Source organism: Puma concolor, chromosome A1, assembly GCF_028749965.1.
Source record: "Puma concolor isolate L17-30 chromosome A1, mPumCon1.1.hap2, whole genome shotgun sequence".
NCBI classification, from domain to species: Eukaryota; Metazoa; Chordata; class Mammalia; order Carnivora; family Felidae; genus Puma; species Puma concolor.
The window spans coordinates 161,201,291-161,262,366 of NC_141667.1; the positions used below are offsets into that span (position 1 = coordinate 161,201,291).

The 61,076-nt window shown below is 51.0% G+C and overlaps 2 protein-coding genes across 5 annotated transcripts; one reads left to right on the forward strand and one right to left on the reverse strand.

Annotated features, from left to right (window-relative positions):
* Positions 1 to 3,008: 3,008 nt before the first annotated feature.
* On the reverse strand, positions 3,009 to 10,452 carry ING1 (inhibitor of growth family member 1). Of its 2 annotated transcripts, none has more exons than XM_025923733.2 (2): positions 10,221 to 10,452; positions 3,009 to 3,957 (listed from the first exon to the last, which is right to left on the reverse strand). In XM_025923733.2, exons 1-2 carry the CDS (start codon positions 10,360 to 10,362, stop codon positions 3,254 to 3,256), a joined length of 846 nt encoding a protein of 281 aa, XP_025779518.1. In that variant the 5' UTR covers positions 10,363 to 10,452; the 3' UTR covers positions 3,009 to 3,253. The 2 variants fall into 2 exon arrangements, with proteins under 2 accessions (XP_025779518.1, XP_086564510.1); XM_086708384.1 differs by lacking the exon at positions 10,221 to 10,452 and adding an exon at positions 9,091 to 9,415.
* A 4,524-nt stretch (positions 10,453 to 14,976) lies between these two features.
* On the forward strand, positions 14,977 to 60,536 carry CARS2 (cysteinyl-tRNA synthetase 2, mitochondrial). 3 transcript variants are annotated; one of them, XM_086708414.1, is made up of 15 exons: positions 14,978 to 15,270; positions 15,529 to 15,579; positions 20,477 to 20,594; positions 27,922 to 27,993; positions 28,111 to 28,216; positions 30,608 to 30,691; positions 32,865 to 32,994; positions 46,197 to 46,330; positions 48,656 to 48,723; positions 55,226 to 55,292; positions 55,846 to 55,984; positions 57,751 to 57,874; positions 58,522 to 58,646; positions 59,887 to 60,093; positions 60,418 to 60,536. In XM_086708414.1, the coding sequence occupies exons 1-15, from the start codon at positions 15,059 to 15,061 to the stop codon at positions 60,533 to 60,535; spliced, it is 1,755 nt and encodes a 584-aa protein (XP_086564540.1). In that variant the 5' UTR covers positions 14,978 to 15,058; the 3' UTR covers position 60,536. The 3 variants fall into 3 exon arrangements, with proteins under 3 accessions (XP_086564543.1, XP_086564540.1, XP_086564545.1); XM_086708419.1 differs by having other exon boundaries at positions 58,548 to 58,646; XM_086708417.1 differs by lacking the exon at positions 15,529 to 15,579 and having other exon boundaries at positions 14,977 to 15,270.
* The last annotated feature ends 540 nt before the right edge of the window (positions 60,537 to 61,076 follow it).

Genomic DNA, 61,076 nt, shown 5'->3' on the forward strand with positions numbered 1-61,076 from the left:
GTGAAGCGTAGTAACTCAGTTATTAAATACAAACAATGGATGGCTGCCAGAGCAGGCATGGGCAAAACGGGTGAGGGGGTCAAAAGATACAAACTTCCAATTGTAAAATATGCCAGGGATAGGAGTACAGCAGGATGACCACAGTTAATAATACTGTATTGCACATTTGAAAGTTGCTAAGAGAGTGAATCTTTAAAAAGTCCTTATCAACAAGTTTAAACAAAAAAAGCGTAACTGTAGTGACAGGTTAACTAGGCTTACTGGGACGACTTCATAATACATAGAAACATCGAGTTATCGTGTACCTCTGAAACTAAAACGTTACAGGTCAGTTGTACCTTAATTTAAAAACTCTTTTATAAACAAAGAAATCTAAGCAGCCGTTCCACGTTAGCTAGCCTGGCATTCATCTATTTTCACAGACTCTGGCCCCCTTGCAGTGTTTCCCAGGGCCACCTCCATCTTTCTACTGTATCTAATCATGACCTAAAGCCTAAAGCTTGACGTGCTGAGTACTCATGTGTGATTTTACTGTTCACTGGAAATAATAAAAGGGATTTAAAGATCACTAAGTGAACACAATCTTCCTAGACCATCAAATCCAACAGAATCTGCTTCTGTAACGTTCCATATTTTTAGAAAAAAACGCCTAGGCTTTTGTCCTTAGGGGAAACTTCATCAAAGGTAGGGGAAAAATACCCAGCATTTGTCTTATCCACTTACCCTGATTTATTTCTCAGAGGCACCTTTTATGAAATAGGGTTTTTTTTTTTTAATTTTTTTTTTCAACGTTTATTTATTTTTGGGACAGAGAGAGACAGAGCATGAACGGGGGAGGGGCAGAGAGAGAGGGAGACACGGAATCGGAAACAGGCTCCAGGCTCTGAGCCATCAGCCCAGAGCCTGACGCGGGGCTCGAACTCACGGACCGCGAGATCGTGACCTGGCTGAAGTCAGACGCTTAACCGACTGCGCCACCCAGGCGCCCCGAAATAGGGGTTTTAAAGTGACCCGTGGATGGAGTTAAGCTGTTTATTCAAGATCAAACCCCTAAAGGACAAGGATGGGTTTAAACCCAGCAAAGTTTAGCCTCTGTGTCTGTGTCTCTACCACAGCCTTTTACATACACCAGAACTGTATAAATATGAAGAAATCCAGTATTAGCAACTGTGTTCTATTCAATCTTAACTCCCATAATTTCATCTTCAGTGTTAGCTCTAATTAGAAGTAGAAAAAGCAAATGGAATTTTCCAGAAGGAAAGATTCTTTTGAACTACTTTCATTGCCACTGGACTGCTAATCAAGTATCTTAGCTTTTTATTATTTGTCTAGGCTAATCTTAACACTCAAAAAGATTCTTAAGGGGCACCTGGGTGGCTCAGTCGAGCACCCGACTTCGGCTCAGGTCACAATCTTGTGGTCCGTGGGTTTGAGCCTCATGATGGGCTCTGTGCTGACAGCCTGTCAGTGCAGAGCCTGCTTCAGATCCTCTGTCCCCCTCTTTCTGCCCCTCCCCCACTCACACTCTCCCCCAAAATAAGTAAATGTTACAAAAAAAATTTCTTAAATGTTTTTGAAGTTTTGCCTTCTTGTAGATCCTGATATGCAAAAAGGTCACATTTGAAGGTATAATCAACTGCAATTCGCATTTCTTCACCACGCAGTTCTCTATGACAGGGATTCACTGTAAAACACTGAGGGATTTCCATCTGGCACAGATAATGTTCTCGGTGTTCATCAAATGAAGTAAACACTCAGAAAACAACCTAGTGTTTACCCAGAGCCCTGTGTGCTCCAGCGGCCACTCAGTTCTTCCTTGTGACGGCTTCATAAGCGGCTACAAGGCAGACTATACGAAAGAAACAAATTCTCTTGTCCACTTACCGCTTAGAAATGTGAACCATATTATCCCCTATAAATGAAGTTGGTCTACATCCGAAATCAGGAAACCTCTTGAGCACAGGGCCAGAAAATAAGTAATATCAGCTTCGTGGGCCATTTGGTCTCCGTTGCAAACAACTCTGCCATCGTACAAAAGCAGCCACAGACGATGCTTAAGCGGATGAGAATGGCTGTGTGCCAATAAAACTTTATTTATGGACACTAAAATCTGAATTTTTTAATTTTCATGTATCATAAAACAGGATTTTTTTTTTAACCATTTAACAATATAAAGCTCATTCTTGGCTCACGGGCCCTACAAAAACAGGTGGCAAACTGGATTTGGCTTATGGGCAGTATTTCCCACTCCTGGTCTACATATATATTCTGCTTTGACATTTATTTGCTGGCAATTAGATAACTTCTACTTCGTTATTAAGAACGACAAAAGAACTTGCTTAAGGCTTTGTCTAAACTGCTGGTATACAAATTTGTAAAACAAAAGTTTAAAGATTACTTCCATCCAAATTAAATATCCTGCTAGAGGAGCAAAGAGACCAAATTTATCTCTCGACCTCGCGTCTGCACAGCTCTCGTGCACACACAGGAAACACACCTTAGTCCTACAGTGGCATTTGATGACGGTGGGACAAGCGCAGGGTCGCTTGGAAATGCACATTTACGCGCCTTATGTAAATGAGTATGGCCACACTGGGGTGTGTGATGGCACAGAGTGATTCGAAGTTCCATGACCAAGCCACTTCCATGTGGTTTCATAAAAAATATGTCCGATCACTTAAAAAATGGCCACTTGGGGAACAAGCCAGTATATGTTTGCCATGTAAAACTTAAACCATTTCCTTTTCTACAAAATAATCTTCAAATTTTAAACCTTTATATTGAATTGTTAGATGGACAGACATTATTAGAGCAAGAAACAGATTTGCTATGGGCTATGTTTGTAGCAATTCGGCTAATTTTTTTCAACATACTCATGAAGTGATGACATTATTTTTATTGAAATAGCAGCTACGTGAAATCTTTCCACATTTACTGCATTAGGTTGCTTCCAGGCCACCCCCAGCCCAGCCAACCAAAAACAAAAAACAAATCAGTCTGAGACTCACTTGAGTGTTTAATTCAAACCTATATTTGGAGTTTCTAAAATGTTGATCCACAGACCACTCTCTGGTTACACGTGTGTAGCAATGAAAACAAAAGGCAGAGAATCCCGGCCATCCCGACAAAAGGAACAGCTCCTTTCCCAACATCCTTTAAAAATACACATGGGACCGTCTGGCACGTCAGCGCGGGCGGTGGTGGAACACACGGGCTCGTGGTGCTCTCCTCCCTGCGGGCCCAGCTCCGCCAACTACCTGTTGTAAGCCCGCTCCTTTTTGGATTTCTCCAGGGCCTTGTCCATGGTTTTCTCATTCTCCCCTCGACACTTGGGACAGTACCACTTGCCCTTTGGTTTATGATTCAGCCCCACGCAGGAGAAGTGGAACCACTCGATGGGGCACTCGTCATTGTCGCAGCCGATCATTTCTCCATAGGAGACCTGATTGCACAGACAGTACGTGGGCTCGTTCGGGTCGATGGGAAGGTCTGCAGGGGACGCCTCCCTCTCGGCTTTGGCCTTGGAGCGCTTCTTCTTCTTGGAGGCTTTCGCCTTCTTCTCCTTGGGCGTTCCCGAGGTGACATCATCGTGGTCGTGATGATTGGCCGCGTTCTCCCGGTTCTCGTTGTTGCGCTGCCGCCGGGACCTCTTGCTGTTGGTCTTTTCCGCCTGCGTGACGGTCTCGCTCTTGGACTTATCCTGGCCGGCTTTGCCACTGTGGCCAGTGGTGTCATTGACCTCCTGGTGGGCCTCAAAGAGCTCCACGTGACTGTCCACCTGCCTGGTCCGGTTCTCCACCAGCTCCACCATCTGACTCACGATCTGGATCTTCTCGTCCCCGAGCTCCTGGCTCCGAATCAGGGCTCTCTGAATGCAATGTAACACTCTCCTCTTCTGGACACCGTCTGTCTCACGTTTAAATTTCTCATAGTACTCATCCAGCTCCTTTAGGATTTCTGCAGAGGGAAAAAGAAGCATTACACCCATGCCACAAACACTGCTGAACCTTTTATTTGATTCTCCAGTCTAGGAGAAAGCAATGGCGAAACACAGAAACGATCGCTGCAAGATTTCCTAGGATGAAAATCCTGCAACCTACAGGCCTTTCGAGGGGGGCACCATTTTTCTCTATTGAAAAAAATCCCTGGAACTAAATACAGATGCCAACACTGTTCCAGTTCAGCGAGGTGCTGCTCAGAGCCCCCCAGGGGGCTCTGTGCATTCGGAAGCATGGGGAACGTTTCTCGGAATGGGCAATGACGAGGAAAAGTTTAAATTTAGGTGAAGTGGGGGCGCCTGGGTGGCGCAGTCGGTTAAGCATCCGACTTCAGCCAGGTCACGATCTCGCGGTCCGTGAGTTCGAGCCCCGCGTCAGGCTCTGGGCTGATGGCTCGGAGCCTGGAGCCTGTTTCCGATTCTGTGTCTCCCTCTCTCTCTGCCCCTCCCCCGTTCATGCTTTGTCTCTCTCTGTCCCAAAAATAAATAAATGTTGAAAAAAAAAATTAAATTTAGGTGAAGTGCTGGCACCCAAACTTTTATTTTCTGTAAAATTAATGATTTATGTCCTATATTTCCATTATTTTATTCAAATATTCTTCTAACTTAAAGGCCTGTATTTCCTTCATTTTAATGTACCGATGTCTAGAATACCCTATTAGAGAATGTATACAAATAGTACCCAGTGACCCAGAGCCTCAGTTTATCAGTCACATCTTTCTCCTCCTACCACGTTATTCCTCCGTATTTACTGAAAACAAGAATGGTTTGTCACAATAAAGCCCAACAACCTAGCTTTGCTTTGAAACAAGGGTGTCACATTTTGCTTTCGCATTTACTGCTTAAGACAATACACATTCATATCTATAAAAACAGATTGTAAAACATTACCAAAAACAAAAACCCTCAGTACTATATTTAAACCTTGTACAGGGGATGCCTGGCTGGCTCAGTCTGTAGAGCATGTGACTCTTGATTTTAGGGTTGCGAGTTCAAGCCCCACATTGGGTATAGAGATTACTTAAAAATAAAATCTTACAAAACAAAAAAACAAAAAGCCCCCAAAACTCTGTACAGACACTATATGATTGGAAAATGTAACTTGGGAAAATTAGGAAATTTCCCAAGAAATAAAAGTTGTTAAATTATCTTGATCGAAATAAAGTAAATATTCTTGCCAAAAGCTATTGAAATACAAATAGAAATTCCCAGTTAGTTTCCCCAAACAGTAACAAATCTAAATAGAATCAGGGGCACGTGGCTTAGTCGGAAGAGCACACAAATCTTGATCTCTCAGGGTTGTGAGTTCCAGCCCCATGATGGGTGTAGAGATTATTAAATATCAATAAATAGTATCAGATTTTTTTTCCCTGAAACCCTCTGTAGTCTCTTAAAATAATGCAATTCTACTCTCCAACCAGGAAGTATGTGTATGTATGGGGCCGGTGGTGAGGGGGGCGGGGGAGCGGTCGGTGATGTATAAAATGTAACCTGCATGGGTTCCAGATCTTATCTTCAAATAGTTATAAGGCATAAACCTAACACTGAAATAAACACAGGCACTTAGGCCAACGCTGAAGCTTACCTAAATCTAAGTATTCTGGGGTGCCTGGGTGGTTCATTCCATTAAGTATTGAACTCTGGATTTCAGCTCAGGTCATGATCTCAAGGTTCATGAGTTCAAGCTCTACATCAGGCTCTGCGCCGACACTGACAGTGTGGAGTCTGCTTAGGATTCTCTCTCCCCCATGTTCTCTTTCTCTCTCTCAAAAATAAAGAAAACAAAAAAGAGAGCTCTGAAGATACTTCCTAATTGAACAACGTAGACTATCTGCCACCAGAAAGGAGAAATGCCACAGTCTCATAGCGTCTTAGAGTAATTCTGAAAATAGGCTCAAGGTATCTAAGTTCTATTTCATAGATATTAAAATATGAGTTTCTGCAACGTATTTTTAAATTGATTGCACATTACAAAACTATTATCTGGTTTAATCAAGTAACTTTTTTTTTTTTTTTAAGTTTATCTTGAGAGAGAGCAAGCAGGGGAGTCAGGGAGAGAATCCCAAGGACGGTCAGCACTGTCAGCGCAGAACCGTACACAGGGCTTGAACTCACCCACCTTCAGATGAACCTGAGCCACCGATTCAGATTTAGATGCTTAACCAACCAACCAAGCCACTCAGGTGCCCCTCAACCAAATTTCTAACGACAATGTTACTCTTTGATAGAAGAGAGAACGATTTTATCTTATTGCTAATATTAAATTCAGTAAGGTATGGCTTATTTTATATCACAAGCAAACTTATATCCATGTGAGGCCTCAGTCTTGGGAAAGAAACAAAAATGACATCACAAAATTACCAAGAAGTAATTCTGTTCCCTACACAATGGCTTAATTTCTGAGACTCTCCAAGCACACCGTTCCATCAGCAAAGCCAGTTAAGTACACACTGTAACAAGACCACCACCAGTTCTAACTGCGCGGGCGCCCTGCCAGGACACTTTCAGGAGCTTCTTCAGTTCCACCAGCTCAAACTGCTGCTGACCTTCCTTCTGAAACGCTCCACACCAACATCACTGTAGGCAAGCAATGGTACCACGGAAAGAATTTAAGGATTAAGTGAGACTGTAGCAAAATTTAATGTGATCTGGCCAATGTATAAAAGGCTGCACTGGTGTTCTTTATGAAGCTGACTTTCATTGCGAGGTGGGTATTTTTTTTTTTTTTTTCAACGTTTATTTATTTTTGGGACAGAGAGAGACAGAGCATGAACGGGGGAGGGGCAGAGAGAGAGGAAGACAGAATCGGAAACAGGCTCCAGGCTCTGAGCCATCAGCCCAGAGCCCGACGCGGGGCTCGAACTCACGGACCGCGAGATCGTGACCTGGCTGAAGTCGGACGCTTAACCGACTGCGCCACCCAGGCGCCCCGCGAGGTGGGTATTTTTAAAATACTTGAAACATAACGCAAAAATAAGTTTGAATTCAATAATCCAAGCATAACCTCAAATAACATTTAAAATTGGTAAACTAATTATAACCCATCTTTATGAAGTAATTTCCAGTTGATGCGTACTAAGCAAGTCTGACCCGAAACACAGGCCCTTCGAACGAAAAGCCCGAGTGTTCCCACGTACGGCGCACACCCCCACATGCACAGCGGAGCCCCCAGGCGAGGGGTGACCATTACCGGCAGCTCACTCGGCGGCACCGGCTGCCCGCGGGCACGCCGTCTTCCCCGCAGGAGCAACCAGCCCCGCCGCGGGTGCAGGCTCCACTGGAGACACCTGGTCCCGAAGCAGCAACAAAGTAACTTCGAGGGGATGCTAGATGAATTCACAAACACTGTCATCTTGAATTTCCTGTAGGCGCTAACGGACGGTGAAGGCGACAACGACTCCCTTTGACCTCTGCACCGAGTCGCCGTCCCGTCTCGCCCTGCGCCCGGCCCCTGTCCCCTCACGCTTCCCCCGCTCCGCGCGGACCTGGACCATCGGCGGGCCCGGGGAGGGAGGCCTGAGCTGCAACCTCTGCAGCCCCGGCACCGGGACGCCGCCATTGCTCCGCGGCCGGAAGTGGCCAGGCTCGAGCCCCTGAGGGACAGGGGCGGGGCCTGGCCCCCAGCCAATGAGGAGGCGGTCAGCGGGCGTCGCGCCCCGCCCCGAGAGCCACCGCCTGTGGGGATCGCCGGGCCGTAGGGCGGAGGCCGAGCGGGGCTCCAATCACAGCACAGGATCGACGAACACGGCCCACCCCAGCAGCGCCAATGGCCAATCCCAGGCCGGAGGCCGGGCGACCCGAAGACATTCAAATCAACTCGACCCCCCTCCTCCTCCCCGCCCCTCTGAAGAAAAAAGAAGGCAGCGGAAACAGAGACCCGTGCCAGTCACTGCGCAATGCCCACCCTCCTCCGGCGCAGCAACCAATAACTCAGCAGCGGATGGATAAGGACATTCCATGGGGGATGCCGAGACCAATCATAGGGAGACCAAAGCGGGACGTTCGCAATATGCTAATAAGACCCCTATAAAAGTCGCTGCGAAGCAGAGACTCGGCTAGAGCGCGCAGGGGGCGCCATGCCCGCAGGGGTGCCCGTTGCGCTTCGGGGCGTGCGGCTGCTTCCCACCTCCCCCCCCCCACGCTTCCGTTTCCCTGCTGCGCAGCCCTGTAAACATTAGTAAACTCCGAGTGACGATCCGCGTCCCATACGCAGCCCCCACTGCCGTGCCTGACCTGGCAGGAAAGTTTCCCCAACAGCCAACAATTCCCAGCGGACACGAACCCTCCTCCTCTGTCCGGAACTCTGGGCAGCCGGGGCTGCAGAGAACGACCCACAGGTCCTCTCCCCTGCCATGTTCCTCTGCAAACAGACAATCTTTGCCCGCGCCCCCCGAGCACAGATGGGCGACTTCCTCGACCCATCCTCCCTTCCCTTCCCTCTCCTCCTCTCCCCTTCCCCACCGCACGCACAGAATAAAGCCCTAGCCCTCAGCGAACTACACCCGGCCGCGCCGCCCCCTGCACGGCGGCCCTCACTCGGTGTCCAGCTCCACGGGAGGCCCGGGGGGCTGCGCGGGGGCGGAGGCGGCCGGGGCCACACCGTGCGGAGTGCCGACCCCGGACTTTATATAACACTCAGATTCGGGACTGGGTGGGGGTGGCTCCGGGGATGGCGAGCAGAGCAGGGGACCCGGCGCCCGCAGCGCCCTCCCAGCAGCACTGCGCGCAGCCCCGTCGCTGCGCCCCTCGGCCCCAGCTACCGCGGCACATCCCTCCCTCGGCGCCCTAGCCTGCGCCCCCCTGCGCCCCCTCCCCCGCAGCACCCCGCCTCGTCACTTCACTACAAAGAGCGCTTTGCTCGCGCAGCCTGGCATTGAGACCTCTCGTTCCTCCTTCCTCCTCCGTGTCCGGGCTTCGCGCACAAGGACCTTGGCGAATCAAAGACGCTCCAGACCTTTTGTTCCTGCCCGGCCGGGGCCACCTCCGCGGGCCCGCGGCTCCTCCGGGCGGGGAACAGGACGGCCCGCGGCCCCGCGGCGCGCCGCGACCGGCGGGGATGGAGCGGCCGCCCCCGCCCATCCATCCCGCCGTACCTTGGTATTTCGCGTCGATCTCCCGCATCAGCGAGACGTTTCTCTGCAGGTCGAATGGCAGAGACTCGATGGAGTCCAGGTAGTCCTCCACATAGTTCACCAGGTGGATCTGCTCCCCGTTGGCAGGGCTCAACATGGTTCACCGAGGTCCCCGGCGACTCGGCGCGGCTTTCCGCTTCCTCCAGCCCCCGCCCCCTCGGAGCCCAGCGCTGCAAAATGCAAAGCTCCCGCCCGCCGGCGCCCCCCCTCCGGCCGGCCCCGCGCCGCTACATCTGCGAGCCGCGCCGCCTGGGCCCGGGGACCCGGCGCCTGGCGGGCCGGGCCGGCGCTCGGCGGCCTCGGGCGCGGGGCGGGCGCGGGCTGCGCGTGCGGGCGCGCACCCCGGCGCAAGGGCCGGGGCCGGGGCCGAGCGAGCGCGGGAAGGGGCGCGCGCCGCCCGCCGCGCCGCACTTGTCCAACGTGGAGAACCCAAATACCAGTTTCAAACACTTGGGAAACATTCGGCCCCCCGCACCGCGCATGCGCCCCGCCCCCCACGGCCCCCTCCCCGCGGGCCCCGCCCCCGCCGCATCACGCCCCTCACCGGCCCGGCCGCGCGGGGGGTGTGGCTTTGTCTGTCACTTTGGCTGGGGAAGGGGTCTCGGGAACAGGGGCGGCGGGCGAAGCGCAAACTTTACTAGGAGTTTCGCACTTGGAAGCAGAGCCTGTCGGGCGGCAGTGCACGCCCACCGGGGAACGTGGGGAGCAGCCGGCCTCGCCGAAGACCCGGTCGGAACCGACTTAGTCGTGGTACCAATGCCGCCGAGGCCATCGCTCGCCTGGGTTGCCACCTCCCTATCCACACCCAGCCCCTCACTCTCCAGGGCCCCGCCGCGCAGCCGGGCATAAGTAAGGCCCGAAACAGACTGGCAACGCCAAGACCCAATCCGCTCGCCGCCCTCCCTCGATAGCCCAATCAAACCGAAGGAGAGGCGGGACGAATGAGGATAACCCCTCCCACGCTCTTACTACGAGAAACCCGCGTCCCGCGGGGGGCGGAGGGAGGGGGCGCGCCGTGCAGGGCGGAAGTGGTGGCGCATGCGTACTTGCACGGCCAGGGAAGCCATCGGCCCGGGAGGGAGGAGACCTACCATTAGGCGGCCGGACCACCGCTCCCAGCAACCTCAGCGGCTCGCGCGCCTGCGCGGTCCTCACCGCCTTCCCTTTGTGTCGCCGGCTGGAGCCCAGTGCCGAGCGGCTTGGAGACAAAGGGGCCCAAGAGGGGAGTTGCATTCGTAGCCGGGCTCCCGCAGAGGGCGGGCGATCCCGACCCCATCCCGACTGTGCCCTGGGATCCGATCTTATTCGAAAGGCCACTCAGATCGGGGCGGGGCAGGCGTCCGGGACCCGCTCCCCTTGCCATCTCGGCCTCTCCCCTCCCCCCAAGGCCTCTCTCCCCACCCTAAGCTCCCGGATTTGGGTTTTCTGAAAAGCCCCGCGCAGAAGATCCCGTTGCCTAGGCGACGGACCAGCGCGCAGGCCCGCCGCTTCCGGCAGAGGCCCCGCCCCGTGGGCGTGGCCGCGCCCCGCCTTTGTCCTCGGGGCTCCGGCCTCTACGGCCACCGCTAGTGCCTCCGGGGCGGGCCTCCGCTGCAGCGGTCCTGTGCAGCTCGCAGGCTTCCTTCCCCCAGGTGGGCGGGGTGTCCTGTCGGGGTCTCTGACCGTGTAGCTGGCTCAGCTCTACCTGCTCCCGGTCTCTGCGGGCTGAGCAGGTGCCCTGGATCCCGCGGGATGCTCCTCCACAGACTCCGAGCCCGGGCGCTCAACTGCTGTGCAAACTGGGAGTGCTCGGCGAAGGGAGGCATGTTGTCAAGAGGCCAGGCCATTGGCGATTTTTAAATTACTGTATGTTAGGGGCGCCTGGCTGGCTCAGCCCGTGGAGCCTGCGACTCCTGATCTCCATCCAGGCAGTGAGTTCCAGCCCCAAGTTGGGTGTAGAGGTTACTTAAAAATAAAATCTTTAAATAAAGAGTAAAGAAAAATAAATTACTGTGTGTAAGCCACTAATATTTCAGATCAGCCCAACTTTTATACAATAGGTTGTTATCCGGTGGTACTCATTCCAGCGATCGTACGGCATTTCGTGAGAGGGATGCCAGTAGAGCAAATGAGACTAAATTGAGCTGTTTTGTCTTTGAAATGGTTGGTTCTCGTTCCAGCGTTGTTGCGGTGATAAACGACGAAGAATGTAGCACTTTGAAGTAAATAGATTCGATCTTCACTCTTAAACCCCTTCATCCCTTCCCCACATCAAAAGAATGCTCGCTTTGATAATTGGGAAAATGGTTATTTTACTTATGGATTCACACTTCTTTCAGTCTTGGCTCAGTTTAAAGCAAACGATGAAGTTTCATTTCATTTTATACAACAAAATGTATTGGCCACTAGTCTGCACGAAAAGACTTGAATACTATGACATTATGTGGCAATAGAAATGGTATGTGGGATATAGGATACAAAGTTGAATAAGAAAAATAATCACTAAAAAATAATTACTTTTCTCTGAGAGCAGACAAAAAATTTTAAAGTACTATTAGTAGATCTTTGCATTTATTGGCTCTAGAATGAGTGTTTGTCTGAATTTAAGAATAAAGGTAAGAAATAATTTACTGCTTCCAGGGATAAGCCAGTTTGAACTAGGGTATCTTAAAAAAAATTTTTTTTAATGTTTATTTATTTTTGAGAGACAGGGAGAGGGGGAGGGGGGAGCGGGGGAGGGGTAGAAAGAGAAGACATAATCCAAAGCAGGTTCCAGGCTCTGAGCTGTCAGCACAGAGCCTGTTGGGGGCTCAAACTCAGAAACCATGAGACCTGAGCCCAAGTCGGAAGTTTAACGCACTGCGCCATCCAGGCGCCCCTGAACTAGGTTATCTTTTTTAAAAATCACGATATTAACTGAATAATGATTCCTTTCATGTTTCCATGGTCTTCACAGACACAGAAACAAAAGGTTATCTTAATCATTCAACAAGAAATATTTCGTGAGTGCCAACCAGGTGCTAGCTACTGCTTAGGCCCTGGGGATACAGCAGTGACTAAGGAGCTTACATTCTATAAGATAGTTTACCCTGTGGGCTAAAAAGCCAGAAAATATTTTACTAGCTGTATAAAGTTCTTAAAAAAACATAACAATGACTTAACAGTTTTCTGAACAAGGTTAGAAGACCAATGGCTAAAACGTAACTATGATCGTGCATTTTAAATACACTACTAAGGAAAAGTAATTCTGAAAATACATCGAAGAACCCTGGCTGTTTTAGTTCTGCTCTTTGGGGTGTGTTGCAAGATGGATATTAAATTTTTTTTCTGAATTATATTTCTAGTTTAACTGGTGATACTCAAACTCATGGGAGAATAAAATCAGAAGTGAACATACAGTTTTTGTTTCTTTTCAGGTGCTTAAAAAATACATGCTAACACATTTATTTCAAACTTGAAATACCTTAAACACTGTGCTACCTTATCTACCCTACTTTGGGTTTGCAAGACTTGGCCTTGAAAGCAAAGGTATTACTGAGAACTACATTTTTGGTTGTCATTAAGGACTAGGAAATGGCGTTCAAGATACTTTGAGATCATTATTATTTCTTTTTTCTTTTTTTTTTTTTTTGAGAGAGAGAAAGCGAGCAAGCAGGAGAAGGGCAGAAAGAGAGGGAGAGAGAGAGAATCCCAAGCAGCCTCCACACTGCAAAGCCCAAACCCATGAACCATGAGATCATGACCTGAGCCGAAATCAAGAGTAGGACGCTTAACCCGCTGAGCCACGCAGGTGCCCCTGAAATCATTAATTCTAATATACTTCTTTGTTCTGACCCAGCGTGAGGAGGAGTCCCTCCAAATTAACAGGATTCTCTTTTTTGGGAATATATTTGCTAATCTTCCCAGTCATTTTTACTATACCTGAATATTCAACCTGCAAAAGGAGTTGTATTTTAATTATTCATAATTAATCATATTTTAATTATTCTGTATCATTAAATAGAGGGTTATGCTTATCATAGTTTTGATGATTTCCGGAAGACTTAAGAAAAAATAGAATTGCTGCCAGTTAGGGCTGAACATATTACACGACCGGTTTTCTGAAGACAGAAGATCCCATTGTTCATTTCAAAGTCATGTCTTTTCTATGGCCAATTCAAACATGCCAGCTATACAGATTCATGTGCAGGATTTGGTCTTCAGTGTCACTAAATCTGTTTTCAAAACTTCTTGCCTTTCCCGTGAATTCCGTGTGTTGTCACAGATTGCCTTTTGTTCATTTTCCTCTTTTACCGGCACATCTAATATCTGGACCAGAGCTTTCCCTAGCAGATATTTTACTGCCCAGATTTCCTCCCACAGGCACAACAGGTGGATTTCACAGAGTAATTCAGCAACCCTTTGCCGAATTTAATCTGCTTACAGTGAGAGAGTTCAAAAAAATTTACAATCTCAAGTACTCAGAAAAATATACGCATTGTACTACAAATAAGAGACAGTAACAAAGGAACCAAAATAGGGATGCAGAGAGCAAGGGAGGGATACCGTGCCAGTAGGACTTTGAGGAGTCAGGGAGCCTGCGCTTAGCACTGAGGGAGAAGTCGCCTAATTCTCAACCACAGGTTCTAAGGCTTCAGCACTATGCATTAGAACAGAGTTGACGTTGGACTACAATTGAGCTTGAAGCAGAATTGCAGAATTAGACTTCAGGGATCTTGAAAGAAAGAAAAAAATAAGGAACATACCATTTTGTCTCTGGTTAAGAATTTTCCTTTCAACTGAATGACCAAAACAAACCAAAAAAAGGAAAGAAAAGAAAAAAAAAAAAAACTTAGGGACCTCTGTGCGGTTTTGAGGAATGTAAAAACAAAGGGGATTTCTTTCCTTTTTCTTTCTCTTTTTTGAGACATTGTTTTGCAAGACATCAGTAAGGGTACTTTTGTCAAGACAATATGAAAGCGACTTCAAATGAATCCGCCTTTTAAAAGTCCCACTGAAACCGCAATTCAGATTGTTTTTGTTCTCGAGAGGAGATGATATAGAATGTTTAACCTTAATGAATCCCAAGTAGACACTTCCCAATACTGGCACTTGATGAATGGGGCGGTTTCCAAGCTTTGGTCTTGCATCCGGAGACAGAATGCTGTCTTGGGGTGCAAGTGTGCCTTGTGCTGTTAAGTGGAGACGTGCTGTGTGCGTCTTGGGGTATCAGTATGCTGTGCTGGGGTGCACACGTGCCTTGTGCACATTGGGATCATACGTTGCTGTGTTGGGGTGCAGACGTTCTGTGTTGAGGTGATGTGTTTGCTGTGTGTGCGCTGGGGCACAAACGTGCTGTGTTGGGGTGCAGACGTGCTGCGTTGGGGTGCTGATGTGCTGCGTGTTGTGTTGGGGTGAGACGTGCTTCCTGAACCGGCGAGAAGCCGGAGGCGGGTGCCCGCACGGTGAACTCCGGCACGGGCGGGAGGTGGGCACCGGCCCTAATTCGTCAGCGCACAGCCCGCACGACGGGCTCCAGGGAGAAGAAGGGCCCTCTCCTCCGGACGCGAAGGAGCGCCTCTTCCTACCTCCTCCCGCGCCCGCGCCGCGCCCCGCCCCCAGCGCCACAGCAGGCGCCACACAGGCCTGTGGGAGGCGCCGCGGCCGCTTCCCGACCCCGTCTTCGGGGGTTGACAAGGCCGAGGCAGGTCATCTTCCGGAATGGGCGGGCAGGGCTGCGACCCCTTCCGGGATGGGCGTGGCGTGGTCAGATCCTTTTCCGGGTTGGGCGGGGCCTGGGCGTCCGCCGTTCTGGGTTGGACAGGTCACGGAAAGCCTTTTCCGGGGTAGGCGGGATCTGGAGGCCCTCTTCCGGGTGGGCGGCCCCAGTGCGAGTCCCTCCCGGAGTGGGCGTGGCGAGCCTGTCCCGCGGCCGCAGGTCCCCAGGCTCCGAGCCGCGCGCGGGCAGGCCATGCTGCGAGCGTGCGGGGCGGGCGTGGGGCCCCAGCTTCTGCGGGCGGCGCTGGGCCTGGGGGCCTGGCCCGGTCCGGAGCGGGCGGCGTCGGGGACGCGCGGGCAGGGCTGGCTGCAGCCGGCGGGCTACGACACGGGCGTCAAGGTGTACAACAGCCTTACCCGGAGGAAGGACCCCTTGATCGTGGGCAGCGCGGACGCCGCCTCCTGGTAGCCGCCGGGGACCTGGGGGACCGGGGTGCTGGGGACCAGGGGCGGGAAGGACTGTGCGTCGGAAGGTTCTCAGGTGGAAAGCATTCAGTAAGTGACAAGTGCGTGGCGGCACAATTGGAGATACTGTGCTGTAGTCACGGGTACTTGACAGGCTTGGGCTGGGAATCCCCCAAACGTGGTTCTAGGATACCCTGAGAATGTGGTGTCCTTTCTTGCAAGTATGATTCACGTGATGGATTGTAACTGTGTTCCTAGGTATAGCTGTGGACCAACTGTCTATGATCATGCACACCTTGGCCATGCTTGGTGAGTGACCCCAGTTTGATTTTTCACGCTTCAAGCGACCCTTTATTTTGGAAAGAAAGAGCCTTTTGCAGGTTTTTTCCATTTCTCAAGTGGCAGCTTAATACCGAATATAGGCCTGGTGCTGTGGGAAGCACACCTGTTAACAGTCTCTCATTTCGTTCTTGTAGTAGTTCTAAGCGCTCATGCCCATTTCACAGGTGAGGAAACTGAGGGAGGCAATGAGGAGCAGTGATAAATGACCTGTTTTGGAATTAGATGTTTAATGCGATGAGGCCATTCCAGGGGTTAGGAGTCAGCTGGTGAGTTATTTCTGGCCCCACTATCTTCTTTCCAACTTTGGACAAGCCACTTTATTACCTTGAGTCCTGCTTTCTTTATCTTTGCGATGGGGACGATAATTGTATCCGTCTTTTTTCAACCTGCACAATTTTTTGAAATAACGCCCATACAGTGCTGCTTGCAGAGTGCCTGAAGTGTGACGCGTGGTGGGGACTTCACAGTTAGTGTGAGGAACTTCCCCGAGGTCACACGTTCAGGAAGCCTGGAGCCTGGTGTCTCTGATCTCCCAGGTACTCGCTTTCTCAACCTGCTAACCATCAGCTGCACTCCTGCCTACCTTTGTCAGAATTGCACTTTTCCTAATACTTTCTATGTTCTCTCATTCGTGTTTTAAACTTGTTGTGTTTCAGACCTAGACTAAAAGTGGAAAGCTCCCTGTACTCACTACACTTTTTAGAAAATCATGTATCACCCAGGAAGTTTGGAGCATTTTTTGTGTTTTGTTAACATCAGTGGTGTGGGAATCCTTTCTTCCTTCACTGTGGGCTAACAGCGTTACTTGTAAAAAGCATATCTTGACCTCTTTATTGAAGTATGAAATATGTTGGGGAAGTATTAAAAAACAAGAACTCTTCCCAACCTGGAAAAACCTCTCCACAAAGGCAGGAGAGAAAGCAAAGTTTATTGTTGAGTAACATTAAATCAGAACGGGACGTGGTCACAGGCAGCCCGCTAACAGGATTGCAAAGACAGAACTCTCAATCTCATAGAGCCAGGTGGGTGACACTTGTGAGATCAGGTGGGGTTTGTGACGTGCAGCCAGATGACACGTCCGGCCCATCCCCCTTCCTTCCTTGATGACTTTATTTCAGAAGGGTGGCTCTTAGCTCTGATGGATGTTAGCAAACAAACGGGGTCCCAGTGATCAATACAAGTTCTGTTTACTGAGCATTGATGCCGCAAACTGAAGTAAGGAAATGTTTCACTATAAAGCTGCTTAGACCGAAGGTCTTCTAGAAGCCATCCGCACAATTTTCCACTTGCCCAGGAAACCTTTCCCCTCTGCATGCACGAGATTACGTTAGTGTGTCATGTTGGGGTTTACACTGATTAATAAATACCTGAAACTCAGAGCGCCTGGGTGGTTCAGTCAGTTGAGCGTCCGACTTTGGCTCAGGTCAAGATCTTGCAGTTTGTGAGTTCGAGCCCCACATCAGGCTCACTGCTGTCAGCATGGAGCCCATTTCAGATCTTCTGCCCCTCCCCTGCTCATGCACGCTCTCTCAAAAAAAAGGAAACATTTAAAAAAAAAATAATATCTGAAACTTTAAAAAAAAAAGGTGGCTCTCAGGTCCTTGAGAGTTTTCTGGTCGTGGGACTCAACAGAGGCTTCCTTAGCCATTAAAACCATCTACATAAAACATTTCATAAAAATTAAAACAAACCTTTTTTTTTTTTTTTTTTTTAATTTTAGAGCACACATGTGTGCCTGGGAGTGGGCAGAGGGAGGGACAGAATCTTAAGCAGTCTCCACACTCAGCGCAGACCCTGGCACGGGGCTCAATCCCACCACCTTGGGATCATGACCTGAACCCAAATGAAGAGTCAGGTGCTCGACCAACCGACCCACCCAGGTGCTCCTTACATCCATTTTAGAAGGACTGAGGAATTTCTCAAAGAAAGAGGCGGTGGGGGGAGAGCCTGTTTCCTTATTTTCAGCTAGGAGAACCAAGCCTCTTGATTATAATTTGTACTTGCCCTTACAAATAGAGAAAAGAGTACAAATGTTAAGCGTACAGCGGAATGAAGTGTTCATGGCTCTTAGAGGGAGACATGTTACCGACAGCCTAGAAGCCTCCCCAGCGCCCCGTTCGTCAGTCTCTCCCCCCCGCCCCCCACTCCCCTCAAGGATAACCGCTAGGGAAGGCTGGGCTGGGAGACAGAACCCATTCTTCAGGAGTCCTTCAGGATGTCCCTGGGGGTGGAAAATCTAAGAACTACAAGATTCTGAAGATATGAGTTCGTACAGGCAGGGAGGGGCAGGCCTGGCTCCACTGCCCCTAAGGTAAAGTTCGAAGTCTTGAGGTCGTCTCTGCAGTTCTATAAGCCTGTCCCGACTTACCGTCCAGGCTCACGTCTCCCCACCTTCCTCCCCAGGTAGCCACACTGGCCTCTACTGAAAAAGACGTGTACCGGGCACCTGGCTGGCTCAGTCAGTATGTGTTTGTGACTCTTGATCTCAGGGTTGTGAGTTCAAGCCCCACCTTGGGCATAGAGCTTACTTAAAAAAGAAAAAGAAAGAAAGACGTGTAGTTAACAGACACAACACCTGCTCTTGCTGTGTGCCAGGCTCTGCTCTAAATGCTCTGCAAACACCAGCCACTGTAACGCCCTAACGGCACCGGATAATGGTGCTGTGATCCCCCAGCTACAGACAGGGACATGCTGGGAAGGGGCTGACATCGTGGACATGGAGTGGCCCCTGGGGGAGTCATGCACCTGTGGCCTCAGTGCCATGAAGCCCTTAAACTCCTCAGAGCCAAGCATGTGACTCTTTTCACTTTGTGCTTCTTACTTTTTCTCTGAAATCTCACTGCTTGTAGGGTCTTTCCCTGCTCAAGCCGCAGGAAGGGCATGGTGACGCCTGTAGGAACTCGTGCTGCACAGGCCTCAGGATCACGTCCAACAACCCCATGGGGTGGTGGGATTTTGCCCAGTTTCTGAGTAAGCAGTTCAAGCCTTCAAATGATTAAATATCTTGGCAAGGAGTTTCTGACATCGCTTTGTCACCCAAGCTGCGTTCAGGGAGTGGGGGTGTGGCAAGCCGAAGGGGTGTGATAACAGGGCTCGTCTTCGAGGGAAAAGGATGTTTGGAACTTAGAGAGGTTGTGCGGATGACAGATGAGCGTGAGACTACCTGACCTTGAGCTTTAAGGTTGCTTTTATGAGAAGCCAGATTCTTTTTGCAATTTATATCCAAGTTAGTTGGCGTTTAGTGCAATAATGATTTCAGGAGTAGATTCCAGTGATTCATCCCCTACTTATAACACCCAGTGCTCATCCCAGCAAGTGTCTTCCTGAATGCCCCTTACCCATTTAGCCCGTCCCCCTACCCACCTCCCCTCCAGCAACCCTCAGTTTGTTCTCTGTATTTAAGTGTCTCTCTCTCTCTCTCTCTCTTTTTAATGTTTATTTTTGAGAGAGAGACTGTGAGCTGGGGGGAGGGGCAGAGAGAGAGACACAGAATCCGAAGCAGGCTCCAGGCTCTGAGCTGTCAGCACAGAGCCCGACACGGGGCTGAAACCCACAATCCATGAGATCGTGACCTGACCCAAAGTCAGACGTTCAACTGACTGAGCCACCCAGGCGCCTGTGAATTTAAGAGTTTCTTATGTCTTGTCCGCCTCCCTGTCTTTATCTTATTTTTCCTTCCCTTTCCCCATGTTCATCTGTTTTATATCTTAAATTCCACATGTGAGTGAAGTCATATGATATTGTCTTTGACCAATTTCACTTATCATAATGCCATCCAGTTCCATCCACATAGTTGCAAATGGCAAGATTTCCATTCATTTTGATTGTTGAGTAATACTCCATTGTATATATATATATATATACCACATCTTCTTTATCCATTCATCCATCGATGGACGTTTGGGCTCTTTCCATACTTTGGCTATTGTTGATAGTGCTGCTATAAACATGGGGGTGCATGTGTCCCTTCAAAACAGGACTCCTGTAACCCTTGGGTAAATACCTAGTAGTGCGATTGCTGGGTCGTAAGGTAGTTCTATTTTCATTTTTTTGAGGAAACGCCATACTGTTTTCCAGAGTGTGAAGCCAGATTCTTGACATTTAAAATTTTTTTTATGTTTATATATTTTTTTGAGAGAGAAAGAGAGTGCGTGAGTGCAAGCTAGGGAGGGGCAGAGAGAGGGGGAGAGAGAGAGAATCCCAAGCAGGCTCCATGCTGTCAGCACAGAGCCTGACGCGGGACTTGAACTCCCAAAATGTGACATCATGACCTGAGCCCAAATCAAGAGTTGGACATTCAACTGACTGAGCCACCGGGCACCTCCAGATTCTTGACATTTTAAATGGCTCTTGAACCCTTTTGGTTTTATAAGTTTGAGTTGCCCCAGTGTAGCCCACGGATAAGCCGATGTGTTAATATTCTATGATAGTTTTACACGTTCTTTAGGAGTGACATCATACAGCTTTCATTGTACTTGCCTCGATTTGTTGTTACTGCTGTTTTGCCATAGCGAAACATTACAGTTACTCTAGAACATGAACTGGGATGGTAACAGCTCTCTGTATTTTAACCACCTAGTGCCATTGTATCAGCGGTGAATTTTTATACAATCCAATGGATGTAAGCGCACTTACCAGCTCCAACGTTAAAAGTGCTAATACTGCACCTGACATTGAGGGGATGCCTTTGTTAGTTTCTCACGAGGACCCGTGTGGGCCCTTCTCCTAGCTGCACGTGAGCTGTCCATTCTGTCACACACCCGACTGCTCTGTGGCAGCCTGTTAAAATGTAAGGCGCTCCGTTTTAAAGATCACAGCGGTGATTTTCTGCATTAAAGACGCCCTAATACTTACTTCCTTGCAGCTCATATGTTAGATTCGATATCATTCGAAGGATCCTCACGAGGGTTTTCGGATGCAACATCATCATGGTGATGGGAATCACGGACGTGGATGATAAAATCATCAAAAGAGCCGGTGAGGTAAGCGTCGACGACGACCATGTTGATCGTGTGAGTGTTCTGATCCCTGCGTGGCAGTGCCGTGGCTGTTGCACACGTGTGTTTTATGTCTCACTGTCCGTGTGCGACCGAGCGAGGATGTGCTGACAGGTTCTCAGAGGAATCCCTGTCCCGGTAAAAGAGGCCTGTTCGATTCTGGTCGCCAAAGCCTTTGATGCCGAGTCTCGCTCTGTCCCGGTCTCCTGCTTGAACCTCATCCTTTTCCTGGCCCCTCGGCCCCCCAGCCTCCTGTGCAGAGGGAAGTCAAGGGCCGCTTTGGGCTAGAGAAACTGAGCTCATGAGAGGCTGAATTTTCCCACCTGTTATGTGTGAAGTGAACGGGGCACTTACAACTCATACGGTATTTAGGGGAAGTTTTTTGGGGGGAGGTTTTAACTGAGGGGTTGAAGTTAAATATTATAGTTAAATTTTTAAAAGTCGACTTTCAAAGGTTTGTCTCTTCTGCAACTTTAACAATTATCTCTAAAGATCTGTAAAGCATTGTTAAATGGTCCAATCTGTTCAAAAGCCTACACAGAGCATGTGACATTCCTGTTGTTTTAGAAGATGTATGTATGTACTGAACACTGTATGTGCTATTTTTTTTTCTTTAGGAAACCAGCTTATAATGTTTTATAGTCTGCTTCCTCCACTTAGTGTATTTTGAGAATTTTCTTCACGTTCTTAAATATTCTCGAGCATTTTTAAATAGCCTTGTAACATTCCATCACATGGACGTATCATAATTTATTTACCGTTCTTAGTTTTGGACTCTGAAGTGCTTCCATAGTCAAACTTACTTTCTAGAAACCACATCTCCCTGTTTCTCACAACTTGCCTTTTTTTTTTTTTTTTGTAACTTTTATTTACTTAAGAAGTCTCTACACCTGACATGGGGCTCGATGTCACGACCCTGAGATTAAGAGTCGCACGCTCTGACTGAGCCCGCCGGGCGCCCCCCAATTTGCCTTTTTAACAACTCGACAGCATTCCATGCAGGGGGCTATGCAGCAGCTCCCCGTCTGGGCTGCGTCGTTTATAGCTGTTAAAGATAGGGCTACGGGGCGCGGGGTGGGGAGGAGATAAGGGGCGCCTGGGTGGCGCAGTCGGTTAAGCGTCCGACTTCAGCCAGGTCATGATCTCGCGGTCCGTGAGTTCGAGCCCCGCATCGGGCTCTGGGCTGATGGCTCAGAGCCTGGAGCCTGTTTCACATTCTGTGTCTCCCTCTCTCTCTGCCCCTCCCCCGTTCATGCTCTGTCTCTCTCTGTCCCAAAAATAAATAAACGTTGAAAAAAAAATTAAAAAAAAAAAAAAAAAAAAAAAGATAGGGCTACTGTTAATGTCTTTTTTCCATAATGTCTTGTTTAGTATTTAGTGAAATACTTTTCCCAAAATGGAATTTCTGGTTGAAGGAGGAGTGGGTTCTTTGATAAGGCTTTTCTTCTAAATGTTGGGCCACTCAGAGCGTTTACCAGCGGCACTGAACTTGGGCTCCGGCTTTAAATGTGTTTCCTCGCGTCCCTCGGCACAGCTGGGTTGGCCAGGGGGCAGCTTAGCCGGTGTGCCGTGTTCCCCTACGGTAGACTCAATCTCCATTTCCAGAACTGTCCCCGAGGGTGTATCGAGCCACCAGGGGTCAGACCTCCGCCTGGCTTTGTGCCCACGGAGGTGAGGGAGACCCTTCCTGGCTGCACGGAGCTTGTGTCCCCTGTGAGGCGGACGATCCCACAGAGGGATGCTCGTGTGTCACATGGCTCATCTTCTAGCCAGGATGGGGGACCACAGGGAAATCCATCAAACCGCCCCGGAATTCAGAAATGACTCCCTGGAGGAGGTTAGCCCGCTGACCCACAGTTAGTGTCAGAACAGGGTTGAGTCCCGGGACACCGGCTGCACGTTCGGTGACAGAAAGACGATACCGCAGGCTGGGAGCAGAGAGCCAGCAGGCCGGCCTGGGTCACCGTCCCTGGTGCCCTGGTGGCTTCCATTCTGTCTCTGCTGCTGGGGTCAGGTGTCCCCCTGGTCCAGCCAAGGCCGTGCAGACGCGGGGAGCCATCCCTTCGTCGGGAGCTGCAGTGAGGGGCAGACGTGAGAGGACAGCAGGGAAGGCAGGGGCGAGGGGTCCCCGGGCAGGTACTGCTCTGTGACAGCTGGCTGACCCCACAGGAGGAGGGGCTTGGAGTGGCTTCCCCAGGACTGTGTGACTTGAGTGCGTGCTCAGCCACCTCGCTGGGGGCACAGCCTTCTGATTCTAGAGTGAAGCTTTTGAGCAAACGAGCTGGCCTGGGGAGGGGCGGGGGGCAGGGAGCTGTGCTGTTGTCTGGAATGTGCTAGGAGCGGAGGCTGGCCTGGGCAGGCGCTGGGAACACAGGGGCTGAGCAGGAAGGCCTGTGTTCAGAATGGAGACGGCACCCAGAAATCCGTGGTCTCTGACGTCGTGAGCACGTACTTGGAACACGGCAGCATGAGGCGTTTGGAAATGCAGGTCGGTTAAGGAGGAAGGTGACGCTGTGAGTGTTTCCTCCATCCTTACCCTCAGTGGGCACCTGACAGCCCAAATGGGTCCCTGAACTTGATGAATCGGGCTCTGCTGTGAATCTGCAAAATCGGGGGTGGAAACCTCGACCTGAAAGGCCTGGGTGGAGACGGTCAGGCTCTGGAGGGTCCCAGGGGAAGGGGTGGGGGTTGGTTAGCCAAGTGGGTGACGGGACACATGTCCCAGGAGCGGCGGCAGCGGGGGTAAACGCAGCTAGAGGGAAGTTAGAGGATTTCACAGATACCATGAGGAGGCAGCGTGTGTCAAAGTATTGTGTTATACTTAAGGGCACAGGCATGCCTCGTTCGGTTAAGTGTCTGACTCTTGATCTCAGCTCAAGTCATGATCTCATGGTTCGTGGGATCAAGCCCCAAGTCAGGCTCTGTGCTGACCATGCAGAGCCTGCTTGGGATTTTTTCTTTCTCTCTCTCTCTCTCTCTCTCTCTCTCTCTCTCTCCCTCCCCCTCCTTCTGTCTCTGCTCCTCTCCCGCGTGTGCTCACTCTCTCTCTCTCTGTCTCAAAATAAACCAAAAACAACAAAAAAATCATCTTCTACTTACACTATGAACAGGCTGGTAGAATTGGCTGAAAGATTCTGTATGCAGAGAGCGCTTAATTTTTGACCCCTGAGAATTTCCATACTCGTCCCGTCATAGGATGCTAATGTGGCACTGGGTAGATCTCTTCAAGATATATCTGTAGGATGATAAAGCACGTATCTGAAGCATGGTTATGAAAACATCTATTTGTTTTTTAGCATCTCGCAAAAAAGGCTGTCTTTTATCCAGTGCAACCTTTTTAAGTGACGGCGGTATTCTTCGTGCCATCTGCTCCAGCACTTTTAAAATATTTTAAATTATAACATGCTTTTCTGAATCACTCCCTTGACTTTAATTTTTGGCTCAGTGTTACAGTTTGTCGGGGATAAAAACCACGGACGGGTTTCTGGGGTGAGAATTTCCAGAGGAAGATGATACATCTGCATAGTCACCGTTTGTAAGAAAACTCGTAATGAATGTGGCATAGAGATTTGAGCGAAAGGTGTTCTTTCTGTGCTTCAAGAACACCGGCCCCTGTTGCTCTTCTTTCTGGGAGGAAGGCTGGACGCTCAGCGTGAGTGCCAAGGCCCGAGCAGTGGGGCCCTTGCCAGGGGGAGAACCAGCTTGAAATGGTTTATGATGGTCAGGGTGAGCTGGACAGGAATCTGAAATCACGGGACTAGGACGCCGTTTCGGCACCTGCGTCCTACGGTTTGCTGGTGGGGGGGGGGGGGAGCGGGTGGGGAGCAGTGCCAGCCCAATGGTAGTGGGATGACCAGCTGCCTAAAAATCAAATTTAAAGACTTTACTTTTAGAATATGATTCCGTTCCTCCCTGCAAAGCCGGCAATGGATCGATATTCCCCTTACAATTCACTGTCACTCAACATTTCCGAACCATGCCCTCTGGGCTCGTGCGTGTGAGCTGGAGAAGCCACAGGCGGAAGAGGGGTTGCGTGTTTGCAGTGTGGTACTTGCTAGGTCGTTACAGGAGCGTGTGTGTGGCGTGTGCGTGAGTGTGCATGTGTGCAGCTGTGCGTGTGTGCGCGTGTGCATGTGTGCAGCCGTGCGCATGTGTGCGTGTGCATGTGTGTGCAGCTGTGCGTGTGTGTGCTGCTGTGTGCACATGTGCATGTGTGCGGCCTTGAACGTATACGTGCAGCCGTGTGTGCATGGCCGTGTGTGTGCATGTGCTGCTATGCGCGTGTGTGTGCAGCTGCGTGCATGCATGTGTGCAGCTGTGTGCGTGTGTGTGCTGCTGTGTGCATTGTGCGTGTGTGTGCAGCTGCGTGCATGCATGTGTGCAGCCGTGTGCGTGTGTGCTGTTGTGCGCATTGTGCGTGTGTGTGCAGCTGCGTGCATGCATGTGTGCTGCTGTGCGCATTGTGCATGTGTGTGCAGCTGCGTGCATGCATGTGTGCAGCCATGTGTGTGTGTGCTGCTGTGCGCATTGTGCATGTGTGTGCAGCTGCGTGCATGCATGTGTGCAGCCATCGCGTCTGTGCGTGTGCGTGTGTGTGCATGTGTGTGCACGTGCATGTGTTCTTACTATTCCCCTTTTTCTGAACTAGAGACCCGGATTCTAAAGTTCACACGGGACAGCACAACAGCAAGAGTAGCAGGAAAGTTCTGTAAAAGAAGAGTATTAAGGAGGGAGTAGTCCGACCCGATATTAAAACATACTTTTAAAGCTATGGAAAATTTTTTGTTTTCATAATCTTTCCCTTTTCTGGCACAGTTTTGAGGTCAAACAGACCTACGATCAATTGCATTTAGTGCGCACGAGGCCCACAGCACGGTGACATGTGTGCACCTGTGAGCCTGTCTCCCGTGTGCAGACGCATGTCTCCATCCATCACCCTGAAAGTCTCCTCTGCCCCTGGCCATCCTCCCTCCGTGCCACCCTGCCCCCGAGCATTCACCAGTCTGCTTTTTGTCGCTGTCAAGGTTGTAGGAGTTAAAGGTCATTGTACAGATACAATGAGCAGATAACGGGACACGTTAGAAAGTTGGACGTAGACACAGTAAATAATGGAAATTTGTCTTATGGTAACGATGGCATTTCGCATCAGTGGGGAAGAGAGGAATTATCCAGTAGAAAATGTTGACAGTTAGGTAAGCATCTGGGAGAAAAATAAACCCCAGTTGAATGTGTGCCTCAACCAAATCTAGGGCAGATTGGAGACTTAATATAAAAGAAATGGAACCCCAAATTACTAAAGGAACTTTGGGGCAGTTTTTATAGCCTCCTATTGGGGAAGGCTTTCCTAAATTTGTTTCCAAACCCAGGAGCCATTTGTGGGAAAAGATTGAGAAATACAATTTTTTTTTAACGTTTATTCATTTTTTGAGAGAGAGAGACAGAGCATGAGCAGAAAAGGGGCAGAGAGGGGGAGACACAGAATCCGAAGCAGGCTCCAGGCTCTGTGCTGACAGCTCAGAGCCCGACGCGGGGCTCAAACTCATGAACTGCGAGATCATGACCTGAGCCAAAGTCGGACGCTCAACCGACTGAGCCACCCAGGCGCCCCAAAGATGGAGAAATATAAAGGATTGCTAAATATAAAAATTTTTTCTACATGACCTAAGCTAACCATAGTGTTGAAAGACTGTGAAAATAATTGAAATTCATATCAGAGATAAAAGGCTAATTTCTTTCATGTAAAAATACTTCCTACAAATTGGTAAGAAGAGAAACGGGTGTGGTGGCCATACGTTCCCTGTGAATGTTTCCTAAACACATGAGATGTTCACGCCCCCTCAGAGGAGGGAGATACATGTTACAGTTACGAGAAAGCATCTGTTAGCTATCATGTTGACAGCGTCCAGAGGTGAGTCCCCTGCGCGGTTGGGGCTGGCCCCGCAGACACTGACGCACCCTCCATGGGGGCTGTGGACAGTAGCCAGCAAGGGTATGTGCATGTGCCCTCTGCCCGGCTGTCTCCAGTCCAGGGCTGTAGCTCAGAAATGAACCTGCATGTGTGTGATGTGACGTGTGTCCCAGCAGAAGACAGCGTGACGAGGGGCCTGGGGAGGGGCTCTGAGTGTGGGTGTGTGATGGGAGGCAGTCAGGGGACAGGTCCGGGTGGTGGTGGTATCGTGTGCAGGCCGCAGGTTCAAGGCAGGGCGGTACATTTCAGGAGGGAGTTGCGGATACGTGTGGGGGGGTGCTGGGGGTCGTGTCTTCAACAGAGGTGTTAACCAGCATTGTCCATTCACACCGTTGTCTTCACAGCTGCACCGAATCCTCGTGGCAAACTTGGGGGTCATCTCTGTGTTGCAAAGAAAGCCTGAGGCACAGGGGTTCATTGCCTTCCCCATGGCCACACAGCTGAACCGCCCCTTTGTTCGCCAGGTTTATTTATTCAGTACCTGTCTGTTGGTGAAAATTTCTAGGATGATTACCTGTCTGGGGCCCTGGGCAGGGAAGACCATGGCTGCAGAGTGATGGGGTTGGAGGGGGCATCTCACTTGGGAAAGTTTCTTACTGTCCGTGAGCGGGAAACGGAGCCCTGGCCTGGGGGCCAGGGGCTGGGGAGGAGCCGGGGCTGCGGAGGCCAGTTGAGGGAGGGAGCGGCTCCCGCTGCCTTCACATGCCCAACAGTGTCCGGTGCCGTGTCCTGCTTTTGGTCCCTGAGTGTTTTTTTCTGCTGATGCCGAAAAGTAAAAAATACTTTGGGAGCCTGGTTTTGTGCGCCAGCGCCCTCTGAGAAGCTGAGGCTGCAGGTGCGCGTCCCCAGATGCCCTGAGCGCAGAATTCCACGTCTGTCTCAGGGGCCGGCCTGCCCACCCGCCCTTGGGTGGAACACTGCCCGCCCACTGCCCTGTGTTCAGGTGCTGTGTTACTTTCAAAATACTTCCCCGAGTTCCTCTTTCATGTATTTTTGACTTGTTTTCTTTTGCCCCCTGAGGGGTAAGGGATAAGATAGGAACCCAAGTTTCTGCTTATTATGTAGAATAGATTGAAGTAGCTTGCCCTTGCCCTTGCCCTAGAAAAGTGGAGGCTTTTGTGTGTGTTTTTGGGTTTGAATTACGTAACAGAAATCATCGCATTGTTTATTCCTTTTTTCTCTCTAACCAGAACACGGGGTCTGTAATGAGCCTTCGTGACTAGCTAAGTGACTACAAGGACTTGGAGACCTGACACTGAGAGCCCCTCTGTGAGCCGGCCGTGGTGAACTGAGGCCAGCCGCGTGGGGCTCCACCTGCTGACCAGCTCGCCTGTCTCTCTGCAGATGAATGTGTCACCTGCTTCTCTGGCCAATCTTTACGAAGAGAATTTTAAACAAGACATGGCAGCCTTGAAGGTAAAGCGTGTTGTTGAGTCCTCTCACCACAAGGGGGTGCCATGAGCGGTGAAAGCCAGCACGGTGGACCTCCACTTTTCACCCGCCAAAAGTCACTTCTCCTTTGCCTTCCGTCAGGTTCTCCCCCCGACGGTGTACTTGAGGGTAACTGAAAATATTCCTCACATCATTTCTTTCATCGAAGGAATAATTGCTAACGGGCATGCTTATTCGACAGCACAAGGTAGGGTTATGCTGCTTGAACTGATCATTGGGGAAGCGCCTGTAGGGTTTGGAGGAACTGGACGCGTGTGAACGACTTCCTGGAGTAAGCCGGATGGTTTACTGTCTTTCTTGAGGTGATTCCTGTGTGAAACGTGAGATTTTCTTATGGTTATTGTACCTCTTGGCGAAGCTGTCGAATCCGTTCTTTTTTAAAGTATTTTCCGTGGTCACAGGAAGACACGAACATCTGGAGAGCTCACCTAGATAAAGCAGTTACCGCGGCCGGGTGGCAGGCATACAGGTGTTCTTTCGAGCCCTTTTAGAGTGGTTGCAATTTTCCATGACAAAAAGCTGGGGACGAAAGCCGTACCCTTAAAGTTGCACATTTTGTTAAAGACTAGCCCTCTGACATTTTTCTCTGTGTGCGGGTGTATGTTTGAGGGGCCAGCGAAATCGGGCTATGGACATCCTGACCCTCCCACGTGCACCTCTGAGTAAGAGAGCACCCCACATAACCCGGGTCGTTATCCGACCGAGGTGCTGGACAGTCCCTACCGCATCCTGTCCTCCGCATATTCACGCCCTGCATTTGTCCCTGCCTCCCCCAGCCTGGTCCCCTGCTGGCCGCCCACTGCCCGGGACTGTGCCTTCTGTCTGTGTTACCACTGGTCAGCTGTTTGGGGGGGGCCCTTCCTCTGGCTGTGTGTGTGTGTGTCCCTCTGGCCGAGGTCTCCTGTCCTGGGAACTTTTCTCCTGGCATTTCTGTCTCTGGGATGTCCTTCACTCTCAGCTGCACCCCCTCCCCCTCCCCCCGGTCCTTCCTGATCCAAGTCCCACCTGTCCTGGACCCCCCAACCAAAGCTTTCTCCCTCCCAGGACGCTGCTTCACCGCTCGTGGTGGAAAGCGGACTTCGGCCCTGTTCTGGTGCCGGTGCTGTGTGGTTGGTAGCCGGGCACGTGCTGCCTGAACTTGCTGGTCACGCCCTTGTGTTTTGTCACTTTTTGTCACTTCTGGGGTCACAGGAACCTTGTGCTGTTAATGAATGACCCACCAGCACGCCCAGCCTGGGGCTAGGAGAAACGGGTATTGCGACGCTTGTTGCAAGTAAATAACAAGTTAAGTCACAGACTGTAAGGCCTGAGGGTGGACACAGCTTCTGCAGGTCACTGGACTTACTGGCCGGAAGCATCCTTCTTGCAGGGGTCTTGGTGGGAGCACAGACCCACGTGAGGGGCCCCGGGTCCCCCAGGTCCCCGGACCGTGCGCTGCCTCTCTCGGTAACCTCTGCGTACACAAGAGCATGCGTTTTTGGTTTTGTTTTTCCTTTACCTTATTTAGATTTTGTTTCCAAGAAGAACTTGTTTTTAAGGGGCTTAGGGGACTGAACTGGAGTTTGCTCCAGAAAATACAAGAATTGTTTCCCTGTTGCCACCCTGTGACGTGGAGTGGGACGCACCACCCGGAGGGCAACCCTCACGAGGGGCAGAGACGCTCATCCGAACGCGCTTTATCATTTTATTACTATGGTTTATTGTCAGTTTTTAATAATGACAGCGTAAATGTAATGAAGTCAAAGTAAATTGACGTTAACTCAAACTCCATTAATTTGAACTTTTCAACAGTTCTGTAAAATCTCGGTTGTAATTTGAATTTTGAACTCTTTGAGGAAACAGTTCAGCAAATCGGTAACATGAGCGAAGGTGAGGAGAATTGTCTCCTTTTTGAGAGCGTGTTGACGTTCTGACGTGGTGGACAGCAGCTCCCAGTGTCCCTACTTACCTCCGGCGTAGCTTGGGCTCCGATATGAGCTCTGGGAGAAGGGGACAGGCCGGGGCAGCACCCAGCCACCCAGGGCCCTTGTGCCAAGTCCTTCCCCGCCCCACCCCCACCCCCAGTCAGGATAGAGATCTGATGTCACAGTCCCGGCTGCTCAGCATGGGGCTCCTTCCTGCGGGGAGGGGGGGGTGGGGGGGGTGCTCCAGCACCCGCTTCCCCCTCGTCCATCAGGGTGCTCGAGTGTGGAGGTGTTTGGGCTCCAAGTGAAGAGATGGTCGTAGACATATCTGGGTCAAGACGGGTTTTTTGTAGCCGCAGAGCCCAGAGCTGAACGCAGGCCGCGATAACACTCCCTTTCCCCTCTCATGAAAAAGAACCATGTCGTTTGACGTAGATCTTACACTTGGGTTTTCACACCCACTCTGGATGTTCGTGATGTGTGCAAATGCGTGCTCTTACGAAATAGTGGTGGTGGCATGAATTCTGAGTTAGAGACAGAACAAAGGGGCCACGTGAAGGCCAGATGCCAGATTCTGAGTTTGAGTCCTAATTACCGGTCAGCTCCCAAGCCCGTGTAGATGCTGACACTTAAGACTGAGAAATGATGAATTTCTAATTACCTTTGTAAAACAGGCAACGTCTACTTCGATCTGCGGTCAAGAGGAGACAGGTACGGCAAGCTCGTGGGTGCGGTCCCCAGTCCCACCGCAGAGCCAGGTGGGTGCACATCCCCCCTCCCCTGTACTCGGCCTCCCCCTCCCCTGTGCTCAGCCTCCCCCTCCCCTGTGCTCGGCCATGGTGATGGCGCCAGACCGTCCATCCCAGCCGTGCTGTGCATTTAAATCCCTATCTTCTAAGAGAGGAAATTTGTGGAGTATGAGGTTCACACGGCAAGTCGTGAGTCTCCCCCAGCCCTTCCCCAGAGAGCACACGTTCACGGTGTCCCATCTCCCCACTCTCCTCTGCCTTGCTGGTGTGTTCAGTTCCACGTGTACTTGGCCATACGTTACATCCCCGTAGGTATTTTACCATATAGTACGTTCCTAGGGGATTTTAATCTCTTCCTGCAGTCCCTTCTGTTCCAGTGACTGTTAGAATGAAGCTATTTTTGTGGAGAAGAAATGTGTATAGAGAAGTAAATTTAAAATAATTTTAGGGGCGCCTGGGTGCCTCAGTTGCTTAAGCATCCGACTCTTGATTTTGGCTCAGGTCATGATCTCACGGTTCGTGGGATCGAGCCCCGCGCTGGGCTCTGTGCCGATGGCACGGAGCCTTCTTGGGAGTCTCTCTCTCCTCTCTCTCAGCCCCTCCCCTGCTCTCTCTCTCAAAATGAACAAACTAAAAAAAAAAATAAAAATAAAATAATTTTAAAAGGATACTATTTAAAAGCACCAAGTAAAAGCAAGCAAAATCTCAAAAGACAAATTGTCCAAGTCATTTCTGTCTTAAGGCATTATCCTCTGCTCTATAAACAATGCCATTTAAATTTAATTACTGACAGTATTATTTGACTCCTCAGAAATGGTGTCTGTTACTCTTAGTAGTATCCTGCTCCCCTTCTGAAAGGCCAGAACCGAGGACCGCTGGACTGGCCACACGTGTTCATATGCGGTGTGCCCCCTGGAGTCAGAGGACGAGCCTCTGAGACACATGTTCTAGCATCAGCAACGCTTTTGTGTTTTGATAGACTTTATTTTGGGGGGCACTTATAGACTCACAGCAAAACCGAGGGGAAGGAACAGAGATTTCCCACATTCCCCTGCCCCTACTTGTGCACAGCCTTCCCCATTATCAGTGTCACCCACCGGAATAGGACATTTGTCATAGTGGACCTGTGTTACACATCATCACCCAGAGCCCATGGTTTAACATCAGGGTTCACTCCTGGTGTCGTACATTCTTTGGAGTTGGGCACATGTGTAATGACACGTATCCACCATTGTGTTATCACATGGGGCCACCTCCCTGCCCTCAGACCCCTCCCCGTGCTCCACCTGTCCATCTTCTATCCCTCCTGACCCCTGGCAACCAAGGATCTTTTATCATCTGCATAGTTCGGCCTTCTCTAGAATGCCATAAAGTTGAAATCATACAGTCTGTGACCTTTTCAGACTTTTTTTTTCACTCAATACATATTTAAACGAAAATGTGCATTTAAGCCACTAGGCCCCACCAGGATGTGGGCAAGGGCAGAGCCCCTTGGGGACAGGGGACTCAACTACCTTCCACGTCTCTTCATGGCTTGATAGCTCATTTCTTTTTAGTGTCGAGTAATATTCCACTGTCTGGATACAACACGGTTTATCCACTCACCTGTCAGAGGGAATCTTGGCCGCTTCATGTTTTGGAACAGAGAGAGAGCCCAGTAGTGGCTTATCGTACAACCTCGTGTTATCTCCTGACCCTCCTCTTTGGGGTTTTCTTGCCCCTCCAATGTGATGGATATTCTGGTTTTTGGTGTATGGTTTTTGTTGTTGTTATTTTTCTCTATATAATTCTCTTTTGGGGGGAAAAGTTACCCTGAAACTCATTTGCTGGCAAGTACAGCTTTCTCACAACAAGAATAAGGCAGAGAGAGCTCAGCCCAGTGCCCCCCTGGGAAGAAGCCTCAGTGTTTGTTATTTGAAATCCCGACTCGTTCTGCTTGGTGGGAGCTGGCCTTAGCTCTGCAGTGAGACGTCACAGTCCAGCATGTTTTAGATAAAAGCGTTGGGTAGTCCTTCCAGTGGCCACCTGGGGAGAGAGACCCGTGAATGAGAGATGTGAGGTCACTGATAGGAAGGCACAACATCTTTGGGATGTGCCTCCTGCCTCCGTCTGGTGGCGGTTGCTGTGTGGGTTTGCCTGTTGTAGATTCTCGCCCCTGATCGGTCACTTGATCTGTTGGCAGTTGATTCTGACAAGCGGCACCCCAGCGACTTTGCCCTGTGGAAGGCAGCTAAACCCCGGGAGGTGTTTTGGGCCTCTCCTTGGGGAAACGGGAGACCTGGCTGGCACATCGAATGTTCCACCATCTCAAGGTAAGGTTTTGTGTTGCCGTGCTGGCTCACACAGTGCCAAACTTGGCTGGCACAGGGTGTGGGTGTGGACAGTGGGGACCATTCCGGGGCTTGGGAGGAAGGCTCTGGGCTCCAGAGGAAGGGACCAGCCGTAAGAAGGGAAACCAAACCCCGTCCAGTCTTAGCACCTGTTCTTTTTAGTGGAAAAGCCAGCCGTACAGGTCGGTTCTGGATTTCCCGTCACACACTGGACACTTCCAGGTGCCCCTTTGTCTTTCCTCTGCTGTGGGTTTGGGGTGGGCCCCTCAGGGACAGGGCACTAGACCACCTTCCTCTTGATTTTCTCCTTTTTTTCTCTTTCATTTTTTTATCTTAGTTCCGGTATAGTTAACATGCCGTGTTCTGTTAGTTTCAGGTGCACAACGTGGTGATTCAACAATTTCGTACTTTATTCAGTGTTCATCACTATGAATGTACTCTTAATCCGCACCCCCTATAACCCCCATCCCCCGCCCACCTCCCCTCTGGTGACCATCAAGTCTCTATAGGGTTAAGAGTCTTTCTGGGTTTGTCTCTTCTCCTTTGTTCATTTTGTTTCTTAAATTCCACACATGAGTGAGATCATAGGTATTTTTGTCTTTCTCTGACATATTTTGCTAGCCTTTATTATGCTGTCTAGATCCATCCATATTGTTGCAAATGGCAAGATTTATTCATCGGCTGAATACTATTCTGTCGTGTGTGTGTCTGTATGTATGAGTATATATATATGTATGGGTGTACATATGTATGTATCTATATACAAATTTCCTTATCCATTCATCTATTGATGCACACTAGGGCCGCTTCCATAGTTTACCTCTTATGAATAATGCTGAATAAACATAGGAGTGCATGTATCTTTTTGAATTAGCGTTTTTGTATTTTGGGGGTAAATACCCAGAAGTCTGATGACTGGATCCAAGGGTAGGTCTATTTTTAACTTTTTGAGGAGCCTCCATACTATTTTCCACAGTGGCTGCACCAGTTTGCATTCCCACCAACAGCACATGAGGGTCCCTTTTTCTCCACCTTCTCGCCAACACTGGTTGTTTGTTGTATTGATGATTTTAGCCATTCTGACAGGTGTGAGGTAATCTCGTAGTTTTGATTTGTATTTCCCTGATGATGAATGATGTTGAGCATCTTTTCATGTGTCTGTTGGCCATTTGGATGTCTTCTTTGGAGAAATGCCTGTTCACTTTGGCCCATTTTTCATTGGATTATTTGGGTGGTTTTGTGTTGATTTGTATCCATACTTTTTCCTTCCTCCTCCCTCCCTCCCTCCCTCCCTCCCTCCCTCCCTCCCTCCCTCTTTCAAGTAGACTTCACACCCAGCATGGAGCCCAACACAGGGCTTGAACTTATGATCCTGAGATGAAGACTTGAACTGAGATCAGGAGTCAGACGCTTAACAGACTGAGCAACCCAGGCATCCCTGAGTTGTTTAGTTCTTTATGTATTTTAGACACTAGCCCTTTATCTGATATGTCATTTGCAGATATCTTCCCCCATTCAGTATGTTTTCTTTTAGTTTTGTTGATTGTTTCCTTTGCTGTACGGAAGCTTTTTATTTTGATGAAGTCCTAATAGTTTATTTTTGACTTTATTTCCCTTGTCTCAGGAGACATATCCAGAAGAAAGATGTTGCTACGGCTAATGTCACATCACTGCCTGTGCTCTCTAGAAGGATCATTATGGTTTCAGGTCCCACATTTTGAACCATCATCCATTTTGAGTTTATTTTCGTGGATGGTATAAGAAAGTGGTTGTTTCATTCTTTTGTATGTAGCTGTCCAGTTTTCCCAACACCATTTGTTGAAGAGACTGTCTTTTTCTCTTTTTCTTGCATATTCCTGTCTTCTGTGTTGAAAATTGACCATAGAGTTGTGGGTTTATTTCTGGGTTTTCCATTCTGTTCCATTGATCTGTGATGTCTGTTTTCACCAGTACTATGCTGTTTTCATTACTAACACAGTCTACAATTGTGATATCTCCAGTTTTTTCTTTTTTGAGATTGCTTTGGTTGTTTGGGGTCTTGTGTGGTTCCATACAAATTCTAGAATTGTTTGTTCTAGCTCTGTGAAAAATGCTGTTGGTATTTTGATAGAGGTTACAATAAATGTATAGATTACTTTAGATAGTATGGACATTTTAACATTTGTTCTTCCAATCCATGAGCATGGAATGTCTCTCTTTTTAAGTAAGTTCTATGCCCAGTGTGGGGCTTAAACTCACAACCCCCCAAATCAAGAGTTGCGTGCTCTACCAACTGAGCCAGCCAGTTTTGTTTTTTTGATGAGTCTGGCCAGAGGTCTGTCAATTTTTCTGATCTTTTCAAAGAACCAGCCCCTGGTTTCATTGATGTGTTCTCTTGTGTGTTTTTTTTGTTTGGTTGGTTGGTTGGTTTTGTTTGTTTTTTAGTTTGTATATCATTTATTTCTGCTCTAATCTTTATTGTTTCCTTCCTTCTGCTGGTTTGAAGTTTTGCTTGTTCTTTTTCTAGCTCCTTTATGTGTAAGGTTAGGTTGTTCATTGAGATTTTTTCTTGCTTCTTGAGGTAGGCTTGTGTTGCTATCGACTTCCCTCTTAGAACCACTTTTGCTGCATTCTAAAACGTGTGGACCATTGTGTTTTCATTTTCATTTGTTTCCATGTAATGTCATTGATTTCTTGGTTGATCCATTCATTATTTAATAGCATGTTATTCAATCTCCCTGTATTTGTAGTTTTCCCAGATTTTTTTCTTGTGGTTGATTTCTAGTTTCATAGTGTTGTGGTCAGAAAAGATACATGGTATGACTTTGATCTTATTCAATTTGTAGAGATTCATTTTGTGGCCTAATGTGTGAACTCCTCTGGAGAATGTTCTATGTGCACTTGAAAAGAATGTGTATTCTGTTTTAAGATGGAATGTTGTGAATATATCTGTTAAATCCATCTGGTCCATTGAAATGAGAGGGGTGTTAAAGTCCCCTATTATTGTGTTACTATCAGTTAGCTCCTTTATGTTTGTTACTAACTGTTGTATGTATTTGGGTGGTCCCGTGTTGGGTTCATAAATATTTACAGTGACTATATCTTCTTGTTGGATCGTCTCCTTCATTATTATGTAGTGTTCTTTGTTGTTCCAGTCTTTGTTTTAAAGTCTTTTTTGTCTAGCATAAGTATTCCTACCTGGCTGTCTTTTGACATCTGTTTGTATTATAAATGTTTCTCCATTCCCTCAGTTTTCGTCTGAAATGAGTCTCGGGGTGCCTGGGTGGTTCACTCGGTTGAGTGTCCAACTTGATTTTGGCTCAGGTTATGACCCCAGGGTCATGGGATTGAGCCTCACATCAGGCTCCATGCTCAACACGGGGATGCTCTCTCTTTCTCTGAAATAAAAAAAATAAATAAAAAATAAAAAAAAGATTTGAAATGAGTTTCTTGTAGGCATCATATATAGATGGGTCTTATCTTTTTATCCACTATCACCTTATGTCTTTTGATTGTAGCATTTAGTTTACATTCAAAGTAATTCTTGATAGATATGTATTTATTGTCGTTTTGTTACTTGTTTTGTGGTTGTTTTCATAGTTTTTCTCTGCTCCTGTCTCCTCTTTCATGGTTTGCTGGTGCTCTTTAGTGATATATTTGAATTTCTTTCTCTTTATTTTTTTGCAATCTATTATTGGTTTTTGATTTGTGGTTACCTCTAGGTTTGTTTATATTGTCTCCTGTATATAGCAGTCTATATGAGGTTGATGATCACTTAAGCTTTAACCAATTTTTTACTCTTAACCATGTTTTAGGTATATGGTGTCATACTTTACGTCCTTTTATTTTGTAAGTCCTTTGACTGATTTTTTATAGATATACTTATTTTTACTGCGTTTGTGTTTTTTCATTTTCACACTCTTAGTTTGGTCTTCCCTTTCTACTCAGAGAGTCCCCTTTAACATTTCTTACAGGTTTGGTTTAGTGGTTATGAATTCCTTTAGTTTTTGTCCAAGAAACTCTTCATCTCTCCTTTTATGAGTGATAGTCTTGCCAGATAGAGTATTCTTGGATGCAGGTTTTTTTCTTTCAGTACTTTGAATATATTATGCCTCTCTGGCCTGCAGAGTTTCTGCTGTTCTGAAAAATTCGCTGATAGCCTTATGGGATTTCCACTGTATGTAACTGTCTTCTCTTGCTGTTTTAATTTTTTTTTTTATCACCATATTTTGCCATTTTGATTATTCTGTATCTTGGTGTGGACCCCCTTGGGTTACTTTCCTTGGGGGATTTCTGTGCCTCCTGGATCCAGATATCTGGTTCCTTCCCCAGAGGAGGGAAATTTTCAGCTATTATTTCTTCAGATAAATTTTCTGTCCCCTTTTCTCTTATTCTGGAATCCCTATAACGTGCTTGTTATTACACTTGACAGGGTTGCTGAGTTCCCAAAGTTTATCCTCATTTTGAATTTTTTTTTTTCTCTCACCAGCTCAGTTTGATTACTTTCTGTTGCTCTGTCTTCCGGGTCATTAATTAGCTCCTCTGCTTCCTCTAGCCTGCTGTTTATTCCACCCAGTGTATTTTTAGTTTCATGTATTGTGTTCTTCATCACTGTTTTTGTTTGGTTGTTTGTTTAATCTTTCTGTTAAGGGCCTCACTGACATCTTCCACTCTTTTCTCAAATCCAGTGAGTATCTTTACGATCCCTACTTTAAATTCTCTTTCAGATATAGTACTTACCTCTGTTTCACTCGGGTATCTTGCGGTTTTATCCTGCTCTTTCATTTCGGACATACCCCTCTGTCTCATTATATCAACTCTCTGTTTCTAGGTGTTGGGAAAGTCAGCTATGTCTCTTGCTCTTGAAAGTAGTGGGCGGTATGCACTTTTAACTTTTTTTTTTTTTTCAACGTTTATTTATTTTTGGGACAGAGAGAGACAGAGCATGAACAGGGGAGGGGCAGAGAGAGAGGGAGACACAGAATCGGAAACAGGCTCCAGGCTCTGAGCCATCAGCCCAGAGCCTGACGCGGGGCTCGAACTCACGGACCGCGAGATCGTGACCTGGCTGAAGTCGGACACTTAACCGACTGCGCCACCCAGGCGCCCCTTTGCACTTTTAACTTTTAAAAGTCGGTATGCCTGACTTTTAACAAGGGGCACTGGTCCTTTTCCACGGGGGATGCCAAGCTGCTGTGGAAACAGGGTGGCTGGGGCTGCTCTGCGAAGTGTGCACGGGAAGGGGGGTGCAGTTTTAATAAGGTTTGTGTGTCCTCCCTGGGAGGTGACCAGCCACCCCACCGGGATCGAGGCCCCACAAAATATGTGGGTTGGGACATTCGGTGTTGGTGAGCTTCGGGTCAGTCTTCTGGGGAAGGGGACCTCAGCACTGGGGCTGAGTGAAGCATGGGGTAGGGAGGCAGTATAAGCAATTTAGGTCATGTCAGTGCAATGCTGGTTCCCGCAGGTGGCTGTGTGTTTATGCTGAGGGGCAAGGGAGAGAAATGGTGTCTTCCATGGCCTTTGTTTCTGGAGGGATCTCCCTATGATCCCTGCCTCTCCAGATACGTCTGAGATGAGTAAATAGCTGTCCCTCCTGTATGCCCCAGGCTTTTTTCAAACTGTTGCTTTGGAGTTAGGACATGTGCAGGCTGTTTGTTGTGATCTCTCTTTAAGGGCAGACACTCAGCTTCCTAACGCCCTCCTGGCTCTCCCAGAGCCTAGCTGCTGATTTTTTTTTAATTCTAGGTTTTTAATTCCTGCTGGTTGTAAGAACTCATGAAATTCGGCCTCTTTCACTTTCAAAGCCAAATGCTGTGGGTATTCATCTCCCCCGTGGGGGCTCCCCGGCATGAGAGTCTGTTTCTTGCCCTCCTGCCTGCCCCTGGCTCCCTCCCGACTGTGGTCAGCCAGGGCCATTTTAGCTCCTGACTGCATCTTTGCCCTGCCCACCCCTCTTTGATGTGGCCTCTCCTCTACCTTTAGCTGTGGAGTTTGTTCTGGGAGTCTTTGGGTCATTTTCTGGGTTACTTCTGCTGATGTGAGTGTTTTCTAGTTGTATCTGTGGGACAATGTGAGCTTAGGATCCTCCTATTCCACTGTCTTCCCAGCCTCTCCCTAGACCACCTTCCTCTTACTTGCTCTTGGTTACCAACCCGCTCCCCAGAGATGGTTCTGGATCGGACCCCTCAGGCACCACCCCAGCTTCCCCTTTCCTGGCTCCTCAGTCTTCAGTCTGCCCACTCTCCCAGCTCTTCCTGGGCAGCACCAAGCACTGGATGTTCCTGTCTTGGGGATCTCCACAAACAGATGCTTTTGTGATCTCAGTTCCAGATTTGCAGGAATCTGCAGAATCTCCAGATTCTGCTTCTTTCTTTCTTTCTTTCTTTCTTTTCTTTCTTTCTTTCTTTCTTTCTTTCTTTCTTTCTTTCTTTCTTTCTTTCTTTCTTTCTTTCATTTTTTTAGAGAGAGAGAGAGAGAGAATGAGCAGGGGTGGGGCAGAGAGAGGGAGGGGGAGAGTCCCAAATAGGCTCCGACTGCGTGGAGCCCAGTGCAGGGCTTGAACTCACAAATCACGAGAGCATAACCTGAGGCAGAGTCAAAAGTCAGGACGCTTAACTGACTGAGCCACTCAGGTGCCCCGTCTGCTTCTCATCTTACCATCTGCATTTGACCTGCTGTTGTCTCCAGGCATCCCCACGGACTCCTGAGGTCTCCTGAGGTCAGCAGTGACCCCCACTGCCAGCTGGTCAGTGACTGGCGGTCAATACACCTGCCCTTTCCTTGGCTCCTGTGAAACAACTTTCTTCTGGTTTTGCTGGGGCCTCCTCCACCTTAGATCTCTGTAGATGGGTCCTCTGACTTCCCATGGTTCTGTCGGTAGCAAGACGCCCCTTTGTGTGTGTGTGTGTGTGTGTGTGTGTGTGTGTGTGGTGGGGCACACGGTAGGCGGCACACCGCATGTGCTCTCTTGTACAGGCGCGCCTCGTTTTACTGTGCTTTGTAGACGCTACTGTTTACAGACTAGAAGGTCTGTGGCAACCCTGTGTGGAGCAGGTCAGTTGGCATCAGTAGCATTTGCTCACTCTGTCTCTCTGTGTCACATTTTGGTGATTCTTGCCATAGTTCAAGCTTTTTTATTATCGTTATAGTTGGTATAGTGATCTGTGATCAGTGATATTTGGTGCTACTGTTGTGATTGTCTGGGGGCACGTGACCCCCGCCGGGTAAGATGGCGAACTTAATTGACACGTGTGTGTTCTGACTGCTCTGCCAACTGGCTATTGCCCCATCTGTCTCCCTCTTCTCGGGCCTCCCTATTCCCTGAGACACAACAGTGTTGAAATTAGGCCACTGATAAGCCCACGGTAGCCTCTAAGTGTTCAAGTGAAAGGGAGAGTCACACGTTTGCCACTTAAAATTTTTTTTAATGTTTTATCTATGTTTGAGAGACAGAGCATGGGTGGGGGAGGGGGAGAGAGAGAGGGAGACCCAGAATCCAAAGCAGGCTCTGAACTGTCAGCACAGAGCCCAATGTGGGGCTCGAACCCACGAACCACGAGATCGTGACCTGAGCTGAAGTCGGACACTTACCAACTGAGCCACCCAAGCGCCCCATGTCTCTTACTTGAAATCAAAAGCTAGAAATGCTTAAGCGCAGTGAGGAAGGCTTGTCAAGACTCAAGACAGGCCAAAAGCTGGACCTCTCGTGCTGAACAATTAGCTGCCTTGTGAATGTAGAGGAAAAGTTCTTGAAGGAGATGAAAAGTGGTATTGCGGTAACCACGTGAATGAGAAGAAAGTGAAACAGCTTTTCTACTGATATGGAGAAAGTTTTAGTCATCTGGATAGAAGATCACACCAGCCACAACATTCCCTTAAACCAAGCCTACTCTGGAGCGAGGCCCTGACTCTCTTTAATTCTGTGAAGGCTGAGGGAGTTGAGGAAGCTGCAGAAGGAAAGTCTGAAGCTGGCAGAGGTTGGTTCCCGAGCTTTAAGGAAAGAAGCTGTTTCTGCAAAAAGCGCAAGGTGGAGAAGCGAGCGCCGACCCAGAAGCTGCAGTCAGCTGTCCAGAAGATCTAGCTAAGACAGTGAATGAAGGAGCTACGTTAAACCACAGATTCTCAGTGTAGACAGAACACCTTTCTGTCAGAAGAAGATGCCGTCTCGGACTTCACAGCTGGAAAGAAGTAGTCAATGCCTTGCTTCAAAGGGGACAGACTGACTCCCTTTTAGGGGCTAATGCAGGTGGCTGGTGACTTTAAGTTGAAGCCAGTACTCATTTACCATTCCACAAATCCTAGGGCCCTTAAGAATTAATGCTGAATCTATTCTGTATTCTGCAAGTGAAAAACAAAGCCCAGATGACAGCCCATCTGTTTACAACATGGTTTCCTGAATGTTGTAAGCCCGCTCTTGAGACCTGCTGCTCAGAGAAAAAGATTACTTTTAAATGTTTTGTTTTTTTTTTAACGTTTATTTATTTTTGAGACAGAGAGAGACAGAGCATGAACGGGGGAGGGTCAGAGAGAGAGAGGGAGACACAGAATCTGAAACAGGCTCCAGGCTCTGAGCCGCCAGCACAGAGCCCGACGCGGGGCTTGAACTCACGGACCGCGAGATCATGACTTGAGCCGAAGTCGGCCGCTCAATCGAATGAGCCACCCAGGCGCCCCAAAAAAGATTACTTTTGAAACTGCTCGTTGACAACACACCTGGTCACCCAAGAGCTCTGATGGAGCTGCACAAGTTTAGCGCTGTGTTCCTGCCCGTTAACCCAGCACCCATTCATTCTACGGCCCGTGGATCAAGGAGTAATTTCAACTTTCAAGTCTTAATATTTAAAAAGCACATTTTGTCAGGCTATAGCTGCAGCAGAAAGTGATTCCTCTGGTGGATCTGGGAAAAGTAAACTGAAAACCTTCTGGAAAGAATTCCCCATTCTAGATGCCACCGGGAACATTTGTGATTCATGGAAAGAGGTCACATGTCAACATGAGTAGGAGTTGGGAAGACGCCGATCCAACATCATGGAAGAGCTTGAGGGGCTCGAGACTTCCGGGGAGGCAGTCCCTGCAGCTGTGGTGGAAACAGCAAGACAACTAGACTCAGAAGTGGGGCTGAAGACACGACTAAATGGCTGCATCTCAGGGTAAAACTTGAACGGTTGAGGAGTTGCTTCTTTTTTTTTTTTTTTTTAATTTTTTTTTTTTCAACGTTTATTTATTTTTGGGACAGAGAGAGACAGAGCATGAACGGGGGAGGGACAGAGAGAGAGGGAGACACAGAATCGGAAACAGGCTCCAGGCTCTGAGCCATCAGCCCAGAGCCTGACGCGGGGCTTGAACTCACGGACCGCGAGATCATGACCTGGCTGAAGTCGGACGCTTAACCGACTGCGCCACCCAGGCGCCCCGAGGAGTTGCTTCTTAAGGATGAGCAAAGAAAGTGCTTTCTTGAGATTCCTGGTGGAGATGCCATGGAGACTGGTGAAATGACAACAGTCATTTATGAAAGCTACGAGACTGTGTCATAAACTCAGTTGAAAAAGCTGCGGTAGGGGCGCCTGGGTGGCGCAGTCGGTTAAGCGTCCGACTTCAGCCAGGTCACGATCTCGCGGTCCGTGAGTTCGAGCCCCGCGTCGGGCTCTGGGCGGATGGCTCAGAGCCTGGAGCCTGTTTCCGATTCTGTGTCTCCCTCTCTCTCTGCCCCTCCCCCGTTCATGCTCTGTCTCTCTCTGTCCCAAAAATAAATAAATGTTGAAAAAAAAAAAAAAATTAAAAAAAAAAAAAAAAGCAGCTGCGGTAGGGGGCGCCTGGGTGGCGCAGTTGGTTAAGCGTCCGACTTCGGCCAGGTCACGATCTCGCGGTCCATGAGTTCGAGCCCCGCGTCGGGCTCTGGGCTGATGGCTCAGAGCCTGGAGCCTGTTTCCGATTCTGTGTCTCCCTCTCTCTCTCTGACCCTCCCCCGTTCATGCTCTGTCTCTCTCTGTCCCCAAAATAAATAAAAACGTTGAAGAAAAAAAAATTAAAAAAAAAAAAAAAAAAAAAGAAAAAGCTGCGGTAGGGTCTGAGAGAATTTTGAAAGAAGTTCTGTGGGTAAAATGCTATCAAATAGCTTTGCCTAAAACAGAAATCATTCATGGATGGGAGAGTCCATCGATGTGGCAAACTTTCGTTTTGTCTTATTTTAAGAAACCACCACGGCCACCCCAGCCTTCATCAGTCACAGCCCTGATGAGTCAGCGGCCACCACCATCAGACAGGACTCTCCACCGGCAAAAAGATTACCAGCCACTGAAAGTTCACGTGGTGGTTTGCGCTTTCAAGCAATAAAGTATCTTTTCACTAGGGTGTGTACGGCGTTTTGTAGACAGAATGCTGTTGCACACTTAATAGCCGACAGTGTAGTGTGAACATTTATATACGCTGGGAAACCAAAAAGTTCATCTGACTGGCTTGTGATACTTGCGTTACTGCGGTGGTCTGGAACCGAGCCTGCGGGAATCTCCTGGGTTGCCAGCAATCTTTTTCTCCCTCTGCACTGTGTCCGGGAACCGCCTGCGGTGGTTCTCGAAGCCCGTCATTGTGCCTCAGCTCCATGGCGCTGTGCTGTGAGGGTGCACCATTCAGCTAGCTGGGACCCTATGGATGAGCGTTCAGTTCCCAGTGTTTTGTTCTTATAAATACCTGCACTGAGTAGCCTGCAGTGAGTAACACTCTTTATTTCCTGTTTCTGGAGGTGAGGGGCTTTTTAGTACCGTTAGGAACCCATGATTTTCAGACATTTGATGTGTTAGCCTTCATCGCAGATGTTTATTATAATAAGCAGTTTTAAAGATTAGAAACATAGGGGCACCTGGGTGGCTCAGTCAGTTAAGTGTCCAACTTCGGCCCAAGTCATGATGTCACGGTTCGTGAGTTCAAGCCCCGCGTCGGGCTCTGTGCTGACAGCTCGGAGCCTGGAGCCTGCTTCGGATTCTGTGTCTCCCTCTCTCTCTGCCCCTCCCCTGCTCACACTCTGTCTCTGTCTCAAAAATAAACATTAAAAAAAAGAATTTAAAAAAGAATATTAAAAAAAGAAACATAAAATACAATTAAGGCAAACATGTCAAAGTGCCGGCTACGCCCAAACTTGAAGACCAGCAAACCCAGCCCCCTCGAGTTGGTCACCGTGTGGTGCTGTTTGCTGGCCAAGTCTGAGCGCATGCGTTGGGCGAGTAATGCCCCAAGACAGCACTCTGCCCCAGCCCCCTGATCCCAGACTGGCTTCCTTGTCCCGGGACACTCTTTCCGTTCCACCGGGTGGGAGGCCCACGTCCTCCGGGACCCACCGATCCAAGTTGCGTTCGTTCCACTGATGGCCTAGAAGGGATGCTTTTCCACTGCGCCTCCCCTCCTGTCCTCACCTGTGATGATGTCCAGATGACTCTTCTGGAAACGCATCCAGGAGTTCCAGGCCCAACTTTTTGTTAACAAACTACTGTACTGTCAGTCCTACTGTATACACTTAGGTGTATATATAAATGCTTTTGATTTAAGAGCAACGTGGGGTGCATATTAGGTTGTGAAAAGATACTTATTTGTAGATTCGAATAATTTCTCTAAAGTAGTAGAAAAAATGAACTAAATTTCAAATTAATATTCCCATTAAATATTTTTGTTGAAATCTAATGAACATAGACTCCTCGGGGTTCTCTTATATTGAAACAGGTCTAACATATGGACAAGGATAGAAACTAATGTAAGCAACAGCAAGGATCCACAGTGTAGCTTTATTATTTTTTTTAAGTAACCTCCATGCCCAACGTGGGGCTTGAACTCACAACCCCGAGACCAAGGGCCGCAGAGCCAGCCCGGCACCCCCTCCCCCGTTTAGCTTTGTTAAACCCTCATGCTGTCAGCTTTGTCTCTGATCTTTGTAAGAACGAATCACTCATTATAAATAGAAAGGAGCCTCTGTTGCTCTCCTCCCTAGTCCTGCCCCTCCTGCCTCATGCCCCCGTGCGGTGTTTGAACCAAGACTCCGAGATTCTCTAAGCCCGTCACCAAGGATGTACAAAAATGGGCTGGCAGGTTTTTGCCACGCCTGGCATCTCTGTGGCCAGCGTGGACGTGGTCTTTCCAGAGCCGGCCTGGTGGGAGAAGAGTCAGCTTTCAGCAGAGGGAGCTCAGCGAGGCTATGGCCTCTTTGGAAATGTCTTTTTTAACCACAGTGTCTGCACCCGCAGCCCCTCTGAGCTCTGGGACGGGGAGGGGACAGGTGGCTGCATCTGCCCACAGGCCCGCGTTCCCCCCATGCTGACCGTGCGTCTCCGTGTCGTCCGAAGCGTCCTGCTCAGCCTGGCCTGTAGGTGCTGGTGTCTGTTGCTTCGCAGGTGCTCTGGGGACAGAGCCAGCTCCATGGCCCCCAGCAGCCCTGTAGGTTTTAGGGTGCAGTTTTGTGGGATGTGAGGTTTTCCGGGAACGCCACAGAATCAGACGAAGCAGACGTGCCGGCAGCTGAAATGCATTGCTTTGAATTTAGTTACCTTGTTGTTATTTATAAGTGATCACTAAATAGGTACATTTTCAAAAGCCATGACAAGAATTCTCTTGATTTTATAGTTCTCTTTTGTTAAAGTTGGAAAACCACTCAACTCTACCTGTTGAAGAAGAAAACATAATTTTGTTGTTTTTAAAAACTGTATATTATAGGTGAATATTGTAGGTATTTTCCATTTGAAAGACATTCTTCTTTGGGGCATCTGGGTGACTCAGTCGGTTGACCATCCAACTTCGGCTCAGGTCATCTCACAGTTAGTGGGTTCAAGCCCCACATCGGGCTCTGTTCTGACAGCTTGGAGCCTGGAGCCTGTTCGGATTCTGTGTCTCCCTCTCTCTCTGCCCCTCCCCTGCTCGTGCTCTGTGTCTCTCTCTGTCTCATAAATAAATAAACGTTAAAAAAAATAACAAAAACAGTATATTGTATCCAGAACAAGGAGAATTAAGCCTCTTTACTAGGATGTAAAACTATGAATCAGGGATTTATGAAGTAAAAACAGAATTTCAGTTTCTCCCTTTTGCATCAGCTAAATGATCACACATACTGATTTTAAATTGAGATCCATTTGATCCTTGCACAAAGGCCAGGAGGGCTGGCCGCCAGACGGGGTCTGGAGACACGTGCTGTTTGAACTGACCCCCCGCTCTGTGCTGTCCTGCAGCTTGGTGTTTGGAAGCCAGCTGGACATCCACTCGGGCGGGATGGACTTAGCTTTCCCGCATCACGAGAACGAAATCGCCCAGTGCGAGGCCTTCCATCAGTGCAGGCAGTGGGGAAATTATTTTCTGCATTCTGGTAAGTCGTGACTTCAGGTTGACTGTGCTCTATTTCGGTGCTGTCGCTTCTGTCACAATTGGAAAGACATAGCTCGGTTCGCAGGGGAAGAACCCGTCCTCTGTCGAGGTGTTGGAGTTTAAGTCCGCCGGATGTGAACTTCCTTGGATGGGACTGGAGTTACGAGGGCGGGAGGGCTGACTAGTGCGTGCAGAATGTTCTCCATCGCCGGGGCAGCGCTGGCAGAGGCACTCTGCTGGCTGGCGCGCGAGGCCAGGCCTCACTCACGCTGGCGTCCGTGACTGTAAGCCCTGAGGCTGCTTGGCCCAAAGCGTGTCCACTGCCACGTTTTCTGGTGGACAACGACTGTCCCCACAGTTGCCGCCACATCTGCCGCTGTGCCCTGGAACAGCCGTCGTGGGTCTCTGCGACCCCAAGCCCATTTCTGCACCTCCTTGGAGGAGCGTGCAGAGGAAATGCAGAAGTGGGGCCGGTGAGCTGTCTGGTACCCGCTCCGGGACAGAACCCGGCAGGGGCCAAACTGCATTTCTGCCGGCGGTGTGCACACTGGCGACTCCCTGGAGGGGACGGGAGCCCCGTGATGCTGCAGGGCCGGCCCGGTGGGTGCCTCAGAAGTGACCCCCGGAGCCCAGCGTAGCCCACAGTCAGGGGCCCACCCTTGGCTTCAGGAACCTCGGGAAACAGAGCCTCCCTTTGGCCTGGGGACTGGAGAGGAAGGCCCACGTCGAATAAATGTGTGCAGAGCCTGTCGGGCAGGGAGCCTCCGCGGACCGAAGGGCCGTGTCCCACCCCGGGTCAGCTGTCTGGGGGCCTGACACCCCGTTCACACGTCACGGTCGTGCTCCTGGTCACTTAGTTTTCTCCTGTGCCCGTCAGCGAATGTGGGCCCGGGGACCAGAGGGGACGGCGGGTCAGCGCCCCTCCTGCTTCCCTCCAGGAGTCACTAACGAGGTGTTTGAGGGCCACAGAGAAGCAGGTCCTGTTCACCCCCGGTTTGGGAACAGAAAAGGGTTTTCGTTGCTGCGTTGTGACGACTGTGACAAACTATTAAGACAGCGGGCTCTCCGCCACTCCGCCGTCACCCCGTCCTGGAGAGACACTGGTGTCTCCTGATGCACAGGAGGGTTAACACCCCTCTTCTGAAGTAAGTGAACGGAAGATGAGTAGTCAGATGTATTTCATTTTCTAAATATTGTCAATTTAAAAAAATGGGGGGGCCTGGGTGGCCCCGTTGGCTGAACGCCCCGACTCTTGATTTTGGCTCAGCTCATGATCCCATGGTTCGTGGGATCGAGCCCCGAGTCGGGCTCTGCACTGAGTGCGGATCCTGTTTGGGATTCTCTCCTTCTCTGCCCCCCCTCCCCCGCCACGCATGCTCCCTCTCTCTCAAAATAAGTAAACTTGAAAAGAAAAAAAAATTTAGTTAAAAAAACTAATAAAAAAGCGTTTAAGTTTAGTTATAATCTCTACATCTGACAAGGGGCCCGAATTTGCCACTCTGAGAGCAAGTCACATGCCCTACCAGCTGAGTCAGCCAGGTGCCCCGAAGAGAGTTTTAATTGTGTTTGGTATATATGTGTTCTATGACGTTATGTGTTTGAGGTCATAGTTGTTTGGAAGCTACACTTTTTAACCAGCTCTCAGAAAAACTGGCCTTGGGGCTCCCTTGTGCTCGGGCTCCTGTCAGAGAAGGCAGAAGCATCTTCTGCGGGAGAGGTGAGGCCCCCCACGCCCCACTCCCCCCCCCCCCGCCCTGGAAGGAAACCGTGTGAAAGCAGGGACTGAGAAGCTCCTGATGTAGGCTCTTGTCTCCCATCACACACACTCACCCACACACACACACTCACCCACACACACACACTCACACACTCACACACTCACACTCACTCACACACTCTCCCAGGCCCTTGAGAGGCCCGTGCCAGCAGACCGCAGCACACAATCGGATCATCCGCAGAGACCCGCGCTTTGGAACCTCCGAAAACCGGCACGTATTGCCAGGCGCAGGGTCTGCAGAGCCCCGGGCTCTGTCCTTTCCTGGGGTGAGGGGTCTGCGGGACAGGGCGGGGCAGACCTGACGACCTCGAGCAGGCGTGGCTGTGGGTTCCCTTTTCCTGGGGGGCCGAGCGTGGGCGAGGGTCTGGGGAGGGGGGTGGAGCATGGGCGAGGGTCTGGGGGGCACGCTAGCCACACAGATGCGGGCGTGTGCCTGCTGGGGATGCAGCGCAGCGTTGCGGGAAGTGGTGCCTGGTGCTCCGACAGAACCAGCCCTCTCCTCCTCCTCCTCCCACCGGACTCGGCACAAATCACCGTTTTTTGTTTCAGGGCATTTGCACGTGAAAGGCAAAGAAGAAAAAATGTCCAAATCGCTGAAAAACTACATCACTGTTAAGGTAACCCTGCACCGCTGGCCTGTCTGGAAGGGCGACCCCAGGTCTCTGACCCCCGTGCTCCAGGCCCTTGTCCCGTGGCCCCGACAGGCTTCTCCTACCTCCCAGCTTAATGTGCGGTCTGGGGGTGGAGGCGGCCCTACTCTGACACCCGGTGCTCTCTCGGGGCGGAGCCCTCTGCGTCCCCCTGCCCTCTCCGGGCGGCCTCCCCATGGATGCTGCCTAGCTCCTCCTGCGTGCTGGGACTCACGCCACCTTCTTGCCTGAGCCCCTTCCCGCACTCAACCCTGAGTCACACCTACCCCTTTTCGTGTCCCACCACCAGCCTGCCGGCCTGTGGCTTTGGGGCTTCTGCCTGCCGGCTTTGAAAGCCACCTGTTGAGAAAAGCATCACCGCGCCGTGGGGATGAGGGGCGGGAGGGGGCGTCCACACGAGTGGAAAGCAAGTGAGCCAACGGGAGCGCTCCAAACACTTCAGTCTTCGTCTTTGGGACCGTGAAGCCAAACACGGTTGTAATGGCAAATACTGAAGTGACAAGGACAGTTACCAGACCTTTGTCCCCTGAGTACCTGGCCCGGAGAGCTGTGTCCACCAGAGTTACGTTACATACAGCCGGCCCCGTATCTGCGGTCTCACTCACCGGTGTCCAGAGGCAGTGACAGCCTCACGCGCCACTGCCCTCCCAGGGGACGCTTATTTTCTCACAAGAGGGGTGAGAACAGGACCAGAAGTTATGTCAACAGAGACAGAGGCCACAGGCACTTACATCACAGTATGTTGCCACAGCCGTCCTGTAGTTGATCTCGTGCTGTGCCTCAGTTACAAGGAAACGTCGTCACAGGCGTGTTTGTATAGGGAAGACCAGTAAACACGGGGCTCGGTGCTATCACGTGTCCAGGCGTCCACGGGGCCTCAGAACGCACCCCCCTGTGGACGGGGCGGGCTGGAAGCCAGAGCAGGGGTGCTCCTCATAAAAGCGTCTTTATCGACTCCTCTTTAGCAGGAGTGTTCATTCTTAGACACGTTTTCCTGCAGAAAAGTTACACACTTACACGCTCACCACACAGGTTCAAGAGTTAATCACTTTTCCTGCACCTAAGGGAGTGGTGGGCGTGTGTGCACGTGTGTGCACGTATGCATGGTGTATGTGTGTCTCATCACCACTGTCGTTGAACCGTTCAACACCGCAGACGTCACGACCCTTCCCCATCCCGCCCGCACTCCCGAGGACAAGAGTGACATGTCAGCAGTGGCTTCTCAATACCAGTTCCCCAGTCTGCGTTCTGACTTTTCCACGTGTCCCAGTGTCCCTTAGAGCCTGGTGTTTTTAAAACCAAGACCCGGTGAAGCTTCGCGTGCTGCGTTTGCGGGCCGTGTCTTTCCAGGCTTCTCAGGGGAAATGCTCCGTGGTGGGAAGGCACGGCACCGAGTTCCCGTCGTAACCGGTCTGCGGGTACAGCGCGGTCGTGCTGACTGCCCTCGCTCTCGGGCTGGACAGCTCTGCCGCTTCATCATGCGCAACCGACACCCTCCCCATTGAGCATCTCCCTGCCCGGCCCGGCCCCGGCATTCCGCATCCGCTTTCTGTTCCCACGATGGGGGTGTTCCGTGGACCTCGCGCCAGCGCAGACAGCGTACATCCCGTTGTGGCTGTTTCACTGGGCACCGCGTTCACACGTCACCGTAGCGGGTGACCGGGGCTCCTCCCTCCTTACACGCAATTATATCCTCCTGTTGTTTGGTTGGCTGGGTTGTTTGGGCTTCTGATAGACAACAGCCTCTCCCTGTGGTGTTGACCTTTTTGAAAGGATGAGGCCAGTTTTGGTGAATGGCCCACGTTTTGCATGTCTGTGGTGTCCTGTATCATATGTCCTTTGCATATCTGTTGTTTCCTGTCTTTCCTCGTAACTGGAAGCGAGGCCTCAGGCCTGATTCGGTTCAGGTTCAATCTTTCTGGTGGGAAGCTTCCTCCGTGGTGCTGTGGGCTTCACGCAGCATCCCTCTGGGGCCACAGCGTCAGGCTGTCCTGCTGGTGACGCTGGGCTTGACTGCTCGGGTAACGGATGGCCACCAGTGGAGATTTTTTTCTTTATTTTTTTAGTATTTTTTAAATTTTTTAAAAAATGTTTTTGTTTATTTTTGAGACCGAGAGAGACAGAGCATGAGCAGGGGAGGGGCAGAGAGAGAGGGAGACACAGAATCCGAAGCAGGCTCCGGGCTTCGAGCTGTCAGCACAGAGCCTGACACGGGGCTCGAACTCACAGACTGTGAGATCATGACCTGAGCTGAAGTCGGATGCTTCACCGACTGAGCCACCCAGGTGCCCTTTTTCTTTCTTTTTTAAAGTTTATTTATTTTGAGAGAAAGAGAACAGGGGAGGGGCAGAGAGAGAGGGTGACACAGAATCAGAAGCAGGCTCCAGGCTCCGAGCTGTCAGCACAGAGCCTGACACGGGGCTCAAACTCACAGACTGTGAGATCATGACCTGAGCCGAAGTCGGACGCTTCACTGACTAAGCCCCCCAGGCGCCCCTCTTACAGAGAGGTTCTTATTTGTCTTTCGTGAACATGGAGAACCGGCGAGGTGGTCTGCATGGGGCGTCCTCTTCCCGGACCACCCCCAGTCTGTGTTTTTCTCATGCTCTGGTGGCTTCACCCCATCGTGCGTGTCCCTGGTCCCTGCAAAGCACGCTATCTTGTGCTGTTGCCCCCGTCACACTCTCTGGCTGGCAGTCCTTTTCAGAGACGGGGGCTTGTCTGTTCTTTTTTTGGTACCACTAGGAGTTAAGCTTTTATTTTCACTCTGTGTATTATCAATTCAGTCTTCATTCTTTTTGTGCTGAAATTATTCCAGCTCTGGCCTGGGCAGGGGGGAGGGGCGGGGAGGAGGCTCCTTCTTCAGGGGGGAAATGCCCTGCGCATCCTGGCTTTTGGCCCCATTTCCCATTGCATCCTGCCTCAGTGCTGCCACTCCCCCCAAGGAGCTCGCTGCCTTTGCAGGAAGATGGAATCTCGAACCAAGATCTGGATGCTCGGTGTGTCTACCGCAAGAGTGACATTGTTTCCAGGCCTCTTCAGGGGACAGAGCTGGTGGAGATGAACCCATGTGCATGTAGTTGGTCCCTGGAGTTCATTGTGAACTATCCAGTCCAATACTATAGGACTTTCTGGTTTTAGCTCTTTTCCCTCTTTATGAAAAATCTTGTTTCCTTCCTTACAACAGCACATCAACTTCATGCTTTCTCTTAAAATTGACATATTTAAAATGTTAATACCAATAGTTGTATTAATGATAAAACCACTGAGTGAAGTTAAAGTTTCCTTGCAATTCTTGTTTTTAAGAACAGCTTTATTGAGATGTAATTCACACATCAGAGGGTTCACATTTTTTTTTTCATTTTATTTATTTTAGAGAAAGAGAGCACACACGGGGGAAGAAGGACAGAGAGGTAGAGAGAACATCCCAAGCAGGCTCTGCAATATCAGCACAGAGCGCAACACGGGGCTTGAACTCACCAACCATGAGATCATGCCTTGAGCTGAAACCAAGTCAGACACTCAACTGACTGAGCCACCCCAGGATTCACCCTTTAAATTGTATTATTTGGTGGTTCTCAGTGTCTTCAGTGGCTGCACCAGTCTGTGTTCCCACCAACGGTGCACGAGGGTTCCTATTTCTTCTCCACGTCCTCACCAACACCTATCGTTTCTTGTGTTGTTGATTTTAGCCACTCTGACAGGTGTGAGGTGGTATCTCATAGTGGTTTTGATTTGCATTTCCCCGATGATGAGCGATGAGCATCTTTTCAGGTGTCGGCCATCTGGATGTCTTCTCTGGAGAAGTGTCTACTCATGACTTTTGCCCATTTTTGAATCAGGTTGTCTTTTGCTCTTCATAGATTTTGGATACGCACCTCTTTATCAGATACACAGTTTGCAAATGTTTTCTCCCATTCCGTGGGCTGCCTTTCCGTTTTGTTGATGGTTTCCCTTGCTTGGTAGTTGGATGCGGTTGCCTTTTCTTTCTGTTATTACCAGGAATTAGTCCCCAGAGACTGAATGCTGCAGAAAAGACTACAGATTTCTACTCAAAGTACTATACTCTACAGGTGCCACCCCCCTAAGGGGGTAAAAATTCTGAATGGGAGGAAAACCCCTTTAAAATAAAATCGTAGGGGCACCTGGGTGGCTCAGTTGGTGGAGTGTCTGACTCTTGATTTTGGCTCAGGTCATGATCCCAGGGCTGGGGGATTGAGCCCTGCTCAGCATGGAGCCCGTTTAAGACTCTCTTCCTCTGCTCCCTCCCCCTGCTCATGTTCTCTCTTTCTAATATAAATAAATAGTAAAGTAAAATAAAAATAAAATCCTACCATCCTAACATCTTAAAACCCTTTTTGGAGTGAAATAGAGAACATAGCTACCCAGAAATATACGAAAATGGAAAGGAGGCTGTCTTTGTTTAGAGACGTCAGAGAGCTTCATCAGACATAAAATGGCTGTATTACCACAGAGTCTTTAAATGTTTTCACTAAATGCACAAATACAAGCATAAAGTCAGCAGGGAAGGAAAGGTACCCAGTTCACAGAAAACACAGACGTGTGCAGAACAGGTGCGTTCTGAGTGCGGCCGTATCGGGACCCAGGAGATGCACCGCTTTGCTCTGCTGCAGACCACTCCCCACGACTCCCACCGCACACACCCGACATCTGGCAACATCTTGGGAGGAGAACACAAGCAGCAGTAGCAACAACAAGGAACTGAAGTGAAGGCGGGGGGTGGGCGGCGCAGGTCCCCTGACGCCAGCTAGCAAGGAAGCAGCTCACACCCGGCTGTAAAGCCGTGGAGCCTGTGCTTTTGGGAAGGAATTCTCAAGAAATGGCCCCAAGCTGAGGGGACCCCGCGCAGGAAGCCCGCCCCCCCGGCCCCCGCTCTGCAGGCGCAGATCCAGACGGGCACTTGGGTCCACCAGGGCCGCACACGGGAGCTGTGACACCAGGGGCCTGTGCCTCAGCCGCCCCGCTCACACAGCCTCACAGACTGCAGTGGGGAAGGGACCCAGAAGTAAGACCTAAGTGGGGCGCAGCTTGGAGCCCGCAGCAGAGCGGGTATCTGGTGCCGTGTGGGGCACTTGTCAGCTCTCCGTGCCTCATGTCTTTGTCACCGTGGTGGGGCAGACGCTGTTGTGACGCAGTGCAGCTTAGCAGTTTGTGACGAAGTCGTGGGAGCCTTCCAGTAGGTTCTGCCATTGGCAGTGTAGCAAGTACTCAGCATATAAGGGGCTACATCCACCCCCCCACCCCCCCATCCCCGGCCACCACAAGGCTGCGTCAGCCCCGGGCGTCCTGTTCTTGCCATGCGGGCCCCAGGAGGCCAGCAGTCATGTTAACCCAGGGGACAGGCTCTGCCACTGCCTCTAGGGAGCTGCCCACCGGTCCTCATGCAGGGTCCCGGCCACCGCATCTCCCCCAGCTGTGACATGCGGGTCCCTATGGCCAAGGGGAGGCCGGAAGCCACCGCTAGATGTGGAGCGGGAGAAGGGCTGAGAGAGTCTCCTTTTGCTCATGCAGAGTCCACGATGCAGGGACATTTGACCCAAACTCCACATTGTCAGAGGGTCCTGTTGGAGCCGGCCTGTCCTCGGGGCCACTGCCGGTCATCGGTGTGGGCCCCCGTGGGCTGGGTATGAGTGTCCCAGGCAGGCCAAGCGGTGCCCAGTGGCCTGTCTTTGCATCCCTGCCCTGTGAGGTCGCCGAGTGCCTCTCACTGGCCACCACAGACAGGGTTTGGGGTTGTTTTAACAACTTCTACAACAGGTTCTTGGGTCATCTGGGTGGTTCGGTAAGTTAAGCATCTGACTTTGGCTCAGGTCATGATCTCACAGTTCATGAGTTCGAGCCTCACGTTGGGTTCTGTGCTGACAGCTGGGAGCCTGGAACCTGCTTCTGATTCTGTGTCTCCCTCTCTCTCTGCCCATCCCCTGCTCCTGCGCTCTCTCAAAAGTAAATGAACATTAAAAAAAAAAATTAAAAAGAATTTAAATGACAGGTTGTTAGTTTTCCTCAGTTTAACCAGGGGCAGAGTATCCTCTGAGAACACGAGCTGGGTGCCCGCCTCGCTGCATTGCGTCAGGGAACAGCCTGTGGGAGGGTGAGTTGGTCTCTGCCCTCGGTCTGACCCTGGTCCTGGCCTGTTTTGATGTCCCAGGCAGCTTCCGCTCCTGGGACCCCTGCCATCATGGGGCCTGGAGCTGTGCCCATCCTCTCGGGACCGTGTCGTGGCAAGGGGCTCCCAAGGTCAATATCGGTGTGGACCCCCTGCATCAGCGCAGAGCAGGGGGCCTTCCCCGCAGACGCAGTCTGAAGGGAAACGTGTGGGGAACGTGCAAATAGGGTGGAAACAAAACCAAGCTGTCCATAAAAACTCCGACGTCTTGGTAAGTGGGGTCGGCTCACACGGTCATAGCGCACGTTATAATTTCCGGGTTCTCCCTGATTTCTCTGCCAGGACTTCCTGAACACCTTCTCCCCCGACGTCTTCCGGCTCTTCTGCATGCGAAGCAGCTACAGGTCAGGTGAGGCCGCGGCTGGGGGCCAAACCCGGTGGCTTGAAGGACCCACACTCAGGCTGAGGAGGAAGCACAGCCTTGTCAGTGTGGCTGCCCTCGTGCCTGTGGGTTTGGGTTCTGAGTGCAAGCCCAGCGCTCGGCCAGAAGATTCTAGAAGCTTGTGTCTTGGAGGCCGTGGGTTCTCCATTCAGCCCCTGCTCTGCTCTGTGTGGGTCTGGATGGGGTCCCCCAGTGACCCCCTCCCAGGTGGAGAGTGCGTTCTCACTGTAAAACGCTGAGTTTGAGGGCCTGTCCTGAAACACAGGCCCCGTGTCCCCATCGCCGACTGATCCCCCAAGCAGTGGTTCGGGGCCCAGGATCTCCTGTCCACAGGAATGAACCCCTCGGCCAGGCGTACTGGGGGTGGTTCTCCGTGTCTTCCAAGGTGGGGAGGCCCGGGGTGGGGCGGACCCTCGCGGTCCCGGGGGCACAGTGGGGCAGCGGTATCCGCGTCTGCTGCTTCACTTCTGGCTGCGAAGTGCAGTGGCTCCCCAGGTGACCGCACGTGTCCCCTCCGCAGCCGTGGACTATAGTGACGGCACCATGCTGGAGGCCAAGCACCTCCTCCTGGCGGCAGCCGCGTTCATCGAGGACGCCCGGGCCTACATGAAGGGGCAGCTGGTGTGCGGCCCCGTCGGGGAAGGCCTGCTGTGGGAGAGGTAGGTGCCCCCCATCCGCCCCAGGGTCCTGGGTGCTCGATGTGGGGCTGCCGAGAGGGCAGAGGCTTCTGGGGGCTGATGCGGCAGGCGCCTCGGGCGAGTGGTGGTCCTGCTGGGGAGGGACGAGGACGCCCTCAGGGGGCGGCTGTGCAGGGGTGGGTGACACCTGTGCCCAGACGGGGCGCTCACTGGTGTGCTGGGGAGTGACGCACAGAGGTTCCAGGCGCCTCGCTCCGTGGTTTGGTAGGGCTGGCGGGTGCGAGGCCGAGTGGAGGGGGGTGGTCTCAGTGGCTGAGCTCAGACCTGATCGGGAGTCGACCTGCGGGTCTGCATGAGTGCGTGTCCCCCGCCCCCTGCTGTTGCACGCGGGTGTCTATGGTCACAGGGCAGCCGAGGTAAGTATTAAGCGGGGGACGTGGGGGGACCCCCGACCCTCCAGGTGGAAATCGCCTGGTTCTGCTGCTTCGTTAAGTGGTTAGATGTGTTCACAAGACCAGGGATTGACATCAGAGATGGAAAGGAGCTGGAAAGACCCTGGAAACTGGGGAAGTGCTTGTCTGGTTAGGAGGAAAAGCAGCAAAGCCTGGAGCACTGGGACAGGCGGGGGGGGGGGGGGGGGGTGGCGCCATCAGCAAGACTCGGCAGCCGTCTAGATGGCGGGTACAAGGGACAGGTGGACACTCTCTTTGCCTTGGGCACTCCTCACTACTGGGCCTGGTGGAGGGAGGGGGTAGAGGCCATTCGGCACTCTGGAGGCCGGGTTCTGCTTTGTGACAGAGAGCCCTGATTGTGGCCTGTTCCTCGCTTCCTGGTCACTCAGGCCAGGCTGGAGAGCAGCCACTGCCCCACCATCCAGGGCCACAGGCCCACCAGAGGGGCGAGTGTCCAGGGGCTTTGCCGCCCCATTTCAGGGCTGCTTACGATGCCGGAAAGGGTCCCGGGGCTCCACCTGCTTGGAAATCGGGGAGTTCGCAGGAAGTGGGGGGATGTCCAGTAATGGTGGACAACAGGGAGCCCGTCTTACAGACAAAGCTTCAGTGTGTGAGGCAGTAGGCGTGCAGGAGAGGGGAGGGTCAAGGGGCAGCTGCATGTCCTTGCCATGGCTGGGGGGGGCGGGGAGGAGGTGGACTGTCACGGAGACTGCACTGGCTGGCAGGGGTGTCACAGCAGAGGGACGGAGGTGGAGAGGCTGCAGCCAGGTGTGGGGAGCAGGACGCACTCAGAGCCTGGGGGAGATAGGGGCAGGCCCTAGGGGCCATTGGATCCCAGACGCTCTGGCCAGCTAGCTGCCCACAGACAGGTGTGGCTCACGGGGTAGGGGCAGGGCACAAGCTGCTGTGGCCTGCTGGGACTGCGTGACCCTGAGGTGGCCCGTCGGGACCTGAGGCTGCCCTCCCTCTGAGGGAGGCTGGGCTCTCACCGTGGGACCAGGTGCCCTGTCTGCAGGCTCCTGGGCAGGGGGGTTGACCTCGTGCTGTCCTTCCCTCCAAGACTGCCCAGGCCACTGCTGTGTAATGCGGGCCGAATGCGGCCTGGCCTCTCGGGAACGCTGCCTTTCCTACCACCGCGTTCTTAAACCCTTATGAACTGCCCACACGCACAGGGGTGTTCAAACCTGGGTTTTAGGGGCTTTCTCCCTCTGAATTCTGGGGTAACATGACGATTCTGGGCTAGTCTTACCCTGTTCTCAGGAGGGGCGTCTGCAGTGGGGAGGGCCCTGTGCTGGGCAGGGCGGGGGCGCTGAGGAGCACCCGTGTCTCTCCAAGGCTCCGCCACACCAGGGAGGCTGTGAAGGCTGCGCTGGCAGACGACTTTGACACACCTGCGGCGGTGGACGCGGTCATGGACCTCATCCACCGCGGGAACGGACAGCTGCAGGCACGCACTAAGGTAGCCCCAGCACACGGCCGTGGCGCTTTCCCTCGGCGGGAAGGCAGGGATGCCACCCTGCCGCCTCCTGGAGTGGCCCCCAGGCCTCCCCTGACTTCCGGGAGCTGCCCTGTCCTGCACGGGACCCGCCCTCCCAGAGCAGGGAGGTCGCACACACGGACAGGCAGCATCACGTGTTTGCTGATACAGGAAGTACCTCCTGATCCCCCCGTTTGCTCAGGGGAACTCGGGGGAACCCGAGTTTGATGGGATGTGAACTAGGACATTGGGGGAAGCTGTGTGTTGGGACCCCAACTGTGCCCACCCCACCCGGCCCATCTTTGGGCCTTGGCAGTAATCCCCTTGGTGAGGCTCTGTCCCCATAAGCTAGTGACCCCTCAAGGACCCACCTGCTGAGAGCATCACACCGGGGGTTAGGTTTCAACATCCAACTTTGGGGGACACAAGCATTCAGACCTACCAGATCCCTGTGTTACAGATGGGTAGACTGAGGTGCAGGGGTGACGTGGCTTCCCCGTCGTGCGGTGGGCTGGTGAGGGGCAGCTCTAGGACTGAGTCTAGAATGTCCTCCCGGCACGAGGACCTGAAGCTGGGACCGGCGGGGACCTTTCAGGTCTCTGTTCCACGTCACTTCTGTGCTTTGAAAGCGCCCCTTTTGGGTGATCTGCCCCAGGAGCCCAGTGGTCCCAGGAGTCCTGCCGTGTTCGGCTCCATCGTGTCCTACATTGAACACTTCTTCGAGACCGTCGGGATCTCTCTGGCGGACAGACAGGTACACCTTTCTCTTTTCAGGCCTCACTTGTAGGATTAGGACTATGTGCAGGAACCACTGACTTTTCCCCTTTTAAAATGTTCATTTCAGTGGATAATCGTGTTGAATTTATTTACGTGCTTAAAACACATTCTTTAAAAAGAAAAGAGGCTTAGAGCTAGTATCTTCCTTCTGGAAGCCGCCGGAAGCCCACGCGGAACCAGCAGCCCATTGGCTGCAGACTGCCTGCTGTCACTTCTGCACGCGTGCTCCTGTGTGGTGTTGACTTTGTAAGACTCAAAACGCAGGTAGTTGCACAGAGGACGTTTTTCCTGAGCCTTCTGAGAGTAAGCTGCCGGCCGAGCCCCTTGGTGTCTCCTGCCCCCCTCCCCTGCCTCCCCCCTGCCCCCCCCCAGCCTCCTCCTCAGGCAGCCTTCCGCACACACCCCCTCCAGGGCCCCACCTCCATGGCACCCTCCCCACGCTCTCCTGCCTGATGGCTTCAGGACTGCGAGACCAAGGGAAGGAGGGGAAAGGTCAGGGCTGCAGACAGGTGTGACCGTCACACGCGTGCTGGGATCTCTCTTCTCAGATTGTGCTGTTGAGTAGTAAGAAGGCTGCCCGGCCTGGCCCTCATCAGAAAGTGCTCCCTCACCTTCCCCACCTCGGCAGCTGATACCGGCTCCCACTTAGGGCTCACGTTTTTGTAGTCGGAAAATCGTCTTTTACTGCAGAAGCAGTAACTGAGGATAGTATAGGTTCCAGAAGCTTGATCCCACAGTTGTGAAATGTGTAATTCACACATGTGAACAGTTGCTAGGATCCCCTCCCATAAGGAAGAAGCTGTGTCGGGGGGAGACAACTTCTGGCAGCTTCAGATGCATGCGACCTGCTGAAATTTCTCCCCCGGGCGCGGGGAGTGTTGGCCAGTGTGGGAACCACATGTGAGGTTTATGCAGTTTTGAGTATCTGGTTAGAGGGAACAGATTCGGTTCCATTAGTCAGTATGGTGTGGACTTTCCGACTCTTGGTAATCACGTCTATGCACTTGCAGCTCCTGGCCCGGCCGCCTGGCCTCCCGGGGACCCCTCCCTCCCAAGGACGTGGGTGGCAACGGGGAGCTCTGCCTGGTGACCCAGGCGTGCAGGCCAGGAGTGTGGAGAGGGGCCAAGGGCCCAGCCCAGGGAGGACGTGCTGCGCCCCCCACCCCAGGCACGGCCGCTTCCCGGCCTCACTAACCACGCCGCTCCCCTGGGTATAGTTCGTTCCAGGCGACAGTAGCCAGGCCACTCTCCACAGCGTGGTGGAGGAGCTGGTCCGGTTCCGGCTCAAGGTCCGGCAGTTCGCGCTGGCCAGCGGAAAGGCCACCGGGGAGGCCCAGCGGCAGCAGCGGCTGGACAGGCAGCCCCTGCTGGAAGCGTGTGACGCTCTGCGCCAGGACCTCACCGCCCACGGTATCAGCATTAAGGTGAGCCACCGCAGCCGGGGGCACCGTCACCCCGAGGGCCTCTGTAAACCAGGTGGGGGCACGCAGATGCGGAGTGGTCCAAGCCAGAGCCCGCTGGGCTGATGGCGCTCGTGAGCAGAGGACCACCTCTCCCCCCGCCCCAGTGACACAAGGGACCCATGGGAATATGTACTGGGGAGGGGATGCTGCGGCTGGGGACGGATGCAGGAGCAGGCCCAGGTGGCCTAGGCCCGTGGAAGCAGTGGGGTGGCAGTGAGCCCTGCGTCGCCCCCTCACGCCATGAGCTGAGGGAGTCCGCTCAGCCAGAACCTTCTTCCTCTGCAGGACAGGAGCAGCACATCCACGTGGGAGCTGCTGGGTCAGGACCACAGACCAGGGAGCTGAGGGCTCCCGACACAGTTCTGTAAAAGCTTTAAAGTTTCCTATTGTAGCTGTTCAGTGAACATGGAAGTAAATCAGTGACACCGTATGCCTGAAATGTGCATTCTTCATGGTGCCGATGGACAGGGGCAGTTCTCAAACCTCCTTGGCAACACTGGTCCTTGACGCTGGCCCTGTGCCCCCGGGTGACACCATGGCAGGACCCCACGAACCCTGGAGCCCTGACATCAGGACGCAGGTCTCACAGGAGTCAGGACGGAGTGGCCTGCACCTTGAGCCCTGAGCAGTGCTGAACTAGGGGTGAGGACCCGTCCCTACATTCCCTTCTGGCTACACAAGTAACGTGTTAATCATAGGAAACCACATAACCACTCCCGCAGTCACTGCTGCATTCACTCTGACTGTGGTCTCTTCACGCTGCATGTAACCTTTTCAACCATGGTTCTCGTGTGCCATCCTTTGTGGCCTCTGAGCAGACATAATTGGGCAGTGCTCCAGGGGCCGATTCTGGAAGAGCCCGGATGCCAGGGTGAGAGGAAGTCACAGGTAGGAGAGAGCAGACTGCAGGGTGGGACATGGCCACGTGGCTCATGGCATGGCTG

Coding starts and splice junctions, on each gene's coding strand:
- ING1 (XM_025923733.2), bottom strand. CDS start 10,362: ATGCAACTCCCCTCTTGGGCCCCTTTGTCTCCAAGCCGCTCGGCACTG. Junction 3,958..10,220: donor GGTGGTCCGGCCGCCTAATG/GTAGGTCTCCTC, acceptor TTCCCTCTGCAG/AAATCCTAAAGGAGCTGGAT.
- CARS2 (XM_086708414.1), top strand. CDS start 15,059: ATGCTGCGAGCGTGCGGGGCGGGCGTGGGGCCCCAGCTTCTGCGGGCG. Junction 27,994..28,110: donor AAGACATGGCAGCCTTGAAG/GTAAAGCGTGTT, acceptor GCCTTCCGTCAG/GTTCTCCCCCCGACGGTGTA. Junction 46,331..48,655: donor AAATTATTTTCTGCATTCTG/GTAAGTCGTGAC, acceptor TTTTTGTTTCAG/GGCATTTGCACGTGAAAGGC.